At 37.0% G+C, this 72,089-nt stretch overlaps 1 pseudogene; it reads right to left on the reverse strand.

Moving 5' to 3' along the window:
• Window positions 1-19,263: 19,263 nt before the first annotated feature.
• LOC147626696 (uncharacterized) lies at window positions 19,264-20,063 on the reverse strand (annotated as a pseudogene).
• Window positions 20,064-72,089: the final 52,026 nt, after the last annotated feature.

The following is a 72,089-nucleotide window of genomic DNA, read 5'->3' on the forward strand; positions in this document are numbered from 1 at the left end:
CAGGGTAAGCAGAAAACTAGGTGGTAGAAACCCATGATTTTTGCTCATTTTTTGAAGATTTGAGCTATTTCTTTTATCTCAAAAGATTTTCGGCACCAACTCAAAGAGCTCAAAGATCAACCTTCTCAAGCAGTTTTACAAGCTCAACAAGAAGGAGACCAAGAAAATGGCACAACATATTAGTAAATTCAAAGGTATCAAAGAGAAACTTAGTGCATTAAAGAATGTCATTGTTGAGGAATATGAATCTCATCTCTACATGAACATGAATAAAACCTCAAGGATAAAGAATCATTCAAATCACATTCAAGTGAGCAAGCAATATATACAAATGGTGGGAGATTTCAAAGGACAAATCAATCAACATCTCAACTTCCAAGATGCTATCATTGCAGAAAACTTGGTCATACAAAGAATGAATGTCCACAATAAAGATAAATCAAAGCTTGTTTGTGACTATTATGGAGAAATTTGTCACCTAGAAGAAGATTTCTATCACAAAAAGAAGTAGGAAAACTACATCAAGACCAAAGCTGCCCTAGCTGAAGATGCGCTCTTCTAGAGAAAGAATCGTTGTACTTTTGACCCCTCTTGTCTCTACAAAAAGTGTGATGTAATCAGCCTCTAAGGCCATATGATGCACTCAAGCCAAAGTATCTATAATTCCAAAGTAGCATAAGGGCCAAATTAACCTAGCACAAGGGGAGAGAGAGGAAGAGTGAAAGCCTAAAATTGTACCCAATCTAGCATCAAGGGGGGGTGTTGAAATGGGTGACGCTAGAGTGCCAAGTCACCTAGCCAAGTTATCCCACATGAGCTATCATACTCTCCTCATATAAAAGAGGACCATTTAAAGTAATGAAAAATGTAGCAAGCTCTCAAGCCTCTCTATGAGTACAACTCTCAATCTTGTAACATAATTTTGCTTAAGTCTTAGGCTAAATTAGTTTAGTTCATTCATTATGTCTGTTATTAGGTATCACCCACCCTAGCTTAGCTTAGCACTAATCACATGTTAATTACTAAATTAGGATTATAATCTATTTAGATAGTTTATTATCAGTAGTAGGGAGCTTGATCCATGAATTTGAACATGCAACCAATTCCGTAGCTGTCTTCCCTGCCTTCTTGATCTTGGACCTAGTCTTGAACATGCAACCAATTCCTTAGCTGTCTTCCCTGCCTTCTTTCTCTTGGACCTAGTCTTGCAATGTTCTTCCTCATCTTTCGATTCCTCACTAGATGTGGAATCATCAGAATCATTCTCCTTATTCGAAAATCTGGATGAGGACTACTTAGAATTTCTTTTATTCTTGTACTTCTCCTTACTTTTGCTTGGGCCTACCAATACCCCACTTTGCTCTAAGAGCTGAGCCTACAAGCCGCTCCATGGTGATGGTAGCCAAGTCAACACCACCAATGGAGCGTTTAGGTTGCTTGTTGCTGAGGCCCTTCATGAAATAATAGTTCGGAATTTCCTCTATGGGCCGATTAGCTTCATCTAGCCTACGATAAGTTTCTTGAACTTTGCAGCATAATCTTCTACTATCATTCTCATGTGGTTCATTCTACACAACTTATCTAGCACATGCATAAAAATCTTATCTTCTCTAAAGCGTTGAAGGAATGCATCGCGGATGGCATCATAGGTGGGAAAATGGGCGTACTTACACTGAGCAACCCCCAAAGAGCGGCACTCTTCTAGAGTGTGGGAACAAAGGCAACCTTTTTGAGTTCTAGGCCAGGTACATTGACACGCCAGGTAATGTCAAACATCAAGATGTGAGCATCAGCATCATCCAAGGCTTTCTTGAAAATTTTAGGGTAATTTACGTTTACAGTTGGTTGGTGCATCGTGTTGAGGTAACAAAAGAGATGGGGGTTGTGGGGGTGGTGGTGGTGGTGGGGGAGGTGGTATGAACAGTGGTGGTGAAGTCGGGTAGTAGGGGTGAGTGGTTCTTCTCCTAAGTGGGATGCGGGTTGTTTTGGTTTAGATTCGTCGGGTTGGTCTTTAGGATTAGTGAACAAGAGTTGTCGAGCTTGGTTGTGCGGTGCAAGTACCGGTTTTATGTGCTAACATGAGGGACAAGTTTGAAAACAAGGGAAATATATTCAAGCACTATGGCAATTCGGTAGCAACTGAAATGGTAATAACAAGAAGAAACAAAAAGCATCGTGGTCGCCAAAGTGTTGGTGGGGGAATATGACCACTTATTCCCTCTGCAACCTACTAAGGTTCACTGGTTGTGCATGTAGCATACACCAGACAAATACAGATCCAACACAAAACAAACAAACACAGCACACATATCACATAACGCTAATCGGGCTTACTGTTAATAAACAACATAGAAACACAACACCTTAATGGATAACATTAACAATCATAGCATATGAAACAGAACTGAAACACACAGAGACATAACAAGAAGATGAATGTACAAGAGGAAGATAATAAAAAAGAATGGTCTTCCTTATATTTAAGGAAGACCATTCACTTCCTTATATTTAAAAAAAAAGGAAGTGAGACAATTAGCAGTGCAAGCCCTTTGCAAGGCTTAGGACGCATCCATTTATAATGCTTGCTTGTAGTAGTTTTCACTACTATGATGATAAGATGTGCTAGATAAGTGTTCAAGGGAGTGTCACTTCCTGTAAATAAAGTAGGCAGGCCCCTGACAGTTGACGGTGCTAACATGTAGCTGCCCGGCTACTGCAACACTGGCCTATGGCTAGCCTATAGCTAACATTGAGGTCTATGAAGAGCAAACATTGGCCAACTTAAGGCCCTTGCTGGCACTACATCGAGCAAGGACAGCATCATCACTCGTCACTCTCGAGTCATTCAACGCTGAGTCCCCGATAGCAGAAGTGTAGCTGCCCAACGACCCGGGTTCTACAATTGAATTGAGTCTCTACTAGGTTGAAGAGGATAGGCTGAAGAGGATGTGAAGGCCTAAACAAGGCTGCTAAAACACTATGGAGTCTACAAGCCTTCCAAAAAGCCATACCTACTTGAGGGTAAGCAATTTTGATAAACGTTCATCTTATTTTTGTGCTTAAAACTAATGTTGACTTGATGTCATGCACCCTCTCAATGAACAACATTCATTGAGAGACGCATGGCTTTCCTTAGCTTACTCTCGTTTTTATCGCTCTCCTTAGCGTGCTCTAAGCTCTCTCATTTTTATCGATATTTTGATCCCTACATCATGCATCTTCTTGCACACTTCTAATGCTTTAGCAGAGCTTTATGTAATATTTTTGGAACTTGAATATTGGCGATGAATCATGCATCGTAAACAAAAAACACTCCTTAATGCTGGATTCACAAAAACCCCTAAGCTTTCATGCAAACGTAGAAAAAATGTCAGTAGAGTGTTGATAATGATGAATTAGAAGAAGATATTCTTGAAAACCTGAGTGTAAAAGAGGGAACTAGAATCCGAAAAGCAAGGAGAAGAGAAGTTGGATATTTGCATGGGGGGTTGTTTTTAAAAAGGGCTTATTTTGATAAACAAAAGGGAAGAGTGTTTTGCTCTATTTGTCAAAAAGTAAAAAAAATAGCAAGAGTGAATATGGGACTAGTGGTTAAATCAAAGTACGATTGAGTGCCATTAAATAGCATGTTGATTCTAGAATACATAAGTTTGCTGCATATGCTTAAGGACATGTTCAAAAAGCCTTGGAAGAAGGTATTAAAAAACAAATGAGGAATGTTGAAGAAAGTGTTACATGAGTTTTTTGAGTTGCATATTTATTGGCAAAGCATGACATTGCTTTTTTGAAGCACCCGTACTTGTTAGAATTGCTTCTATGTTGTGGGGCTCCTAGTGTGCCAAAGCAACTTTACAACAATGATAAGGCTGGTGGAGTTTTTGTTGGTTTTATGGTAGATTCTATAAAAATGAAAACAATTTGCAGGCTAAAGAAAATCCTTGTGTTTGGTTCCTTTGTGGACGAGTCTACAGATATTTCAAAAGCATATCACTTGATCGTTTATGGCAGCTATATGTATTGTCAATGCTTTCTTCAAACTTCATGAAATAGATGTGTCAAATATTGTTAGCTTTGGGTCAGATAGGGCATCTGGAATGGTTGGTAAAGATAATGGCCTTCAACACTTTTAAATAAATCAAGTCCATATCTCATGTCTATCCATTATGTGGCACATTGAACCCATTTATGTGCAGGAGATGCAACAAAGCATAGTGATTATGCTCGTAAAATTGATGCAACTTTGAATGATGTTGGCTCATTATTTAAAAAAAAGTACCACTCATATTGCTAAATTGGCCAAATTGGAAGAAGAGTTTAATTGCCTTACATTGTGTATTAAGGGTATTCATAAAGTTTGTTGGGGGCCAAGTCGGGCATAGGGTCACTACAAGAGAATGCTGCCATACACGCGTTTCATACACACGATAAATTACGAGTGCGTGTATGGTCGCGCATGTATTTGAATAGAATCGGGCGCGTGTATTTTGGCATTTAAATTCGCGTGTATATTTGCATTTATCAGTGCGTGTATAAGCGCGTTTATATACACGCATCAATACACGCTGCCATACACGCATTAATACACACTTGGTAAAGAAAAACTGAATTCCTTTACAAAATTAAGAACTAATTTCTTTAAACCATCTCATAGTACATTATAGTATATATCATTACACAATCTCACTACATGCATAACAATGAAATATATTCAAAAATAAATCATGCATATGAGATGATAATTAAACGACAACACATACAATAGAAATGTCATCAATTTAGAACGATACAGTGACGGATTGGTTAAGGTTCGATCTCATCTTCAATAAGATCCATCCTTGCCAAACGATCAACATCAATATCCATTTGATCCATTTGTAAGGCTACGATTAAATTTATTCCACTATCGATATTCTGTACTCCATTGATAATGGTATCGATGTCCTGATCATCCTCATCAACATCACCATCATCCTCAATGGTAGGGTCATTCTCATGATCATGAGAAATGGCACGCTCATCCTCATTATCATGATCATCTCTTATTTCTTGATCATCGATCACAACATCTTCATTGGCATGTTTGACATCATCTTCATTGCGGCTTGTTACATCCTCCATATGCTCCATATCAGTGAATGTATTATACATCACTTTGGAACGTAGTGCAATAGGGATGACGTACCACCATTTAATGTCATGCACCATTGGTAGATAGATAACCTACTCAAATACACATACTACAGTAATTAATTAGCATATCAAAAGTCAAGGGGTACGCGAGCTTAGATATATATGTACATGAAACACATTAGTAAAAAAATACGTACCTGCTCACATTGTTGTGGCACTACGAGCCTATCTTTCTTCGTTCGCCAAAACTTTGTAGAGTCAATAGTTACATAGCCACTTGCATGGCGTTTTATCGTTGCATTAGGCCCTTTTTCCACCACGTTCATTTGCCATTTGACATCCAAAACATACACAAAGAAGCGACGAAAGTCAAGCCTAAATATGTCTTGGATTGTGCCACAATAATCATCCATTTTTCCATTAGCTCCCTCAAAGCTACTAATGACACCGCAATCTTGTGTATTCCTCTTTTCATCAATTCTTTGTGTTCGAAAATGCTTGCCTTCACACCATATAGCATTGAACATAGTGCATTGGACCAAAATAGAAGCAATATTTGTGTAAGCAATGTGAATAAATATTAAAAGCAATTCACTTACAACTAATGCAAAACATTAGTTCTATGTACCTTTAACATGCATCCTTGTGCATACTCCCATTCTTCCGCCGTGATATGCAGCCCCTCGTCGCTCTCTGCTCTCTCCATTTCCTCATGCAACCAATCAACATGGATATCATTTGGAAGTGTTGCTAGATGCTTAGGGTATGCCTTACGAGAGCCATGTTGCCTCCGAAAGAGAGCTCTTTCTGCTTGCCTTTTTGTCTTTGCATCCTCATATCTTGTAACCCATCTGCTCATCACATCACTATTAAGGATGCAAGTAAAATTGAGATCATCAATCAATGTTCTGTCAATTACTTTACTCTGTCCTTTTCCTTGAGATCAAGAAGATGGTTGATCTTAAGATGGGTCCAATATGGTAGCCGAAAAAAATGGAGTACCTACACAAATCCAATTAGAGACTACACAAAACGAGATTGAAAAAACATTACTATACCTGTTCATGCCATCTGGAGGAAGAATATTTGTAGACTCCCAAATACGCTTCCAATCTTTTGCACGAAGTGTTTGTGGAGGAATGTTACTCTTACTAGCAACATATTTAGGATGATCTGAGGGGAGAAATCGATGATGATTATCGAATATGGTCTTACACAAACCGTCAGCATACTCATGTACTAACGAAGGGCCACAAACAGGACATGCATGTTTACCCCCGATGTTTTCAAACCTGTTAAAATATAAATAAAAGTTATAATAATAAAGTCAATATTTATAATTAATATATATAGCCAATAGTATTAGAGTAGGGAGGTAATTAGAATTCTTACGAGAACAATCGGAAAGTCATGCATTGTCCACATCAACACTGCTTTTAAGTTGAAGTGTCGAGAGGAGGGAGGCCTACTAATGTCCACCACCGCAACACCTCTCCATAGTTCCTCCAACTCATCAATCAACGGTTCAAGATAAACATCCATATGCTTGACTTTATGTTTCCCTGAAATTAGAAGGGATAACATAAGATGTCCCTTCTTGATCGCCATTGATGGTGGAAGGTTGTAATTCACCAACACAACTGGCCACACGCTGTATGCGGTGCTTTTGAAACCAAATGGATTCACTCCATCCATACCTAGGCCAAGTCTCAAGTTTTTGGGCTCTGTTTTAAAGCTGGGCCACTCATCTTCAATATGCTTCCAAGTAGGAGTGTCTACGGGAATTCTCCACATGCCATCATCCAATCGATGTGAGGAACGCCATGACATGAGCTTTGCTATGGATTTGCACTTGAACATGTGTTTGATGCGAGGAATTATAGGAAAGTTTCGCAAGACTTTACGAGGTACATCAAAACTCTTCATATCTGTTCTATACCTTGCTTCACCACAAGTGGGACAATGTCGAGCCTCCTTATGTGTCCCACGAAAGAGAATGCAATCATTGATGCATGCATGTATGCGATCATAATCCAATCCTCTAAGAGATGTCACATAGCGCCTCGCTATGTCTCTTGAGGTGGGTAGTCTATTTCCCTTTGGAAGCATGTTTGATAATAGCCTGCATCCAATATCATCAATTATAATTAGTCTTAAATCCTAAACCTTAAACCACTAATTCAAATTTGTAAGTTAGAATGCTTACTTCAATAATGCGTCAAGACTTGCATTGCTCCATCCATAAATTGTTTGTATATTGAGTAGTTCAAGTGAAGCACGTAAAATAGAGAATGTGCACCCTTCAAAAACCGATGTCGATGAAGCCTTGTAAAGATGCTCTTGTTCCATATCATCGTCGTCCATACCTTTGGGATCATCCTTAAAAAGATTCCGCACCATATCATCAAACACTTCCTCTTCCACAACTTCGTGGGGTGCAGGGCTATTGTCATCCCTTTCCCACTCATCTCTAACAATAGATCCCGAAGCTCCGGCATCATCTCGTCGACGCTTTGCGTGCTCTCGTCGCGCGTAGGGCACCATGTTAGGGTGTGGTACTGCATCCGGCTTCAATTAGAGTTTATATATTACAACTCTATTAATTTAATTTGGATACCATGAGTCATTTGAATACCATCAATTTACATCTACTCACCTCTAAACGTGTTTGATTCCATTCTCCATACATGGAGATGTGATTCAAGGTAATTCGACGTGCTCGTACAATGCATCCTTGACATCGATTACACATACATTTGATCCGTTGTCCCAACCACACATCGCGATTACGATGACGCATTGTCTCATCTTCCCCAGAATTGCTTGAGGAGGTTGATGACATCCTATGTACAAACTAGAAAACACAAAATCATAATATGTTTTTAATGAAAGTATAAAAAATCACGTGTATTAACGCGGCTATTTCTTAAAAATTGCGTGTATTAACGCGGCTATTTCCTAAAAATCGCATGTATTAACGCGGGTAATTCCTGCAAAACGCGTGTATAAACGTAGCTAAATTATCATACACGTGAACATACACGCATTTATAAACGCGACGATCTGTTTAAACTAAAAATAGCCCGCCTTTCCCAAATAAAGATTTTGAACTAACATATCTGTTCTTTTTCGTTTTCGCCTCTTCCAACAGAAACGAAACCTAAGTGCAAGGAGGGAGCAAAGAAGGAGCACACACGGGAGGAAACCGACCAAGAAAGAAGACTCACTTTTTCAGAGGTGAGTCCGTTTGTCCTTTGCCTTGTCTCCTTTCTCAGATTTGTTTATGCTATTTTCTCTTTGCTTTTTGGGTTTGTCTCCGTCCTTTTGCTTCTGTGCACAACGATTTTGGGTGAACGATTCTGACAGGGGCAACAGTGGGCCTTTTATAAGGACACATTGTTGAAGGTCGGTCGCTTTCAAAAAAAATTTTGCGCAGGTCGCGTGTATAAACGCGTGTATCTTGTCTGCACAGACTGTTCACGTGGATATACACGCGTTTTTGGATGGGTGTATACACGCATTTTTTGACGGGTGTATACACGCGTTTCTGGACGGGTGTATACACGAGACTGCGTTTCCTGTTTCTATGGTTTGCAGGCTGATAGGTGACTTGAATGATGATATTTGTGTGAGTCAAGAGACAGCCCATGATGTACATGATGATTATTTTTACAGATTCTTTATGGATATTCCAGGTTCTTCATCCGATCCATTTGCGTACAGCAATTGGCTGATGGAGATGCTAAATCATTTTGGGTGCGCCATCCTGGTCCAGTTGAGCTTACAGAGTACATGTACCATCCCCCTCCTTCCATGCCTGGTGTCTATACCCCTACCGCGAGTATCGCAGTGCCGTCTATGCCTACGAGTCCGACGAGACGGCATGCAGCTTCTCCTCTTCCACGTCCACCGAGGAGACATACCTCGTCCCAGACACACTCACGCACACCCTCGCAGCCACCATCACATGCTCCCTCAGAGCCACCGTCACGTCAGGGCTCACAGCCACCATCACGTAGACAATCCCCCAGTCGTGACTCCACCCACCCGCAGCAGTAGGAAGAGTGGGAGTGGAGGATGCGGCGGGTGCTTTGGTGGGGGAGGTGGGGGAGGTAGTAGGGCACGCGGTGAGAGAGGAGATAGAGGGAGAAGAGTTAGAGGAGACAGTTCAGAAGAGGAGGAGATGAGAGAGGTGGAGGGAGTGATCTGCTATGATGTGACGGATAGGGGCGGGATAGTGATGGATGCGAGGGGGAGGGAGGTAATGGAGTACGTGCGTGGGGTAGTATCAAACTTGTATAGAAATTGTTTTATTAAATTTAAAGATCAAAATAGCTGATTAGTTGGGGAGGTGATAGAGGCTGTACACGGTACCCCAATCCCCCACATGCTACATTCTCGGATGTATGGGGAAGGACGCGAATAAGGGAGATCTTAAGTAATAAAAGATCTCACCTTAAAAAACTCGCGTACGATGATGGGCTAAATGTAGCTGCGGGTGGCTATCCTGCCAAGAAACCTGCCACTGTGCACAGACGCGAGTGGAAGGAGGCAAAGAAACGAGCAGAGGGTGGCGTGAAGAGCAGGCAGCATGTGGAGGCACGACGGATCCAGATGGAGACCATTGGATCTTCACATTTCGGATCTGGCGGCGTCGAGTCATGGGAGGCAGAGTTCATAAGTATCTTGCCACTTTATTTGATTGTTTACTTAATTCATTGATTCTATGATTGTTTTAATCCTATAAATTGTGTTGATTATGATACGGGGAGGAAGCCCACAATCCACGATACTGCGTATGCTCGCTGGCATAGCAGACATGACACGTGGGCCATCTTCAGAGCCGAGGGACGTATTACGGACGCGTAGTTTGAGATGGCCATGAGACCATACGGTCGACAGGTACTTGAAAACTCTAAACGAATGATTTTGGTTTATTGAATTACATATATATATACTTATATACTATATATTACTTGAACACGCACAAGCTGGTGATGATCCACCCGCCGCCACTGCAGAGGGTGGATGTGAGCACTACTCATCGGACATTCCGACCGATGTGAGCTCATCTGAGCATGGAGGGAGCACCGAGTCATCATCTGGGTCTGAGTAGTACTTAGACTTATAGTATCACATTCCATATTGAGGATGTGGTTGTATATATTTTTTTGTAAACTGAAGCCATGGGCTACTTCGAGATATGGACTCCCTTGTATATATGTGTGAATTTTTGATAGTAATATTGAATCGTGAATCGATAGTATTACATTCATGTCTATCTTGAATCGTGTATTGATAATGTATGCATTCATGTCGTTCTTGTCTTAATCTTCCTCGTGGATATGTTCTTCGTGGATGGTCTAATGCACCAAAAAAAAAAATCAGAGAGTGTTATTGGGTGCTGGAATGCTGGAACAGCATTCAGGCACCAAATAGCACTCTCTGGATTTTTTTTTTTGCTCTCTGTTCGCGCGTATAAACGCGTCAGGACTGCTAAAAGTCGCGTGTATATACACAGAAAATCTATAAAACACGCGTGTATAAACGCATCAAATCTGAGAAATACGCTTGTATAAGCGCATCTAAAGTAACAAAACGCATGTATAGACACTTGTATCAACGCGTCTAAATGCATCTGAACTGACAGAATGCGTGTACATGTCCGTGTATGAGCGCGTCTGAGCAGTCCTATACACGCGCTTTTACACGCATGTCTCTGGCCGCGATGATACACGCGCTGATACACGGGCCCGCTACTTTTTTTCACAAGTCATTTTTAGTGGCTAGGAGCACGGTATGAGCCCGATCCCTTGTAGTGGGTGATGTGTACTACAATTGAAGTTTTGGAGCCTTTGCTAGAATTTCTCAAGGGTGAGAACTTTGCTCTTTTTCAAAGAGTATGCACATTTGAGCTCATATATAGTTTGCACTTTCTTTTTTACTTTCTAGAGCATGTTACACACTTGAGTCTTGCTTTTCAAAATGATTTTGTTGATGTCACGAGAATTTGTTACACACTTAGGTCTTGATTTTTGAAATGATTTTGTTGATGTCAAGATAATTTTTGGCTTGGTAACTTCAAAAATTGATGCTATGGAACTCAAATGCATTATGGATCCTTTGATACATAGCAGCATGATAGCAAGGGTTTTTCTTTCATCCTCGAATATGGATCAAAGCATGGCCAACTTGCGGCACTTAGAGCATCCATCAAATGTGATCATTTCAGATGAGTTAAAACTGAGAGGTGTACTGCCATAGGTTTTGACCTTTTAATTGCAATAGGGTATATCAAAAAGATTATTGCACATTGCTAATTTTTTAAAGCAAATATTTGTGGAAAATGCGGTCTTGGCCAACTTAAAGATTTTATGTCCATCTTCATTCCCGAGTGGGAAGATTTTGAAAGCATATGGGGTTGATGAAATTTATGCCTTAGTTGAATTTTATGCAAGGACAAAAGAGGTAGCCAATGGAGAAATGTGTGTAAACCTTGTGGATGAGAGATGCATATTAAGAGAATTTCAAGTGTTTAAAGTGCAAGTAGCTTTGGATTATAAAAATCTCCCTTTGCATAGAACTTGCAGACACATAAAATGGAATACTTTTCTTGAGGAAAAATATGCAAACTTATTATCCTTGTGTCAAATTGCCATGATCCCCAGTGCTCTAGTATGGCAATTTGTGAAAGGGGTTTTTCTACACAAAATAACATTCGAATGAATTTAAAAAACAAACTTGAGACAAGAAGTTTAGAATCCTTGTTGCATATATCCAAATGCGAATATTTTGATGTTGTTGAAGCTATGCAAGCATGGAAGAATGCTTCTAAAACATCAAGGCATATACAACACTAGTAAGTATTATTGGGGCAAGATTAACATTGGTTTTTTTAACAATATTTGTATATTCTTACTTTTTCTTATGTAGGATAACGGTTTTTTGACCATGAAGGTTGGAGGAAAATCAAATCCTTTTTGACCATCGATTCGTTGAACACAGTAATGTAAAAAAATCTTATAATCTTACACTAACCTATAATATAATGCATTAATTTTTTAAATCTTTTTATAGGTACTGAAGAGTCAATTGATGGAGGATCACAATATGTTTCACATAGTATCAATCCTTTATTTTAATCTTACCAAAACTTTGTATCCATAGTATCTATGCTTTCTAGCATGTCCTATGGAGATTGCTTCTTTACTTTGCCTCTTGCAAAAGCTAACATGCAAGAATAGGTTGAAATCAACCAGATCCATGCTCGAGTTCAGAAAATAACTTTAACACCTTGTTCTATTTTCTTCCTCGACACACGCGTGGGTATCTTCGGCGATCCCAGAGCCCGAGCACCGTATGGTCAGCACCCTCTAGGATCCTTCGCAGGTCACGTAGTGCTTCACTCATAGGCCGCTTCCTTGGTCCCTCATCCACCGTACCAGAAGCTCACCATTTAAATCGAATTGAGGCTGGTCAAGACCTCGACCGACCTTGCTATGCGAGACGTCCTCCATTGACTCTCCGTCAGCTGTTGCAACTTTATCACTTAGGTCTCACGACCTCATTCACAAGATGGTCAAGATGCTTCCCCAGCATTCTTGACATAAAACAGTCATTTAAAAATAGGTGATAAATACAGTTTCTAATGAACTCTCATCTTTTCACATCTTTCCACATCATTTCCCATTATTCCACATTCTTCTAAATCAATTCACTTTGCTTAATCCACATCCAATCATATGTATTCTCATTGTCCGTCATCCATTCTCTTCTAGTCACATCATAGTACATCTCATTACATCTATCCTCATCACATCTCATCCATTCTCATCTACCCATATCCACATCACATCCATTCACATCTCATCTCATCCATTCACATCTACCCCGATCCACATCACATCACATCACATCCATTCACATCACATCTCATCCATTCACATCTATCCTGATTCACATCACATCACACCACATCCATTCACATCACATCTACCCCGATTCACATCACATCCATTCACATCACATCTCATCCATTCACATCACATCACATCCATTCACATCACATCTCATCCATTCACATCTATCTCGATTCACATCACATCACATCCATTCACATCCATCCCATCCCATCCATCACATCTTCATCACACACATTCATTCACATCCATTCACATCTCATCGCATCTATTCACATGCATCACATTCATTGCATCCTCATCCACATATTACATGCTATCCCACTACTTCACGTCCACATCTATCTACATCATATCTCATTCATTCATCCACATTATCATCTTCACTCTTCTCTTCATTCCCATTCACATCCACATATATTCACATCACATCACATTTCATCCACATCTCATCACATTCACATCCATTCACATCACATCTTATCCACATCCACATCCACATACATCTATTCATTCACATTCACATCCACATATATTCACATCACATCACATTTCATCGACATCTCATCACGTTCACATGCACATCCCTTTACATCACATCACATCTCATCCACATCCATGTCCATTTACATCACATCACATCTTATCACATCCACATCCACATCCACATCCACATCACATCCTTTCACATATCCTCACATCTCATTCTCATCTCTTCATTCACAACCATCCATTTACATTACATCACATCCTTTCATATATCCTCACATCTCATTCTCATCTCTTCATTCACATCCACATCCATTTACATCACATCACATCCTTTCACATATCCTCACATCTCATTCACATCCACATCCATTTACATCACATCACATCCTTTCACATATCCTCACATCTCATTCTCATCTCTTCATTCACATCCACATCCATTTACATCACATCACATCCTTTCACATATCCTCACATCTAATTCTCATCTCTTCATTGACATCCACATCCATTTACATCACATCACATCCTTTCATATATCCTCACATCTCATTCTCATCTCTTCATTCACATCCACATCCATTTACATCACATCACATCCTTTCACATATCCTCACATCTTATTCTCATCTCTTCATTCACATCCACATCCATTTACATCACATCACATCCACATCCACATCCATTTATATCACATCACATCCACTCACATCTTATCACGTCGCATTCACGTCTGATTCACATTTAGTAACATTTTCTATTTTCGATATCGATGAGACTTTTCTAAATTTATGCTAATTGCTTAGCCTAGTCAAAGGTACTTTTTCTCGACGGATATTTTCATACTCTTTCTCAAATTTGTCAAGTGAAATATATTCAATATTCTTCTTTTGAGAAAAAGATTCATGGGATTTACAAAAATCAATTCTACCCATATTTCTCAATAATGCTCAAGATTCCACTTTTGATAAATACTGATAATTTGAATTATGCTAGAAATTCATCTTTTTCCATTTAATTTCTTGGATCTCAAATATCATGGGAATTCCTCTTTTTGCATTTAAATGATTGAATTCCAAATGTCATGGGAGTTCCTCTTCTATCATAAAATAAAATTATCTAAAATTTCTCTTTTCTTAAATAAAATATCCATCATTTCAATTCTGCCAAGATTTCCACTTTTACCATTTAAAAGGTTGAATTCCAAATGTCATGGGAGTTCTTCTTTTATCAGTTAAATTTTCTCATGCAAAAAATAAATTTATTTAAAATTCCTCTTTAAATAAAAATATTCATTATTTTAATATACCAAAATTTTATTTTTTCATTTAATTACATGGATCTCCATTATCATGGGAATTTCTCTTTTTGCATAAAAATAAAAATACCAAAAATTTCTCTTTTCTTAATTTAATTATTTATCCATAAATACTAAAAATTAGTTTCCCATGAATTTGATGAAAATTATTCTTTTAGCATAGGATGACCAATCCTAGAATATGGTAGGAAGTCCTCTTTTCACATTATGCATAAAAATGAGATATGTAATAATTTTCTAAAAATTTTGCTATAGCTCCACTACTATTACTGATAATTTTTAATATTTTTGGAAAGAATAAAACTTTGTAGTATATTTATGATAGAATAACTATCATCTAGACCTAAATCCAATTTAGGGAATTAAATCATAAGTTTACTATAATTTTATTAGCATAAGAGCATTAAAAAAGCCATTTCCTAACCTCTACCTTCACTAGCATAGAGTTTGATTTTTGAATTAAGAATTTATCAATGAAAGATTTTTGAATTAAGAATTTATCAATGAAAAGCATCCATTTGAATAAGAATTAGTCATAGGAATGACCATTCTTTTGGGGAGAGAGAGATATACCTAAAAAGCATCCTAATTCAGCATAAATATATTGTGATTAATCATTAGAATTATTATAAAAATCTTAATTTACATTGAAAAATAATTCATTTGAAACTTCTCAAGCTTGAGAGGGGTTGAGAAGTGAAATCATTGAGAATATTAAATAAAATCATGAAATTACATCTTACCTCTTGATTTGGCTTGCTTCTTTATCTTAGAAGGAAGCCCCCAACCAATCAATCAGTTTAGTATGTTGAGAAGAAAGCTCCAAGGATTGTTGAAGAGAGAGAGAAGCTCCAAGCTCTCCAAAAATAGAGAATTTTTAAGGGATAATAAAAAATATCATTATTTTAATGTAATACTGGCATGGTATAGCTCAAAGATGAGAATACAAAAGAATGAGGGTCTATTTATAGGTGAGGAAGGCCACTAATTGAGTCCAACTAAGTTCAAGAATTTTCCAGGTTCAGTTTGGCTGAGTTTGGACAAGATTTGGACCAGTTTAGCTCCCTTTTTGATTTGGTTTGATATAGGAGATAGGAGAGATAAAAATATCACAATTTTTTTGAATTAAAAACTCATCCACATGTGTGAAATAGGTGCCTATCTCAGAGTCTCCCCCCTCCTTACCAAGGTGTCAAAAATGTATCATTATTCTAAAATATCTCATTTTTTTAGTAATATCTCATAGTTTTTAACTAACAAACCTTGTACTTAGTCAACTCTTCATCTTATGTGGGCATTTACTCATTCTTGGGTATTTTCTTTTATTCTTTGGATTTATCTCATCCCAACACTTGGATTAATCCTATTGGTCCATAGGAACCTTAATTGGACCATAATCGAGAAATTTTTGAAAATCTAGACTCTTAGGCTAAGGTCCCTTATATCATTTTTAACTAATTCCTAATTCACATTGGAAAGTTTATTTTGAAGTTCTGTTTTAGGGGAAACCATTTTAGACACTAGGAGGATTTTTATATCCAAAGATATCTCAATTTTGGATTACCTCTCTCTAGACATTTTCTCTCTTTAGGCCAAAATAGGGTAAAACAAGATCTTTCTTCCATTTCAGAGGAGAGGGGAATAATTTCAAGAACAGAAGCAGAGATTTTTACACCTTTACACCTCAAAAGCTGGAGGGAGGAATCTTACATCCTACCCCACTTAAAAAATGCAAGATGTCCTCATCTCGCAGCTGGAGGATAACTCTTTCCCTTAAGATCCAGCTGATTCTGGGGTTTCTTATAGTCTGGTCAACCCAACAAAATCCTGGGATAAAGATCCCTTCTACAAGAAGAACGCACAGAACTCATTATCAGATAACAATTCATTCAAAACATATCATTCATATCCTTAACACAATAATGGTCCATCAGACCGGTAACTCCATCATCTGAACATTCCTCCCACGGGAATTTCAATTATGCAGGTTCTCAATTTGTCATCCCTTAATTTGAGCCACTGGGTCAAAGGTTAACAGTAGCAATCTGTCAGCACAATCCACTAATCTCGTAGTGATTTGTTGAAGTCATTATCGTCATTCCAGTTATTAACATCATTACTGGGATTCGTCCCATTCATCCTCATTGTGGCTTTGTTCAACTTATCTCCTTTCAACTAGAATTTAGGAATCATCATCTTTCAATCAGAATCCAAATCAACTCATCAATTCTTAACCAGAATTCTAAAATCATATCAACCAGCATTCGAGTTCATCATCTGGATAGCATTTTTGCTTATAATTTCAAGGTCTTAGATTTACTCGTATATATTGCCAGTAAAGAGCTACAGTTATACCCACGGTATATACAGGTAATCACGGTCCTTAGAGTTATAAGGTAAATACCATCATATCTAGGCCTCAAGCAAGTAAGGGATTCCATACAATTGCGGTACTTCCATCTAAAGACCCAATTACCATTTATGAATTTTTATTTTGAATATCAATTTGTATAAATTTCATCACACAATTACAATCTTTTACTGGTACTTCATAAATTTTTGACATTTTTGGCTTCTCGGTTGTTCCACTTTAGCCAATTCACTCTGATATACCAGCAGCTAAAAGATCCTTGCTCCCTCCACGCAATGAAATCGAGGGTGCTAGGAGTAGAAGTAGCACTTCTTGCGCAGGGCAAAACCTCTCACTCAGGGTGCCTCGCCCACCCCACAGATATCTGGACAAGAGACTAATCCCTCAGTTCTTCCAAAAGTGAACCTATAAAAAAATTTCCCTCGCCCAGAAAGCACGGGCGATGCCTTCAAGATATTTTTATTCTAACGTAGTCAAGAGCCTTAACTAACCAAATTTTTAGGATTGAACCTGTAAGTCACATGGTCAAATCAAGGAAGAAACTTACACTTGGATCATAGAGACGAACGCTTTTTTCCTCATCGAGAGGCATAGTCATTTATTCTTTTCCATAGAACAAGACTATCTGGGATTTACTTCATCTATCAAACCATAACATAATTGACTCTCATTTTAGGGATCCATCAGTCCACCCTAACCCCATTCAATCCCATGGGTTAGACAACCGCCCAACCACTATAGTGATAGGATCCATTTAGGAATTTGGTTATGTTTTGCCCCAGGTAGTACCAGGGAAAAGAGTTCCCAGCCCCCTAGCTGGAGCTTCATACAAACTTCAAGATAGTCACACCACTTACACACCCAATATGAAATTGTACAAATGGAGAAATGGCATTCTTGACAAGGGAACCCATGCACAAGGGCATGCATCCTACACCACACATGAGGGCTTGTGTCTCTACACGGACCAAGAGAAGAACACTCTGGCTGTCAAATAGTGAAACACTACAGTTGCTAAATGACACAATGCCACTATTGCTAATGTACTCAAAGATGCTTTCTTATTAACTGAGGACAAGAACGATAGGCCACTTTGTTCTAAACCAAACTATAATGAATTTTGTAAACAGATATGAAGCAAGTTTTAGTGGGGTCAACAATGCCTTAACCAACTAGTCAAGAAAGATAAACTTGCTAGAGAATCGTCTCTAAATAAGTATGGTTAAGAACCATAAATTAGACCGAAGGAACACATTTTCTCAGCCCTAAAATCAAAACCAACATTGAACGAGACCAAAATTATAACAAAACCTAACGTTTGTGTGTACATACAACTACCAACATTGAACGAGACCAAAATTATAATAGAACCTAACGTCTGTGTGTACATACAACTACCAAATTTTCCAATCCCCAAAAAACAATGGCAAATGCAAATGACTTGTGTTGACTACTACGATACTTTTGCTACCGTGTGTCGCTACACACACATGATTCCAAAGAGAACTCAATGTCGATGCCACCTATAGCCACAAACACATGGCATCTATAGCCATAAGGTGTTGCGGGTGGCTATGCACTTAGGACATGTATGTTGATGACCATGTCAATTCTCCCTTCATGCCCTCCTTCACGTGTAACTCCACACACATGAATAATCACTTATGGACCCAGTTGTATCGTTCTAGATGACCGCAACAGGCATGCCTACGAGAGGTCGACCACATCAATGTACAACGTGGGGAGTGCCACACATTGGCTCCCTTGCAAAGCGAGCAAAGACATTTACTGCAACCAATTGCAAAGGCTCTTCTTCCCTCTCATACCGCAAGGAGAGCTTATCCATGTAAGGTTTTGGATTAATGGAAAACTACTTTGAAAATTGGTCAAGTATCCATGAGAAAGCAAACCAAATCTCACATATAATGGACTCGTAGGCATTAGAAATGGGGTTTAGAATGCGGTATCATGAGGTTTTTAATCTGCACCTTCTTCTTCAATCTTTAAGCCACTTTTACCAACTCATCCTTGTTTTAACTTAGAGGATTATCAAGCTCCCGCCGAGGAACAAGTGGTAGAGGGGCCTCCAAAGCAAAGTGAGACTGCCTTGTTATGAATGGTCTAGATCTAAACTGTTGAGGAGGTCTTGAACCTCCTGCAATCATTGTAAAAAAGGAACAGAGGAACTTGATGCATTGGTGAGTGTGCTCTTCCCCTTTTGTCTGATTTGATCTTCTTTCCTGATGCATGCAATAAGGGTGCCTAGTGTAAGATTGGGCACATTCGAATGGGTTGTGATGAATGCTTGCCACGAATCAAGTAGTGCGGCAAGAAGAGTTGTCACTTGGATGTCCTCCGTTAGTTGCAAACCAGCAATTAAAAGGTTGTCGTTGGCGGTTTGCCACGCCTCGAGGAATGCCTCTGTTGTCGGATAATTCTTTAGTTGTATTTCATTTGATTTCCTGTGTAGGAAAACACGTGAAATGACATTAGTATGTTGTTATTGTTTTTGTAATAGGTTCCACATCACATGCATAGTATCAAGCGTGCAAAAGAGTTGAAGTTGGTGATCTCCGAGATGAAGAATAATCTCAGTTCAGACTTCCAGATCTTTCTTTTTCCATGTGGCCTTTTCATCATCTATGGGTGGTACAACACCGGTAGCAATAGGTTGCAGAGCAAGGTCAGGTTCGGTTCCTACAGTAACGCCCCAATTTTTGGCTTTCTCAAGAAGCATCTTGAGGCGCATGCTCCACGGCTCATAATTTGGGCCGGTTAATTTTTTAATGTCGTAAAATTTGGACGTTGATGGTTGTGATTGCGACGCGGCCATTTTCTTCTTGAAAAGTTTGGATCCGATCAAGAAGAAAGTGCTGCAGCAGAAGCGAAGGTGGTTAAATCACAGGATACGAGGCGTTGTCTTTATGATACCATATATGTAGACAAGCCCCCTCTGAAGCGATTATAATTAAGCATTAATTATAAAACATTATTCAATTGTAATGTTCAGAGATACAGAAATACTCAGGAGACAAAGAGCACGCATGTAGACAAGATATCGATTGATTGTATTATGAAAAGGTTTGATTGTATTTTCAAGAAGGTTTTATGTCGGTTCTTTCAAAGATTGTGACGTTTCATTGTTTTCTTATTTTTTTATTCGATGACTTATTATTAGCGCGGCTTAAAGTATTTTGTTTATATATATATATGTGTGTGTGTTTAATTGCCAACAAATGTAGCCTACACGGATTTCACGCACATCAAATGATCATGGGATTGCGGCTTATTAGAGGGAGTAGCTTGAGAGGAAGAGAAGGAGGGAGCCGTAGATGAGGATACTCTTCCGGCCGAAAGTTGGTGCCGAGCCCAAACTTCTAGTTCTCAACAAATCCGGCCACCTTTGCACTCTTGCTATTGAAGTACGTGCCGCAACTTGGGCACCGCCAATTGTCCGACAATCGACGAAATTATGTGCTAGCAGTAATGGGGTACAATATAGACTGGTCGTAAGTGTACCTGAACGACACTCCCATGGCGAACCTCTTGCTGGTTTGAAGTTTTCTACAAGCTTTTATCCACATAATTTTTCTTCTACCTTTTTTCAACCCCCACACCCCTCTCGTCAAGAGAGATCTCTCGTTGAAGCATGCCTACTCCTTCTTGTCCACCTTATCCTCTTCCACACCTAGCTAGGCAGTCATGTATAGAAAAAAGGAGAGAGAAACAAATAGAAAAATTGAAAAAACACCAGCTTTAATACCAATGTCACATCACCATAGCCAAGAAGGCCTCCGAGCTCTACTCACCACCCAATTGTAGAGGATAATGTGGATAACTCCACATTCCCGTGCACTTATAGGGGCCATCATTTTTGCAATCATTTCTTCCCTAAACATTTGGACATCTAGGTCCACGTAACGAGACGTGGATGGAAACTGCCATCACAATTCATCACCATTGGGCCATTTGCAGGCATTGCTTCTGCGACCTCGATCATTTTCACAATCGTTTCCTCCCTAAACGTTTGGACGCCTAGGTCCACATAACGAGACATGTATGGAAACTGCCACCATAATTCATCAAGCCATAAGATCAACATGACAATATACAAGAAGATAAAAGAGTACGCATGCGTATGGGAGCTAAAAAATGTTTATATCCTTTGAAGGGAGCTGAAAAATGCTCCGTAGTAGCAACAATGCATTGAGAGCAACCCTCCACCCACAGCTATAACCATCATCTTGTTTGGGCACACTAACCCTTCGAATGGTCGCTCGCTCTAGGGTGTCGGTGTCCATGCTCAGGCTCTCATAAGCGGCCCCATTAGTTTCCTTACACCACTGCAAACAAAGGCCAATCAATATTCTAATCAATCCGGACTTCTAACTGAAACAGTAATATGTATCGTAATGATTTTAACTCACAGCAAAACATTGCCATGGACACCAGATGTCGAATTTGCAAGGTAAATAACATTGTCTTGCACATCGACTAGAACAAGACTCTAATGGATACTGCATCACATCCAAATAGATTTCTATTAGTTTCAAGCCAAATGAAAAACAAAATGCCTCCTCGCATTGTGGTGAATCGACTCACTGTATGGTGATTTGTATAAACATCATACGAGAGAGATACAGAGACAAACTCACTTTTCATGATATGCCAAAAAAATTACTCGAGCAACGTCTAGCTCGACCTCCCAAAACCAGTTCAGCACATCAAGGTAGGGAACTGACTCTACTAGAAAAAGTGTTGACACTAGCGAATCAATCTGGAACACCCGATGATGATGTACATCCTCGGGCAATTGCGAAATAACAAAACTTCACAAGAAAACATATCAAGAGTTAGGCATAAACTTTTAAGAGCCAAGAATGAAAAATTGTGGGAGGATAGAGAAAAGAGTATACCTTAAAACACATCTGAGCACTTTGTCGTTGACTTCAGTTCTAGGATCAAACAAAATGTTTATCTCCTTAACATGAATCAGGAAATAACATCTTTGCCCTCTAATATGATAGGGTACATAGAACTCCGGCAACAAAAATTGAAGTGCCTCCCGATTCATAGCGTGGAGTGCGCGAACATTTTCTCTTTGAGTGCTTGCCCAAAAATTTGCCCGAGTCTCATGTTCATGTTCTGGAACTCCCTCCATCACCTCTTCAATTCTCACTTTTTGAACGGGATGGACATCCAAAATTTGCACCATTCATGCATCAGTAATTGTAACCGGCCTAAGTAACTTATCATATCTAAAACGAGGGGCTACTAGGCTGAAAAAATCTTTGTTCATCAGTATGACCCTGTGTGCATGGGCCGCAAGAACGTAACTATCCAAAAAAAGTTCAATCATCCAATCCTCTGTGGCCTTCTGCAAGCTTTAGCAGTAGAATCTTGAAATTGGATCAAGAGATAAGACCCCCTTCACATCATCACATGAGTACAGCACAAGAAATAGCCAAATTTAATGGGGAGTAATTTTACACATGGCAGACAAAAACCATGTATTTGCTCATGAGGAAAAATCTATGGGGGCTAGTTGAGGGAAGAGATGAATGCCCAGAGGCGAGAGGGAAAAATGAGTGGAAGAGCAGGTATCAAAAAGCATTGGGACTTATTGCACTCAGTTTAATTGATGAAATCATTCATCACATCAGAGGGATATAATGGGCAAAAGATGCATGGGATGAACTCAATAAATTATTTGGCACACAAGCAAAAAATCCAAAGATAAATCTGTTAATGCAATTCTACAAATTGGCATGAAGGAAAGTGAACCTTTAATCACACACTCCAATAGATATAAAAGCATTAAGCAACAACTGGCAGCTATTAGCAAAAAGGTAGAAGATGATGAGGCACTAGCAGTGAGTGTGGACAAAGGTGAATATGAAAATATTGTAGCAACACTAAAGAATGTACCTAAATTGAAGCTACACGAGATAGAAGCAGCTCTACTAGAGCAAGAGAGCAGAGGCAAAGAGAAGAAATGGCTTGACTCAACAGCACGAGAAGGAAAAGCATTCTTCACCCGAGGAGGATTCTCACAAGGATGAGGACGAGGAAGAGGCGGAGTAGGAGGAAGGACCTTCACTTGCCACAACTGTGGAAAGCCAGGACACATGGTGGCAAGAGACTGCTACAGCAAACCCAGTGGAGAAGGAATGACATCAACAAACTTCATGGAGGCTCCAAAGGAAGTGGAATCGGATCATCTTTTCTGAGAGAGAGAGAGAGAGAGAGAGACCCCACAACCCAATGTAACTTGCCCCAACAAAGTAAAACCACCTTTGAGCCACCGATGATGTAGGTCACGTGGTAGATGTATGTGTGAGCACTTTATTCAAGGTCGTGGGCACTTATAGTAGCCTTGGACACATAGAGAGAGAGAATGTCAAGGACTATGAGTTTAGGAACTTGAGGCACTGGTCGCGGGGCTATCAAATAAGAGAGAAACTTGGTATAGGGTCCAGGTGTGCTAGGAGTATTCACTTGAGGGGAGGTGTTGAAATATACAAGTGAATAAGGTGTGTGCAGGAACAAACCCTTGGTTAAAGGCTATAAAAGAGGATGTGTAAATATGAAAGAACCTGTGAAAAGGTGAGAAGAATCTACTGGGAGAGAATAAAGGGTAGCCTGAGAAGATTTAGGAAGTGTGGAGTTATTCTGGGAAAAGTGAAGAGGTGGAGTGAATCAAGGAGAAATCAGTGGTATTAGATGATTGGATGTAAAATCTATAAATTGAGGCATTGGCCTAATGAGAATTTGCTAGTTTTTGATTATCCATGCCTACATTAAGCTATTTGCTAATTACATCTTAATTATTTGTGCTAGTCACTTTGTTAATGATGTTGATTCTAGTATTTGATCCACGATAGCTCATCACATTGCTCTAATTTCAACATCTACCTCCCTTGTGAGGAGACATATATTGATCGTCTCCGTTCAGCCTTCATCTCTCTTATTGCACATGACACAACTGATTTAGACTGTTTGATCTTCACACGAGCCCTCACTTGAATCCGCCTATACCACCACTGACATAGTTGCTTCATGGGATTACTTTTCTTCACTCCTCTTCCATGTTGAGTGGCCCTTTGATAGGCACAATGTGCTTGCCAACAATGAGATCTTTCCATGCCTTGGGTAGACCAAATCCCAAGGCTTCCACACTCTTCCGCAAAAAAGGGTCCATGTGCATGCAAAATGTACTACAAATGCTCAACAACAGCAAGACATTTAGTATTGTACAATATATTTTGAACAACAATAAAAACTCAAAGCTGTAGGTATTCAAGTAATAACCATGTATTATGTCAAGTTTGTTGCACCCCATGCCTTTTCATAGCTAGTGTAGAACTCTGTCACAACTGCCTCAAATTTCTCAACATCCCCATCTTCAAACCTGGATTTTTGCAACAAAGTTTCTAGGCGATTAAGTGCCAACCACGTTTTGGCCTTTGCCACCCTTGCTTGTCTTGAAGAGCCTCGATTAAGTACAGCTGCATCAAGCTTTCTCCACACCTCAAAATCTGTACCCAGGTGACCTCTCTGGGTATGATTAGATAAGAACTTTCTGGCTTTTGCACCTCCAATACATGGTTTGCTAGGAACATTTCCTGTCTTCCCTGATCTTTTCAAGTCCTTCTCAATCTTCACTTTACCACAATGTAAACCTGCATCTGAAAGCACTTGCTCTATTTTTTTAATAGTTTTTTCACTCTCTAATGTTGGTTTCATAATCCATGCAAATTTGATGTACATGTAGACTAGTTTCTCAATTATTCTAACCAGCGCATGCAAAACACAAATATGAACTCTGATCAAAGGGATAGCAAGAATTGGATCCCAATTATGATCCACTCCTGGAGCATCACCCGATTTGGGGCTTGACGCTTATTACTGTTTGCATTTAGGCATTTCCATTCTCTCTCTTTTCCTCCTTTGGAGACACCTCATTTTTGGCCATGCAATACAAGTAAGGGAAATACCAAACATGCATTTCAAGGTTTTAAGATCAGCAGGCCAGGTGCCATTCAACCTCATATTCACCATATCCTTCTACATAAAGCTTTTCACCGACTACTGTTGGATAGTGGAAGGAAGCTCAGTTTGGTTAAAGTACCACTTTAGAATTTCATGGATCTCTGTTGGAACCTCTTAACAAGAGGCCATTTAAATTGTCTACAACCTGTAATGGATAGCAACATAATATACTTTTTTTAAAAATGGATAGCACCTCACCTCAAATGCAGCCAACCACCAAATCTCATTTTTGGATTGTACACTAAAGTGCCTCTCGTCAGCATTACTGATACTTGCATCCAAAGCTCTATTCATTAAAGTCAAGCTAACCCTTTCCAGCTTCTGTCCTTTGATCACCTCACTCTCATCAATATTTAAAACAAATTTCAGCCTTCCATTGCACTCATGAACACTGATGTCATAAAATTTCACCATAGCCAGTGGTTGGGTGGTTGGCTAACCCATGGGATCGGCTGGGGTTAGGCTGGACTGATGGATCCGTAAATCGAGACTCAATTTCTGTTATTATGATAGATAAAGTAAATCCCGGATAGTAATTGTTCTATGGATAGGAATCAACGGCTGTGCCTCTTGATGGGAAAAAAAGCGTTGATCCCAATGATCCAAGTGCAAGTTTCTTCCTTGATCCGACCGAGTATCTTTATAGGTGCAGTCGGATCAGCGTGATCAGTAATGATCTTGACTATGTTAGAGTACAAAGTTATCTTGGTGGAATTGCCTGTGCTTTCCGGGTAAGGGAAGTTTTTCCGGGTTCGGTTTTGGAAAAACCGACGGATTAGTCTCTTGTCCGGATATCCGTGTGGTGGACGAGGCCCCGAGTGTGGGTCCCTGCCCCGCGCATGAAGTGCTACTTCCTTTGCTAGTACCCCGAATCCGTCACATGGTGGGGACAGGGATCTCACAGTTGATATCAGAGATTTTTGGTTAATAAGGATCAACCGAGAAGCCAAATATATCAAAAATTTATCAAGAATCAAAAAGGTTGTAATTGTGTGATATAATTCATACAAATTGATCTTCAATCTGAAAATTCATAAATTAGTAATTGGGTCTTCAAATGAGAGTACCGCAATTTTATGGAACCCTGACTTGCTTGAGGCCTAGACATGATGGTATTTACCTTATAGTTCCAAGTATTATGACGACCCGTATATACCGAGGGTATAACTGCAGCTCCTTACCGGCAGTATATACAAGTAAATCCAAGACTTGAAATTATAAGCGTTAATGCTATCCAGATGATGATTTCGAATGTGGTTGATATGATTTTAATTTTGTTTGAGAACTGATGAATTGATTTGGATTCTGATTGAAAAATGATGATTTCTGAAATTTAGTTAAAATATAATAACCTGAGCAAAACTACAATGAGGATGAATGGGACGCGTCCCTGTGATGATAAATGATGATAATGATTTCAGCAAATCACTATGAGATTAGTGGATTATGCTGTCAAATTGCTACTGTTAACACTTGACCGTTAGATCAAGTTAAGGGATGACAAATTGAGAACTTACTTGACTGAAATTCCCGTGGAGGAATGTTCAGAAGGAAATTTTTCGGTCTAATGGACCTTTATCATGTTAAAGATATGAATGATATGATCTGAATGAATTGTTATTTAATGATGAGTTCTAAGGGATATTTATCCCAGTATTCTGTTGGGTTGACCAGAATATAAGGAACCCCAGAATAAAATTGGATCTTAAGAAAAAGAGTTGTCCTCTACCTTGCGAGATGAGGACATCTCGCACTTTTTTAAGTGGGGTAGAATAATGTAAGATTCCTCCCCCAGCCTTAGAGGTATACAGGAGTAAGAATCTCCCTTTCTGATCTTATAGTCTCCCTTTCTGATCTTATAGTTATTCTCTCTCTAAAATAAAAGAAAGATTCTATTTAAAAAGGGAAGACACTTTTCCCAGAATACCTTCTCAGGAGCCCACTTGTTTTAAGGATTCAGAACGATGAGTTCAGAAGTGAGAACCGGTATTTTGGATGCCAAGGTTTTAGTCATCGGTTAAAAGACTGCCCGACTCCTACCATGGAAAGGGCACAAGGAAGTCTAGAACCCAAATTCAGAGACCAATTCCTTCATACCAATCTAATCAGGGTCCGTCTCGGACAAGATTGCTTAACTCCATTAACTAGGTCCGACCCATTGATTAGGGTCGAGATGACCAGTCAAATGCTTGGCGACTTAGAGCATCAGATGCAAGCAATTCATAAAGATATAAACGCTACCTAGGATTGACAGAGACAATATACGGATAAGAAGAGGACAGTCAGAGAAATCAAAGAAGCAGTTATAGTCTTCAATTGAATACAGACCAAAAGAAATTCTTTATCTCTAGGGGAGTATAAGTAGTTATCCCCCAGATATTGTGGACCAAAGGAAGTAAGTGACTTAACCTACGAACTTCTTTTATCTCCTCATCTCAAAGTTCTTAACGCCTTCTATAGAAATATATGCCAAACCCAAATCATGGAAAGACGGTAAAACTTCAGTGGCAAGATACCGTTGGCTTCTAGGTTACGCTAACTCCTTCCTTTATATAAGTCGTAACTTTTACTTATCGCTCACAGTAATCTTGCTTCCATCGATCTCCTTCTTCTTAATCTCCTTCATGGCTTGGCAACAGGAATTAGTTTTATCCATGATGATTTCTCACCTTCAAGGTTACGCTAACTCCTTCTAGGTTACGCTAACTCCTTCCTTTATATAAGTCGTAACTTTTACTTATCGCTCACAGTAATCTTACTTCCATCGATCTCCTTCTTCTTAATCTCCTTCATGGCTTGGCAACAGGAATTAGTTTTATCCATGATGATTTCTCAGCTTCAAGACGCAAGAGTGAAGAAAGATTTTATAGAACAGTATGAGCGCTCACTTTTCCCTCACTTGGGAACTTCTGTAGCGCAGACAAAATGGCGGACCTATCAAGACATAACTAGGGTAACACCCTGGGGTCAGCAGCACTTTTGTAACAATGTCCGCTTGGCCATGGTTATTGAAGCTTTGGGTTTGGGTCCCCGATACTACTGCGTCATGAGATCAAGACATCTTGGGTTTTCTGAGCGGGTCTTCTTACTGGCGTGTTTTCTTCCTCATCAGAAGATATGTCTTTACCCTGTTTTTGGCTTGCCTCTCAGAGGTCCTTTTGTTAGAACACCTCATACCACTGAGATAGGTGCGGCAATAACCAACAGAATTATTCCCATAGATGAGCTACCTTATACGTGCGCAGCTTGTGAGTGCTGCTTTTGTGATCATATGATGGACGGGCTTATGGAAGTGTAAAGACTTCTTCTATCTTTACTGTATAAGTTCCGAGAATGAATAAAGTTTAAATCTTATTCTTATCTTGAATCTTGCTCTCTTGAGACTTTTTTTAATTGGTGGTTAATCTTAATTAAAAAAATTTCTCTCAGTCTCATACTTGTGCATCTTGTGAAATTACCCCCAGTTTGCGAGATGAGGGCATCTCGCGTTTTTCAAGTGGGAGAGAATGTAAGATTCCTCCCCAGCCTCTCAAAATGTCCAGCATCTTCTCCTGTAATCAATCCCTCTTCAGAAATATAAAAGACTTGTTCCTAACTGTTTTAACCTAGAGAGAGAAAATATTCTAGAGAGAGAATATTCAGAATTTTAATATTTTTGGATAGAAAATTATCTCATCTTATTAAAATAAGTTCCTCTAAAACAGAAATTCAAAAAGAACTTTCCAATGTGCAATTGGAATTAATTAGAAATGGGTATAAATGACCTTAGCCTAAGGGTCTAGATTTTCAGAAATTTTTGGATTATGGTCCAATTAAGGTTCCTATGGGCCAATAGCATCAATCCATGTGTAGGAAGGAGATAAATCCAATTTGTAAGGAAGATACCCAAAAAAATGAGTAAATACTCACATAAGATGAAGAGTTGAAAATGTACAAGGTTTATTAGTAAAAAACTATGAGCAATATTAAAAATATGACATATGTAAGGAAGGGGAGTTCTTTAAAGGAGGTGCATATTTCACATAAGATGAAGAGTTGAAAATGTACAAGGTTTATTAGTAAAAAACTATGAGCAATATTAAAAATATGACATATGTAAGGAAGGGGAGTTCTTTAAAGGAGGTGCATATTTCACATAAGATGAAGAGTTGAAAATGTACAAGGTTTATTAGTAAAAAACTATGAGCAATATTAAAAATATGACATATGTAAGGAAGGGGAGTTCTTTAAAGTAGGTGCATATTTCACATGCTTGAATGAGTTTTAAACTCATAAAAATTGAGATATTTCATCTCTCCTCTCTCCTAATTCAAGTCTAGTTCCAAAAAGTTAGCTTAACTGATCTAAAAATGGTCAAAAATTGACCAAACTGATTTGGAAAATTCTAGAATCAGTTTGTTTTGGTTAGGAGCTCAATTTTTCCTATAAATAGAAGCCTTCCCCTTGTTGAAAAATAGATAGTGTTTATGCATCGTTACTCTACTCCACCTAAGCCAAGAACTGTGAACTCATTTAATAATTCACTAGTTTTTGGAGCTTCCCTCTTTCTTCAATCCCCATTAGTGGCTCCATCAACATACTTAACCAATTGATTGGTTGGGGGCCTCTACCGTGAACAAAGAATCAAGCAAATTATAAGGTAATTAGTGAATTTTGATCATTTTCTATAATTTCTCAATGTTTCTCTCTTCTCAACCCCTCTCAAGCTTGAGAAGCTTAATGGGAATGGTTTTTTAATACTATTCAAGTTAATTGATGAATGTTAGTGAAGAGTTACATAATTTGATGAATGCTATTGAAGTTAATTGATTAATGATAGTTAAGAACTACATAAATTTCCATTTATGTTTAATTCTAATGGTTTTTATGTAATTTCTCTCTCTCACTCAAGAAATGGTCATACTCATGACCCATTCTCAATCCAAATGAAGCTTTTCATAAAGCTTTTTATTAATCTAAGATTAAGCTATGCTTGAGGCCAAATTAATGGTTTTTTTTCTATGCTTTTAGTTTATGTATATTGATGATTCAATCCATTATGGATTGATGATCCAATTAGAGACCATTCTAATTATTTCCTTAATGATAAGCTTTATCTCTTAGAAAAATTGAGATTTATCAGTCATAGCAGCGGAGCTATGGCAAAATTTTTATAAAAATTATGCATAATATAATTTTATTCAAAGCATGAAAAGAGGACTTCCTACCATATTCTACGAATTATCATCCTAGATTAATTGAAAGATATTCATTGTAATCATAGAGAAATTGATATTATGCATAAATGATTTTCATGCATAGAGGTATGCATAAAAGATTATTATTTTAACATAAAAGTGTTACTTTTATCAATTTTCATTTTCATGCATAGAAGTATGCTTAAAGGATATTTTTTTTAATATTAAAAGTGTTACTTTTATCATTTTTAATTTTCATGCATAGAAGTATGCATAAAAGAAAATTTTTATATCAAAAGTGTTACTTTTATCATTTTTAATTTTCATGCATAGAAGTATGCATAAAGGATAAATTTTTCTATATCAAAAGTGTTACTTTTATCATTTTTAATTTTCATGCATAGAAGTATGCATAAAGGATATTTTTTTTAATATTAAAAGTGTTACTTTTATCATTTTTAATTTTCATGCATAGAAGTATGCATAAAAGAAAATTTTTATATCAAAAGTGTTACTTTTATTATTTTTAATTCTCATGCATAGAAGTATGCATAAAGGATAATTTTTTCTATATCAAAAGTGTTACTTTTATCATTTTTAATTTTCATGCATAGAAGTATGCATAAAGGATATTTTTTTTAGAGTAAAAGTGTTGCTTTTATCACATTTGAAATTATTGCATAGAGGTATGCATAAAAGATGATTATTATATTGTAAAAATGTTACTTTTGTCATAATTGGTTTTGATGCATAGGGTTATGCATAAAAGATATTTTTATACTAAAAGTGTGATTTTTATCATAAATAGATTTTATGCTTAAATTAGATGCATAAGAGAAATTCTTTTATTCTAAAAGTGCATTTCCTACTAAATTGAATTTATGCATAAGAAGATGCATAAAAGATTGATTTTAATTCAAAAGTGCCTTTCTCATCTAAATTGAATTTATGCATAAAAGATTGATTTTAATTCAAAAGTGTCATTCTCATCTAAAATGAATTTATGCATAGGAAGATGTATAAAAGATTGAATTTTAATTCAAAGTGTCATTCTCATTTAAAATGAATTTATGCATAGGAAGATGCATAAAATATTAATTTTTATTTCGAAAGTGTTAGTATCCTTAAATGAAATTTATGCATAATTAGATGCGTAAAGAAATTTTATATCAAATATAAGAATTCTCTTATATTCTATAAATAGATATGGGAAGGGATAGGATGTGATAAGACGTATATGAGAAGAGTTATGATGTGATAAGATGAGTTAGGATGTGATGAGATGAGTTAAGATGTGATAAGAGATCTATGGGGGGCTGAGTTAGGATGTGATAAGATGAGTTAAGATGTGATAAGAGACCTATGGGATGAGTTAGGATGTGATAAGATGAGTTAAGATGTGTATGGGATGAGATAAGAAGTGTATGAGATGAGATAAGATGTATATGGGTTGTGATAGGGCGAGAATGGATGTGATGTAAAAGAATAGATATGAAGGCGTATGAGGCCATATGAATGGAAATGTAGAAATAGATGAATGAAGATGTGGATGTATGAATGTGAAAGTGGATGTATGAATGTGAAAGTATATGCATAGATGTGAATGTGGATGTAGATGTATGCATGAAGATGTATATGCATAGATGTGAATGTGGATGTAGATGTGGATGTATAGATGTGAATGTGAATGTGGATGTATGCATGAGGATGTATATGCATAGATGTGAATGTGGATGTATAGATGTGAATGGGAATGTGGATGTATGTGAATGTGGATGTATATGCATAGATGTGAATGTGGATGTAGATGTGGATGTATAGATGAGAATGGGAATGTGGATGTGGATGTATGTGAATGTGGATGTGAATGGGAATGGGAATGTGGATGTGAATGGGAATGTGGATGTGGATGTGGATGTATGTGAATGTGGATGTAGATGTGGATGTATAGATGTGAATGTGGAATGTGGATGTGGATGTGGATGTATGTATGTATGTGGATGTAGATGTGGATGTATAGATGTGAATGGGAATGTGGATGTGGATGTATGTGAATGTGGATGTAGATGTGAATGTATAGATGTGAATGTGGAGTGTGGATGTGGATGGATGTATGTATGTGGATGTATAGATGTGAATGGGAATGTGGATGTGGATGTATGTATGTATGTGGATGTGGATGTATGAATGAGGACGTGATAGTGGATGTATGCATGTGGGTGTGGATGTATGGATGTGGATATGGATGTGTATGTATGAATGTGGATACGGGATGTGGATGTATAAATGAGGATGTGAAAATGGAGGTAAGCATGTAGATGTGGATGTATGGATGTGAATGTGGATGTGGATGTGGATGTATGGATGTGGATATGGATGTGAATATATGATATGTGATGTGAAGGAATCTGAAGTGAAGAGATGGAAAATGATGTGATTGGATGAGTACATATATAAATGGAATGTGGAATAAGTAATGTGGATTAATGAGGGATAATGTGGCAAAATGAGAGTTAATATAGAATCTGTATTTGTAAACTATTGTAAATGCTGTTTGTAAATGGCTGTTTTATGTCAAGAATGCTGGGGAAGCATTTTGACCGTCTTGTGATTAAGGTCGTGGAGACCTAACTGTTAAAGTTGCAACTGCTGACGGAGAGTCAATGGAGGACGTCTCGCGTAGCAAGGTTGACCGAGGTCTTGACCAGCCTCGGTTCGATTAAAAATGGTGAGCTTCCGGTACGGTGGATGAGGGACCAAGGAAGCGGCCTATGAGTGAAGCGCTAGGTCACCTGCGAAGGATCCTAGAGGGTGCTGACCATACGGTGCTCGGGCTCTGGGTCTCGGGCTCTGGATACCCACACGTGCGTCGAGGAAGATATTGGAACAAGGAGTAAGAGATGTTTTGTGAAACCGGGCATGGATCTGGTTGATTGACCTTGCTGGTCTTCAATGAATGAGTCCATGGCTCTTTATATGGATCTGTTGGTTGATCTTGCTGATCTTCAACGAGAGTCCATCTTGATTTTTATAAGTGATTATATTGCCGAGTATTATGGGCTAGGAACTATTGAAAAGGCCCCTGTGTGGACAGGTGGTGAGCGTTCTAGTTGCCAATGATGCCATAGATACTCTGATGAAGGAATGATGGGAAATTATGAATCAACCGGATAAATTGGAAGATTGTGATCAGTGGTACTATGGTTTCATTAAAGGATTGTTTTAAAGTTAGCTGATGCTAAGAAAAAGGTAATTTCATATTGGGTGTGTAAGTGGTGTGGCTAGTTTTATGTTTGCATGAACTTCCGGCTAGGGGGCCTTAGAACTCTTTTCCTTGGTACCCGGGACAAAACCTAACCAAATTCCAAATTGGATCCCATCACTACAGTGGTTGGGCGGTTGGCTAACCCATGGGATCGGATGGGGTTAGGCTGGACTGATGGATCCGTAAATCGAGACTCAATTTCTGTTATTATGATAGATAAAGTAAATCCCGGATAGTAATTGTTCTATGGATAGGAATCAACGGCTGTGCCTCTTGATGGGAAAAAAAGCGTTGATCCCAATGATCCAAGTGCAAGTTTCTTCCTTGATCCAACCGAGTATCTTTATAGGTGCAGTCGGATCAGCGTGATCAGTAATGATCTTGACTACGTTAGAGTACAAAGTTATCTTGGTGGAATCGCCCGTGCTTTCCGGGTAAGGGAAGTTTTTCCGGGTTTGGTTTTGGAAAAACCGACGGATTAGTCTCTTGTCCGGATATCTGTGTGGTGGATGAGGCCCCGAGTGTGGGTCCCTGCCCCGCGCATGAAGTGCTACTTCCACTGCTAGTACCCCGAATCCGTCGCATGGTGGGGACAGGGATCTCACAGTTGGTATTAGAGATTTTTGGTTAATAAGGATCAACCGAGAAGCCAAATATATCAAAAATTTATCAAGAATAAAAAAGGTTGTAATTGTGTGATATTCAATCTGAAAATTCATAAATTAGTAATTGGGTCTTCAAATGGAAGTACCGCAATTATATGGAACCCTGACTTGCTTGAGGCCTAGACATGATGGTATTTACCTTATAGTTCCAAGTATTATGACGACCCGTATATACCGAGGGTATAACTGTAGCTCTTTACCGGCAGTATATACGAGTAAATCCAAGACTTGAAATTATAAGCGTTAATGCTATCCAGATGATGATTTCGAATGTGGTTGATATGATTTTAATTTTGTTTGAGAACTTATGAATTGATTTGGATTCTGATTGAAAAATGATGATTTTTGAAATTTTGTTAAAATATAATAACTTGAGCAAAACTACAATGAGGATGAATGGGACGAGTCCCTGTGATGATAAATGATGATAATGATTTCAGCAAATCACTATGAGATTAGTGGATTAATCTCCTCATCTCAAAGTTCTTAACGCCTTCTATAGAAATATGTGCCAAACCCAAATCATGGAAAGACGGTAAAACTTCAGTGGCAAGATACCGTTGGCTTCTAGGTTACGCTAACTCCTTCCTTTATATAAGTCGTAACTTTTACTTATCGCTCGCAGTAATCTTACTTCCATCGATCTCCTTCTTCTTAATCTCCTTCATGGCTTGGCAACAGGAATTAGTTTTATCCATGATGATTTCTCACCTTCAAGGTTACGCTAACTCCTTCTAGGTTTCGCTAACTCCTTCCTTTATATAAGTCGTAACTTTTACTTATCGCTCACAGTATTCTTACTTCCATCGATCTCCTTCTTCTTAATCTCCTTCATGGCTTGGCAACAGGAATTAGTTTTATCCATGATGATTTCTCACCTTCAAGATGCAAGAGAGTCTGTGAAGAAAGCTTTTATAGAACAGTATGAGCGCTCACTTTTCCCTCACTTGGGAACTTCTGTAGCACAGACAAAATGGCGGACCTATCAAGACATAACTAGGGTAACACCCTGGGGTTAGCAGCACTTTCGTAACAATGTCTGCTTGGCCATGGTTATTGAAGCTTTGGGTTTGGGTCCCCGATACTACTGCGTCATGAGATCAAGACATCTTGGGTTTTCTGAGTGGGTCTTCTTTCTGGCGTGTTTTCTTCCTCATCAGAAGATATGTCTTTACCCTGTTTTTGGCTTGCCTCTCAGAGGTCCTTTTGTTAGAACACCTCATACCACTGAGATAGGTGCGGCAATAGCCAACAGAATTATTCCCATAGATGAGTTACCTTATATGTGCGCAGCTTGTGAGTACTGCTTTTGTGATCATATGATGGACGGGCTTATGGAAGTGTAAAGAGTTCTTCTATCTTTACTGTATAAGTTCCGAGAATGAATAAAGTTTAAATCTTGTTCTTATCTTGAATCTTGCTCTCTTGAGACTTTTTTTAATTGGTGGTTAATCTTAATTAAAAATTTTCTCTCAGTCTCATACTTGTGCATCTTGCGAAATTACCCCCAGTTTGCGAGATGAGGGCATCTCGCATTTTTCAAGTGTGGGAGAGAATGTAAGATTCCTCCCCAGGCTCTCAAAATGTCCAGCATCTTCTCCTGTAATCAATCCCTCTTCAGAAATATAAAAGACTTGTTCCTAACTGTTTTAACCTAGAGAGAGAAAATATTCTAGAGAGAGAATATTCAGAATTTTAATATTTTTTGATAGAAAATTATCTCATCTTATTAAAATAAGTTCCCTGAAACAGAAATTCAAAAAGAACTTTCCAATGTGCAATTGGAATTAATTAGAAATGGGTATAAAGGACCTTAGCCTAAGGGTCTAGATTTTCAGAAATTTTTGGATTATGGTCTAATTAAGGTTCCTATGGGCCAATAGCATCAATCCATGTGTAGGAAGGAGATAAATCCAATTTGTAAAGAAGATACCCAAAAAATGAGTAAATGCTCACATAAGATGAAGAGTTGAAAATGTACAAGGTTTATTAGTAAAAAACTATGAGCAATATTAAAAATATGACATATGTAAGGAAGGGGAGTTCTTTAAAGGAGGTGCATATTTCACATAAGATGAAGAGTTGAAAATGTATAAGGTTTATTAGTAAAAAACTATGAGCAATATTAAAAATATGACATATGTAAGGAAGGGGAGTTCTTTAAAGGAGGTGCATATTTCACATAAGATGAAGAGTTGAAAATGTACAAGGTTTATTAGTAAAAAACTATGAGCAATATTAAAAATATGACATATGTAAGGAAGGGGAGTTCTTTAAAGGAGGTGCATATTTCACATGCTTGAATGAGTTTTAAACTCATAAAAATTGAGATATTTCATCTCTCCTCTCTCCTAATTCAAGTCTAGTTCCAAAAAGTTAGCTTAACTGATCTAAAAATGGTCAAAAATTGACCAAACTGATTTGTAAAATTCTAGAATCAGTTTGTTTTGGTTAGTAGCTCATTTTTTCCTATAAATAGAAGCCTCCCCCTTGTTGAAAAATAGATAGTGTTTATGGATCGTTACTCTACTCCACCTAAGCCAAGAACTGTGAACTCATTTAATAATTCACTAGTTTTTGGAGCTTCCCTCTTTCTTCAATCCCCATTAGTGGCTCCATCAACATACTTAACCAATTGATTGGTTGGGGGCCTCTACCGTGAACAAAGAATCAAGCAAATTATAAGGTAATTAGTGAATTTTGATCATTTTTTATAATTTCTCAATGTTTCTCTCTTCTCAACCCCTCTCAAGCTTGAGAAGCTTAATGGGAATGGTTTTTTAATACTATTTAAGTTAATTGATGAATGTTAGTGAAGAGTTACATAATTTGATGAATGTTATTGAAGTTAATTGATTAATGATAGTTAAGAACTACATAAATTTCCATTTATGTTTAATTCTAATGGTTTTTATGTAATTTCTCTCTCTCACTCAAGAAATGGTCATACTCATGACCCATTCTCAATCCAAATGAAGCTTTTCATAAAGCTTTTTATTAATCCAAGATTAAGCTATGCTTGAGGCCAAATTAATGGGCTTTTTTCTATGCTTTTAGTTTATGTATATTGATGATTCAATCCATTATGGATTGATGATCCAATTAGAGACCATTCTAATTATTTCCTTAATGATAAGCTTTATCTCTTAGAAAAATTGAGATTTATCAGTCATAACAGCGGAGCTATGGCAAAATTTTTATAAAAATTATGCATAATATAATTTTATTCAAAGCATGAAAAGAGGACTTCCTACCATATTCTAGGAATTATCATCCTAGATTAATTGAAAGATATTCATTGTAATCATAGAGAAATTGATATTATGCATAATTGATTTTCATGCATAGAGATATGCATAAAAGATTATTATTTTAACATAAAAGTGTTACTTTTATCAATTTTCATTTTCATGCATAGAAGTATGCTTAAAGGATATTTTTTTAATATTAAAAGTGTTACTTTTATCATTTTTAATTTTCATGCATAGAAGTATGCATAAAAGAAAATTTTTATATCAAAAGTGTTACTTTTATCATTTTTAATTTTCATGCATAGAAGTATGCATAAAGGAAAAATTTTTCTATATCAAAAGTGTTACTTTTATCATTTTTAATTTTCATGCATAGAAGTATACATAAAGGATATTTTTTTTAATATTAAAAGTGTTACTTTTATCATTTTTAATTTTCATGCATAGAAGTATGCATAAAAGAAATTTTTTATATCAAAAGTGTTACTTTTATCAATTTTAATTTTCATGCATAGAAGTATGCATAAAGGATAATTTTTTCTATATCAAAAGTGTTACTTTTATCATTTTTAATTTTCATGCATAGAAGTATGCATAAAGGATTTTTTTTTAATAGTAAAAGTGTTGCTTTTATCACATTTGAAATTATTGCATAGAGGTATGCATAAAAGATGATTATTATATTGTAAAAATGTTACTTTTATCATAATTGGTTTTGATCCATAGGGTTATGCATAAAAGATATTTTTATACTAAAAGTGTGATTTTCATCATAAATAGATTTTATGCTTAAATTAGATGCATAAGAGAAATTCTTTTATTTTAAAAGTGTATTTCCTACTAAATTGAATTTATGCATAAGAAGATGCATAAAAGATTGATTTTAATTCAAAAGTTCCTTTCTCATCTAAATTGAATTTATGCATAAGAAGATGCATAAAAGATTGATTTTAATTCAAAAGTGTCATTCTCATCTAAAATGAATTTATGCATAGGAAGATGCATAAAAGATTGAATTTTAATTCAAAGTGTCATTCTCATTTAAAATGAATTTATGCATAGGAAGATGCATAAAAGATTGATTTTTATTTCGAAAGTGTTATTATCCATTAATGGAATTTATGCATAATTAGATGCGTAAAGAAATTTTATATCAAATATAAGAATTCTCTTATATTCTATAAATAGATATGGGAAGGGATAGGATGTGATAAGACGTATATGAGAAGAGTTATGATGTGATAAGATGAGTTAGGATGTGATAAGATGAGTTAGTTCACATCTATGTATATACATCTTCATGCATACATCTACATCCACATTCACATCTATGCATATACATCTTCATGCATACATCCACTTTCACATTCATACATCCACATCTACATTCATCTATTTCTACATTTCCATTCATATGGCCTCATACGCCTTCACATCTATTCTTTTACATCACATCCATTCTCGCCCTATCACAACCCATATACATCTTATCTCATCTCATACACTTCTTATCTCATTCCATACACATCTTAACTCATCTTATCACATCCTAACTCATCCCATAGGTCTCTTATCACATCTTAACTCATCTTATCACATCCTAACTCAGCCCATAGATCTCTTATCATATCTTAACTCATCTTATCACATCCTAACTCATCTTATCACATCATAACTCTTCTCATATATGTCTTATCACATTCTATCCCTTCCTATATCTATTTATAGAATATAAGAGAATTCTTATATTTGATATAAAATTTCTTTACGCATCTAATTATGCATAAATTCCATTTAAGGATACTAACACTTTCGAAATAAAAATCAATCTTTTATGCATCTTCCTATGCATAAATTCATTTTAAATGAGAATGACACTTTGAATTAAAATTCAATCTTTTATGCATCTTCCTATGCATAAATTCATTTTAGATGAGAATGACACTTTTGAATTAAAATCAATCTTTTATGCATAAATTCAATTTAGATGAGAAAGGCACTTTTGAATTAAAATCAATCTTTTATGCATCTTCTTATGCATAAATTCAATTTAGTAGGAAATACACTTTTAGAATAAAAGAATTTCACTTATGCATCTAATTTAAGCATAAAATCTATTTATGATGAAAATCACACTTTTAGTATAAAAATATCTTTTATGCATAACCCTATGTATCAAAACCAATTATGACAAAAGTAACATTTCTACAATATAATAATCATCTTTTATGCATACCTCTATGCAATAATTTCAAATGTGATAAAAGCAACACTTTTACTATAAAAAAAATATCCTTTATGCATACTTCTATGCATGAAAATTAAAAATGATAAAAGTAACACTTTTGATATAAAAAAAATTATCCTTTATGCATACTTCTGTGCATGAGAATTAAAAACGATAAAATTAACACTTTTGATATAAAAATTTTCTTTTATGCATACTTCTATGCATGAAAATAAATGATAAAAGTAACACTTTAAATATTAAAAAAAATATCCTTTATGCATACTTCTATGCATGAAAATTAAAAATGATAAAAGTAACACTTTTGATATTAAAAAATTATCCTTTATGCATACTTCTATGCATGAAAATTAAAAATGATAAAAGTAACACTTTTGATATAAAAATTTTCTTTTATGCATACTTCTATGCATGAAAATTAAAAATGATAAAAGTAACACTTTTAATATTAAAAAAATATCCTTTAAGCATACTTCTATGCATGAAAATGAAAATTGATAAAAGTAACACTTTTATGTTAAAATAATAATCTTTTATGCATACCTCTATGCATGAAAATCAATTATGCATAATATCAATTTCTCTATGATTACAATGAATATCTTTCAATTAATCTAGGATGATAATTCCTAGAATATGGTAGGAAGTCCTCTTTTCATGCTTTGAATAAAATTATATTATGCATAATTTTTATAAAAATTTTACCATAGCTCCGCTGCTATGACTGATAACTCTCAATTTTTTTAAGAGATAAAGCTTATCATTAAGGAAATAATTAGAATGGTCTCTAATTGGATCATCAATCCATAATGGATTGAATCATCAATATACATAAACTAAAAGCATAGAAAAAAAACCATTAATTTGGCCTCAAGCATAGCTTAATCTTGGATTAATAAAAAGCTTTATGAAAAGCTTCATTTGGATTGAGAGTGGGTCATGAGTATGACCATTTCTTGAGTGAGAGAGAGAAATTACATAAAAACCATTAGAATTAAACATAAATGGAAATTTATGTAGTTCTTAACTATCATTAATCAATTAACTTCAATAGCATTCATCAAATTATGTAACTCTTCACTAACATTCATCAATTAACTTGAATAGTATTAAAAAACCATTCCCATAAAGCTTCTCAAGCTTGAGAGGGGTTGAGAAGAGAGAAACATTGAGAAATTATAGAAAATGATCAAAATTCACTAATTACCTTATAATTTGCTTGATTCTTTGTTCACGATAGAGGCCCCCAACCAATCAATTGGTTAAGTATGTTGATGGAGCCACTAATGGGGATTGAAGAAAAAGGGAAGCTCCAAAAACTAGTGAATTATTAAATGAATTCACAGTTCTTGGCTTTGGTGGAGTAGAGTAACGATGCATAAACACTATCTATTTTTCAACAAGGGGGAGGCTTCTATTTATAGGAAAAATTGAGCTCCTAACCAAAACAAACTGATTCTAGAATTTTCCAAATCAATTTGGTCAATTTTTGACCATTTTTAGATCAGTTAAGCTAACTTTTTGGAACTAGACTTGAATTAGGAGAGAGGAGAGATGAAATATCTCAATTTTTATGAGTTTAAAACTCATTCAAGCATGTGAAATATGCACCTCCTTTAAAGAACTCCCCTTCCTTACATATGTCATATTTTTAATATTGCTCATAGTTTTTTACTAATAAACCTTGTACATTTTCAACTCTTCATCTTATGTGAAATATGCACCTCCTTTAAAGAACTCCCCTTCCTTGCATATGTCATATTTTTAATATTGCTCATAGTTTTTTACTAATAAATCTTGTACATTTTCAACTCCATCTTATGTGAGCATTTACTCATTTTTTTGGGTATCTTCTTTACAAATTGGATTTATCTCCTTCCTACACATGGATTGATGCTATTGGCCATAATCCAAAAATTTCTGAAAATCTAGACCCTTAGACTAAGGTCCTTTATACCCATTTCTAATTAATTCCAATTGCACATTGGAAAGTTCTTTTTGAATTTCTGTTTCAGGGAAACTTATTTTAATAAGATGAGATAATTTTCTATCCAAAAATATTAAAATTCTGAATATTCTCTCTCTAGAATATTTTTTCTCTCTAGGTTAAAACAGTTAGGAACAAGTCTTTTATATTTCTGAAGAGGGATTGATTACAGGAGAAGATGCTGGACATTTTGAGAGGCTAGGGAGGAATCTTACATTCTCTCCCACACTTGAAAAATGCGAGATGCCCTCATCTCGCAAACTGGGGGTAATTTCGCAAGATGCACAAGTATGAGACTGAGAGAAAATTTTTTAATTAAGATTAACCACCAATTAAAAAAAGTCTCAAGAGAGCAAGATTCAAGATAAGAACAAGATTTAAACTTTATTCATTCTCGGAACTTATACAGTAAAGATAGAAGAACTCTTTACACTTCCATAAGCCCGTCCATCATATGATCACAAAAGCAGCACTCACAAGCTGCGCACATATAAGGTAACTCATCTATGGGAATAATTCTGTTGGTTATTGCCGCACCTATCTCAGTGTGGTATGAGGTGTTCTAACAAAAGGACCTCTGAGAGGCAAGCCAAAAACAAGGTAAAGACATATCTTCTAATGGGGAAGAAAACACGCCAGTAAGAAGACCCGCTCAGAAAACCCAAGATGTCTTGATCTCATGACGCAGTAGTATCGCGGACCAAAACCCAAAGCTTCAATAACCATGGCCAAGCGGACATTGTTACGAAAGTGCTGCTGACCCCAGGGTGTTACCCTAGTTATGTCTTGATAGGTCTGCCATTTTGTCTGCGCTACAGAAGTTCCCAAGTGAGGGAAAAGTGAGCGCTCATACTGTTCTATAAAATCTTTCTTCACAGACTCTCTTGCGTCTTGAAGGTGAGAAATCATCATGGATAAAACTAATTCCTGTTGCCAAGCCATGAAGGAGATTAAGAAGAAGGAGATCGATGGAAGTAAGATTACTGTGAGCGATAAGTAAAAGTTACGACTTATATAAAGGAAGGAGTTAGCGTAACCTAGAAGGAGTTAGCGTAACCTTGAAGGTGAGAAATCATCATGGATAAAACTAATTCCTGTTGCCAAGCCATGAAGGAGATTAAGAAGAAGGAGATCGATGGAAGTAAGATTACTGTGAGCGATAAGTAAAAGTTACGACTTATATAAAGGAAGGAGTTAGCGTAACTTAGAAGCCAACGGTATCTTGCAACTGAAGTTTTACCGTCTTTCCATGATTTGGGTTTGGCACATATTTCTATAGAAGGCGTTAAGAACTTTGAGATGAGGAGATAAAAGAAGTTCGTAGGTTAAGTCACTTACTTCCTTTGGTCCACAATATCTGGGGGATAACTACTTATACTCCCCTAGAGATAAAGAATTTCTTTTGGTCCGTATTCAATTGAAGACTATAACTGCTTCTTTGATTTCTCTGACTGTCCTCTTCTTATCCGTATATTGTCTCTGTCAATCCTAGGTAGCGTTTATATCTTTATGAATTGCTTGCATCTGATGCTCTAAGTCGCCAAGCATTTGACTGGTCATCTCGACCCTAATCAATGGGTCGGACCTAGTTAATGCAGTTAAGTAATCTTGTCCGAGACGGACCCTGATTAGATTGGTATGAAGGAATTGGTCTCTGAATTTGGGTTCTAGACTTCCTTGTGCCCTTTCCATGGTAAGAGTCGGGCTGTCTTTTAATTGATGACTAAAACCTTGGCATCCAAAATACCGGTTCTCACTTCTGAACTCATCGTTCTAAATCCTTAAAACAAGTGGGCTCCTGAGAAGGTATTCTGGGGAAAGTGTCTTCCCTTTTTAAATAGAATCTTTCTTTTATTTTAGAGAGAGAATAATTATAAGATCAGAAAGGGATATTCTTACTCTTGTATACCTCTAAGGCTGGGGGAGGAATCTTACATTATTCTACCCCACTTAAAAAAGTGCGAGATGTCCTCATCTCGCAAGGTAGAGGACACCTCTTTTTCTTAAGATCCAATTTTATTCTGGGGTTCCTTATATTCTGGTCAACCCAACAGAATACTGGGATAAATATCCCCTAGAACTCATCATTAAATAACAATTCATTCAGATCATATCATTCATATCTTTAACATGATAAAGGTCCATTAGACCGAAAAATTTCCTTCTGAACATTCCTCCATGGGAATTTCAGTCAAGTAAGTTCTCAATTTGTCATCCCTTAACTTGATCTAACGGTCAAGTGTTAACAGTAGCAATTTGACAGCATAATCCACTAATCTCATAGTGATTTGCTGAAATCATTATCATCATTTATCATCACAGGGACTCGTCCCATTCATCCTCATTGTAGTTTTGCTCAGGTTATTATATTTTAACTAAATTTCAGAAATCATCATTTTTCAATCAGAATCCAAATCAATTCATCAGTTCTCAAACAAAATTAAAATCATATCAACCACATTCGAAATCATCATCTGGATAGCATTAACGCTTATAATTTCAAGTCTTGGATTTACTCGTATATACTGCCGGTAAAGAGCTGCAGTTATACCCTCGATATATACGGGTCGTCATAATACTTGGAACTATAAGGTAAATACCATCATGTCTAGGCCTCAAGCAAGTCAGGGTTCCATATAATTGCGGTACTCACATTTGAAGACCCAATTACTGATTTATGAATTTTTAGATTGAATATCAATTTGTATGAATTATATCACACAATTACAACCTTTTTGATTCTTGATAAATTTTTGATATATTTGGCTTCTTGGTTGATCCTTATTAACCAAAAATCTCTAATACCAACTGTGAGATCCCTGTCCCCACCATGCGACAGATTCGGGATACTAGCAGTGGAAGTAGCACTTCATGTGCGGGGCAGGGACCCACACTCGCCGGGGCCTCGTCCACCACACGGATATCCGGACAAGAGACTAATCCGTCGGTTTTTCCAAAACCGAACCCGGAAAAACTTCCCTTACCCGGAAAGCACGGGCGATTCCACCAAGATAACTTTGTACTCTAACGTAGTCAAGATCATTACTGATCACGCTGATCCGACTACACCTATAAAGATACTCGGTCGGATCAAGGAAGAAACTTGCACTTGGATCATTGGGATCAACGCTTTTTTTCCCATCAAGAGGCACAGCCGTTGATTCCTATCCATAGAACAATTACTATCCAGGATTTACTTTATCTATCATAATAACAGAAATTGAGTCTCGATTTACGGATCCATCAATCCAGCCTAACCCCATCCGATCCCATGGGTTAGCCAACCGCCCAACCACTGTAGTGATGGGATCCAATTTGGAATTTGGTTAGGTTTTGTCCCGGGTACCAAGGAAAAGAGTTCCAAGGCTCCCTAGCCGGAAGTTCATGCAAACATAAAACTAGACACACCACTTACACACCCAATATGAAATTAACTTTATCTTAGCATCAGCTAACTTTAAAACAATCCTTTAATGAAACCATAGTACCACTGATCACAATCTTCCAATTTATCCGGTTGATTCATAATTTCCCATCATTCCTTCATCAGAGTATCTATGGCATCATTGGCAACTAGAACGCTCACCACCTGTCCACACAGGGGCCTTTTCAATAGTTCCTAGCCCATAATACTCGGCAATATAATCACTTATAAAAATCAAGATGGACTCTCGTTGAAGATCAGCAAGATCAACCAACAGATCCATATAAAGAGCCATGGACTCATCCATTGAAGACCAGCAAGGTCAATCAACCAGATCCATGCCCGGTTTCACAAAACATCTCTTACTCCTTGTTCCAATATCTTCCTCGACGCACGTGTGGGTATCCTAGGTGACCCAGAGCCCGAGCACCGTATGGTCAGCACCCTCTAGGATCCTTCGCAGGTGACCTAGCGCTTCACTCATAGGCCGCTTCCTTGGTCCCTCATCCACCGTACCGGAAGCTCACCATTTTTAATCGAACCGAGGCTGGTCAAGACCTCGGTCGACCTTGCTACGCGAGACGTCCTCCATTGACTCTCCGTCAGCAGTTGCAACTTTAACAGTTAGGTCTCCATGACCTTAATCACAAGACGGTCAAAATGCTTCCCCAACATTCTTGACATAAAACAGCCATTTACAAACAACATTTACAATAGTTTACAAATAGAGATTCTATATTAACTCTCATTTTTCCACATTATCCCTCATTAATCCACATTACTTATTCCACATTCCATTTATATATGTACTCATCCAATCACATCATTTTCCATCTCTTCACTTCAGATTCCTTCACATCACATATCATATATTCACATCCATATCCACATCCATACATCCACATCCACATACACATTCACATCCATACATCCACATCTACATGCTTACCTCCATTTTCACATCCTCATTTATACATCCACATCCCGTATCCACATTCATACATACACATCCATATCCACATCCATACATCCACACCCACATGCATACATCCACTATCACGTCCTCATTCATACATCCACATCCACATACATACATACATCCACATCCACATTCCCATTCACAGCTATACATCCACATACATACATCCATCCACATCCACATTCCACATTCACATCTATACATTCACATCTACATCCACATTCACATACATCCACATCCACATTTCCATTCACATCTATACATCCACATCTACATCCACATACATACATACATCCACATCCACATTCCAAATTCACATCTATACATCCACATCTACATCCACATTCACATACATCCACATCCACATCCACATTCCCATTCACATCCACATTCCCATTCCCATTCACATCCACATTCACATACATCCACATCCACATTCCCATTCACATCTATACATCCACATCTACATCCACATTCACATCTATGCATATACATCCTCATGCATACATCCACATTCACATTCACATCTATACATCCACATCTACATCCACATTCACATCTATGCATATACATCTTCATGCATACATCTACATCCACATTCACATCTATGCATATACATCTTCATGCATACATCCACTTTCACATTCATACATCCACATCTACATTCATCTATTTCTACATTTCCATTCATATGGCCTCATACGCCTTCACATCTATTCTTTTACATCACATCCATTCTCGCCCTATCACAACCCATATACATCTTATCTCATCTCATACACTTCTTATCTCATCCCATACACATCTTAACTCATCTTATCACATCCTAACTCATCCCATAGGTCTCTTATCACATCTTAACTCATCTTATCACATCCTAACTCAGCCCATAGATCTCTTATCATATCTTAACTCATCTTATCACATCCTAACTCATCTTATCACATCATAACTCTTCTCATATACGTCTTATCACATCCTATCCCTTCCTATATCTATTTATAGAATATAAGAGAATTCTTATATTTGATATAAAATTTCTTTACGCATCTAATTATGCATAAATTTCATTTAAGGATACTAATACTTTTGAAATAAAAATCAATCTTTTATGCATCTTCCTATGCATAAATTCATTTTAAATGAGAATGACACTTTTGAATTAAAATCAATCTTTTATGCATCTTCCTATGCATAAATTCATTTTCGATGAGAATGACACTTTTGAATTAAAATCAATCTTTTATGCATCTTCTTATGCATAAATTCAATTTAGATGAGAAAGGCACTTTTTAATTAAAATCAATATTTTATGCATCTTCTTATGCATAAATTCAATTTAGTAGGAAATACACTTTTAGAATAAAAGAATTTCTCTTATGCATCTAATTTATGCATAAAATCTATGATGAAAATCACACTTTTAGTATAAAAATATCTTTTATGCATAACCCTATGCATCAAAACCAATTATGACAAAAGTAACATTTTTACAATATAATAATCATCTTTTATGCATACCTCTATGCAATAATTTCAAATGTGATAAAAGCAACACTTTTACTATAAAAAAAAATATCCTTTATGCATACTTCTATGCACGAAAATTAAAAATGATAAAAGTAACACTTTTGATATAAAAAAAATTATCCTTTATGCATACTTCTATGCATGAAAATTAAAAATGATAAAAGTAACACTTTTGATATAAAAATTTTCTTTTATGCATACTTCTATGCATGAAAATTAAAAATGATAAAAGTAACACTTTTAATATTAAAAAAAATATCCTTTATGCATACTTCTATGCATGAAAATTAAAAATGATAAAAGTAACACTTTTGATATATAAAAAAATTATCCTTTATGCATGCTTCTATGCATGAAAATTAAAAATGATAAAAGTAACACTTTTGATATAAAAATTTTCTTTTATGCATACTTCTATGCATGAAAATTAAAAATGATAAAAGTAACACTTTTAATATTAAAAAAAATATCCTTTAAGCATACTTCTATGCATGAAAATGAAAATTGATAAAAGTAACACTTTTATGTTAAAATAATAATCTTTTATGCATACCTCTATGCATGAAAATCAATTATGCATAATATCAATTTCTCTATGATTACAATGAATATCTTTCAATTAATCTAGGATGATAATTCCTAGAATATGGTAGGAGGTCCTCTTTTCATGCTTTGAATAAAATTATATTATGCATAATTTTTATAAAAATTTTACCATAGCTCCGCTGCTATGACTGATAAATCTCAATTTTTCTAAGAGATAAAGCTTATCATTAAGGAAATAATTAGAATGGTCTCTAATTGGATCATCAATCCATAATGGATTGAATCATCAATATACATAAACTAAAAGCATAGAAAAAAAACCATTAATTTGGCCTCAAGCATAGCTTAATCTTGGATTAATAAAAAGCTTTATGAAAAGCTTCATTTGGATTGAGAGTGGGTCATGAGTATGACCATTTCTTGAGTGAGAGAGAGAAATTACATAAAAACCATTAGAATTAAACATAAATGGAAATTTATGTAGTTCTTAACTATCATTAATCAATTAACTTCAATAGCATTCATCAAATTATGTAACTCTTCACTAACATTCATCAATTAACTTGAATAGTATTCAAAAACCATTCCCATTAAGCTTCTCAAGCTTGAGAGGGGTTGAGAAGAGAGAAACATTGAGAAATTATAGAAAATGATCAAAATTCACTAATTACCTTATAATTTGCTTGATTCTTTGTTCACGATAGAGGCCCCCAACCAATCAATTGGTTAAGTATGTTGATGGAGCCACTAATGGGGATTGAAGAAAAAGGAAAGCTCCAAAAACTAGTGAATTATTAAATGAATTCACAGTTCTTGGCTTTGGTGGAGTAGAGTAACGATGCATAAACACTATCTATTTTTCAACAAGGGGGAGGCTTCTATTTATAGGAAAAATTGAGCTCCTAACCAAAACAAACTGATTCTAGAATTTTCCAAATCAATTTGGTCAATTTTTGACCATTTTTAGATCAGTTAAGCTAACTTTTTGGAACTAGACTTGAATTAGGAGAGAGGAGAGATGAAATATCTCAATTTTTATGAGTTTAAAACTCATTCAAGCATGTGAAATATGCACCTCCTTTAAAGAACTCCCCTTCCTTACATATGTCATATTTTTAATATTGCTCATAGTTTTTTACTAATAAACCTTGTACATTTTCAACTCTTCATCTTATGTGAAATATGCACCTCCTTTAAAGAACTCCCCTTCCTTACATATGTCATATTTTTAATATTGCTCATAGTTTTTTACTAATAAACCTTGTACATTTTCAACTCTTCATCTTATGTGAGCATTTACTCATTTTTTTGGGTATCTTCTTTACAAATTGGATTTATCTCCTTCCTGCACATGGATTGATGCTATTGGCCCATAGGAACCTTAATTGGACCATAATCCAAAAATTTCAGAAAATCTAGACCCTTAGGCTAAGGTCCTTTATACCCATTTCTAATTAATTCCAATTGCACATTGGAAAGTTCTTTTTGAATTTCTGTTTCAGGGGAACTTATTTTAATAAGATGAGATAATTTTCTATCCAAAAATATTAAAATTCTGAATATTCTCTCTCTAGAATATTTTCTCTCTCTAGGTTAAAACAGTTAGGAACAAGTCTTTTATATTTCTGAAGAGGGATTGATTATAGGAGAAGATGCTGGACATTTTGAGAGACTGGGGAGGAATCTTACAAAGATTGTGGCGTGAGAAAGACGCGGGAGGCTATGAGGTTCCAAAATGGAAGGAATGTGAATGAGAAGAAGAGAAAATCAAAAACTTCTCGCTCAAAACAATTCGGATTTGGAGTGGTTGTGGTTGTGGTTGTGGAGTTGGGAAGACAATGAGGGAGAGAATGCAAGATGATGGGTGGGAGCAGGGACGAAGTTTGGTTCAAGTTTGGTAAGCAAAGTTGGCTTGGTTCCATTCAAAAGTGTAATGAAGAAAGAGAGTGGTGACTTTTTTCAATAAAATAAGGCACCATAGTGGGAATAAAAAACTATTCTTAAGAGGCATTGTTTTGAATTAAAGAACACCCCACATGTCAGTTAATGGAATAAAGAACTCAAAAATGATGCACCTACCCTCCAATATTATATGTGGGATTATTGGCTTGCTTTGTCCACATCACCATCCCAAGGGATCTGTTACAAGGCCCCTTTTTGAGTCCAAATTTTCCCTTATGATTTCTTGTGCAAGCTCAGCTGCCTCAATTCTTTGTGTTTCTTCAGCCACATATGGTATGACACCTCTCGTCTTTCTTTCAGTCTTCTTTTTTCTTCCTCTCTTGATCTCCTTCATTATCGCCTTAGTTTCCAAGAGAACAGCTTGTCCCTCTTGCATTTCTGTAGTAGTGAGCACTGGTTGCTCTGTTAGGAGTGCCAATTGCATTCTCTCTTCTGGTTTTGGTTCTGGAGGAGGCCTTCGAGCCACATGGTTTAGTACATGTGTCATTAGGTATGGGTTGTATATCTTTGACTGCTGCGCCTTAAGGTAGTTCTCCTTCTCCCTGTGGATGTAATATGCCCAATCCTCCTCCTTTTCTTCATGTACATTTAAGATTTGGTTCAGGGGCACCCTATTGTACATGTCCACTAGCTTCACTTGCATGATTAATGAAATTGCCTTGCATGCCTTTTATTTGGCTTCATCCTTGATGTTCTTGTATTCAGCTCCATTAGAGTTGTAGGATCTCTTCTTCAACATGGCATCTAGGGGCATCTTGTCAAAGGCGTATGTATGGAATTTGACTGGTGGTGGGAGCTGAAGAGCCTCACGTATTAACTCTATCAGTACTTGCTCCACCCTCTTGGTGGCTTTGTTATATGTCATTATATATTCTGCACAAAGTTCTGTGGCAATGTTCTAGGGGGAGAACCTATACCATCCTGTGCCGAGGCCCACCTTCTCCAGCTTTTCTTCAACTTCTGCCTCTTCCAGAATCTGGAGGCACTCCAGGATGTGATATTGCAAGGACACCTTTCCATGTGTTGTGTGGATCTCGCTGATGGCACCATGGAAAGCTTAGGTGTATGGACCCATGTAGTTCATCTTTGGGCCCCATGTTGGTCTTTTCTTTCAGCTCATCGGGGATCCTATATTTATGTAGCACTAGCTTGTGTTACCGTGGGTTCCCTGCGGCTTCTCAGTCTAAGGTTGACATCTGTACATGAAAAAAGATCAGTCTATACACACTGGTGGGGCCACTCCTTATTTTTTTGGTATTTTTTTTCCTTTTTGTTTTAAATTGGTAAGAAGGTTAATTGTGATGGGAAAGGTGTTAGTGCTATGAACAATAAATGAGGTATGTTAGCTGTGATATGACAAGGTCAAATTAAGTATCGTGAAAGTGCAAGTGTTAAAACCGTGAAAGTGCAGGTCGAGAGGGGTAATCCCATGAAAGTGTAGGTCGAGAGGGGTAATCCCATGAAAGTGTAGGTGTTAAAACCGTGAAAGCGCAGGCCGAGAGGGGTAATCTCGTGAAAGGGGAAAAATTCGTGAGCTAGACTTGGAAAAATCTTTTTGATTCATAAGCCTTGGGAAACTGATTCCAAGCATATATGTATATACATATGTATTTTCTCATATATGCATTACATGCAATATCATTCTGAACTTCTTCAGTGTTTTTATGGCTCTCTCTCTCTCTCTCTCTCTCTCTCTCTCTCTCTCTCTCTCTCTCTCTCTGAGTCTTCGAATCTACTTTTTGTAAACTGTATTTAACATCTCACAAAAACTGTATTTAACATCTGATTTTGTTGTTCCACCACCGTGATGAGTTGTCCTAAAGTACCATGTGCGTGCTTGATAATGAGATTTTTCCATTCCTTGTGTATTCCATACTACAAAGTGGTCCATAGGTCTCCACAAAAAATACACTATGGTTTAGCAGGATATGCTACAAGATAAAACAAATGGTGTCATGCTAGTTATTGAATATTTTATTATTTACATCATGTAGAATAAAAGGTTGTTACCATTAGTTATTGTGGCTTACCAGATAAAAGGTAATATCCTTTTTTTCCCATGCTTTCACAATGGAGTTTATAAGAGCTTTGATATCCTCTTTGAATTTTTTTGCATAGTCATATTCTGCTTTAGATTGTTGGAGAAGCTTGATAAAAGTATTTAAATGCACCCATACTTCCATTCTATTTGTGTCCATTGTTGGATCACTTGCCTGATTTGTGGTACATTTATGTAACTCTTTCCAGCACTCCCAAACTGCATTCAATTGTTTACCTTCAAAGTTAAACTTCTTTAAGACTTTCTTAAGCTCCATATGACCTCCATGGAAACCCATCTTTGATAACAAAGCCTCACATTTTTCTATGCATGCATTAGACAATTTAGTTAATCCAGGACCTTCCTTGCTTTTGATTGAATAAGCATAGTCCAAGTTAAATCGGATTAGTTTATCTATTATTCTCAGCTCTGCATGTAAAGTACATATGTGAACCCTTTCAAGGTTAATGGGGAAGATAGGATCCCAAATTGGTAATGGTTTTTATTTGCTTTTTGTTTTTTTCCTGGACTTCTCTTTAGCTTGCTTTTGATTTTCTATTTTTGAAAGAGGTTGGCTTGAAGCTTCTTGTATCAACATCACTTTATCCCTTAATGGAGGTAGGCTTAGGTTCCTTGATGTGTCACACCAACAATTATCCTTTTGTTCTTTCATGTAGTATAAACATGGGTATGCTGCAATTGGGACCTGATGTTAACTCCAAACATGCATTCAAGAGCTTTGAGGTTAGCACTCATGTGCCATTCTATAGTGAATGAGAACCAATGTTCTCCATGTTAGTATATGTTCAATGCCCGCCTCTTATTAGCATGTATCTCACATTGATGTGTGGTGCACATTTTTATGGCCCCCATTATGTGGAGAAGCCATTGGTGTACATATCTTTAGTGGGAGCCCCAGCTTAGATGCTGGAAAGGGTCGTAGTTGTGAGCGTTGATGATTAGGAGATGCTAAGGGGTACAAGCATTAGCTGGGATTATTCCCTAGAATATTCCCTTAGGAGATAAATTCATCATTAGTGGACGGTGGTTGGTGGGGATGCATTATGAATATGCAGGTGGTGAGCCACGTCAATGCACCGTAGTCGCCCACATCTTGATGAGTCCACCGTACTACCTGTAGCACTATAAATGGACATAGCTGGCACAAGCAAAGGCATCCAATGCTTTGTGAGCATATATTCCCTACACTCTAAGTAGGCCCTCCATCCATATTTTATCTAGATTGCTATCTAAGCTCTACACTAGAGTGCACAAGTGGAAATCACCATCATATGGTACCCATCTCTTGTTTGGTATGATCAGAATTTTAAAATTCTCTCTATTGCATTGTCTAGTGTACCTTCTCTTGTTGTATCTGTTTACGCTATGCCATAGTCTTACATGGTATTAGAGCACTGGGTGCTCTTACCAAACAATAGTACAAAAAGTCTAGTCCTTCTTTTCATAGTAGTAGTTTGGAGTGATGTTTGCTTCAAGGTCCAATGCTGTTGCTCTGCTATTCCAGCGCTACATATTCATCCACCTCTCTTCAACGAAGATAAATTAGACTCTTTGGAAGTTCAAAATCAATTCCATCCTTGATTCCTATTAGCTACTGGTGGAGACCAGTTTGGGAGAACGGACCAAGAACCAGTGGAAACCATTGACCCCAACAATAACACAAGAATGATTTCCCAAGATATTACTCTTCTTTGGGCATGGAAGTTGCACAATGCAGATGCACTTTGCACCATTGTTACCAGTGTAAGTGATTCTATTCTTACTTTGATTCAATACACAACCAAAGGCATCCATGGCTTGGACCATATTGAGTAATCAGTATGAGACCTGGAATCAAACTAGGATTCAAAACCTAGAGAATCAGCTTGCTGCTGAAAACTTCGTTGAAAGAGAGGCTATAGAAGTATTTATCTCTCAGATCAAAAATCTGTGAGACTAGATGGTTGTTGTGGAAATCATAAAGACCAACGAAGAGTTGGCTCGGAGATGCATCCGAATTCTACCACCGAAGTATGATGGCTTGATTATGGCACTAAACACCCAGGTTAGAGTACCTCCTTTTTCTTTTAAAAAACTTAGTGCTATGCTATTTGAGGAGGAGATGTCATTCAAGACCCCCATGATGGTGGTGACACTGCATGTATGGCCAATGCAAAAGGAAAAGGTGGGGAAACTTTTGAAGACAAGAAGAAAAAGCCCAAGAAGAAGAAGTTTTTTGGTACGTGCTATTACTGTGACAAGAAGGGTCTCACCTTAAAGACTACAGAAAGAAGCAGGTTGATGAGAAGAATGCCACCATGAAAACTTCATGGAAGGGAAAGGAGGAAGGGAAAGGAGTTAGCCAACACCGCCTAAGATAAGTTGGAACTCTCGGTCATCATAGAAGAGGTATGCTCATCTACTCAGGCTCTAGTTGTTTACTATTCATGGATTTTGGATAGTGTGACATCCCAATATATTACTAGCAAAAAGAACTGATATAGTTCCTAGAAGCCTCTATAGGAATAATGCTAAATGTCCAGTCGAATGGTCTAGAGCCATCTCATTTGTGGCACTTATAGGTGAAGAAAAGAAGTTGTCTAATGTGCTCTATGTGCCTCATATAAAAAGAAACTCGCTCTCAGTTGCTACAAGAACAAATCGTGGCCTTGAAGTACACTTCAAGAAAACAGAAGCAGATATTCTAGATGGAGGGGAAGATAATTGGAAAAGGTGTGAGAAATAACAATTTGTACGAGTTGAGTTCTCTTATAGCTATTGTAGACAAGGGCACAAGAAAACTTTGGCATGAGCAGTTTGGTCACATCGGATACATTGTGCTAAAGGAGATGTAGAAAATGGGGATGGTGGAAAATTTGCCTGCATTTACAGAATTTCAGGATCCATGTAAGGCTTGTATGATGGGCAAGGAACAATGGAAGGCATTTCCACAAGATAGTAACAATCAGGCAAAGTCTCCTCTAGAGTTGGTACATGTTGATATTTGTAGTAAGATGTCTACTATTGCATTGGGGGGATGTTCTTACTTCATGCTGTTAGTTGACGATTACAATAGGAAGATGTGGGTTTATTTACTCCATGATGATAAGGCTGAAGTTTTTGGTAAGTTTAAACAGTGTCATAAATTTGGTGGAGAATGAGATAGGACATGTGGTGAAGAAGTTTGGGATGGATTGAGGAGGAGAATTCACTTTAGGTGAATTCAATGAATACTGCAAGGAGCATGGCATCAAGCGCTAGCTCACTACTACACATACGCCTCAACAAAATGGAGTTGTGGAACACCGCAACGTATAGTCGTGGAAATGGAAATGTGCATGATGAAAGGGAAAGGGTTATGAGACTCTTTCTGGGCTGAAGTAGTTAACACTGCAGTTTACATTCTCAATAGATCCTACACAAAGGTGCTCAAGGGAATCACACCATATGAGGCCTATCGGGTAATAAGCCTTCATATTCTCATTTTTGAACATTTGATTGTGAACGTTATATGCATATACCAAATGCAAATTGTTGAGATAATGGATCGAGCTCTCGAAAACAACTTCCTACAAGACATTTACCTAATCATAAATTAAGTCTACAGTAATGACAATCCTAATCTAAGGTGGATAAAAATGAACAATACTCATGGTGATGAGTGTGTGCTAATTAAGTTTAGACTCAAGTTTAGTTAGGTTACAAGATGGAAACTTGTACTCATAAAAAGACTTGAGATGTTTTGCTTGATTTTATTTCTTGAAAATGGCCCCTTTTATATGAGGATAGTACAACCAAGCTATGATAGCTCATGTGGGATAAATTGGCTAGGTGACTTGGCACTCTATCATCACTCATTTCAACACCCCCCCTTGATGCTAGATTGTGTACAATTTTTAGGCATTCACTTTTTCTCTCTCTCCCCTTGTGGTAGACTACGTTGGCCTTTATGCTACTTTGGCATTAGAGCTACTTTGGCTATGAATTTCAGCTTGAGTGCATCATATGGCCTCAAATGCTCATTACATCACACTTTCTGTAGAGAAAAGAGGGGTGAAAAGTACAATGGTTCTTTCTCTAGAAGAGCACGTCTTCAGCTGGGACAGCTTTGCCGTCAATGTAGTTTTCCTGCTTCTTTTTTTGATAGCAATCTTCTTCCAAAATATTCACAAACAAGATTTGGTTTATCTTTATTGCAACATTAATTCTTGGTATGACCAAGTTTTCCACAATGATAGCATCTTGGAAGTTGAGATGTTGATTGATTTGTCCTTTGAAATCTGCCACCCTTTATATACAGTGCTTGCTCACTTGAATGTGATTTGAATGATTCTTTATCTTTGAATTTGGATTCTTGTTCAAGTAGAGATGATTCTACATCTTGAAGTTTAGTGTTGGGCACATTTTTAAGTGTAGCAACAATTGATTCATAAGGTTCTTAGTCAACACTTTTGTATAGCAATACAACAATAGATTTGTCTTCCTAAATGACTTTTTTTAATGCACTAAGTTGTTGTTTGATACCTTTAAATTTACTGATGTGTTGTGCCATGGTCTTGGTCTCCTTCTTGTCGAGCTTGTAGAACTGCATAAGAAGGTTGATCTTTGAGCTCTTTGAGTCGATGAAAAAAATCTTGTTAAGTTCCTTCCATGCCAACTTGGCATCCTTTGATGCCAGCAATGTGACTAATCACATAATCATCAAGATTTTGAGCGATGAGGCCCAATGCTTTGTTATTTTGAAGTGGCTCAACCTCCACTTCTTCATCCTCGATAAGGTGCCAAAGCCCCTTATGCATAAGCAAGTACATGGTCTTGCTTTGCCATGTGAAAAAACCATTACCATTAAATCTTGAGATGACTTCTACATGCTCCATGATTGGAAGGGGGTCTTTCCTTGAGCCTTGATTTTAGTGCTCAGGCAGTGTCTTACCCTTTTACAAGTGATTTGCAAACTAGAGATAAACCCAATGCAGTGAAAATTCACTTAATTTTGAGCAATGCAAGTGGTTGAGATGAATTTTGATGCAACAAAAGAGTTTTTGAAAATGGAATAGCACTCGAGATTTTTAATTCTAACCTTGATTGAACTCAATTTCTGCTAAATGGCTACTAGTGATAGTGATTAAGTGTTAATCAATGTGATTAACATAGCTAAAAAGTGGAGGATGAAATTGAGAAATTTGGCAGTGTTTTTGATGGGCCTTTTTCCTTTGCCTTATTCCCCTTGATTAGTTCTTTTTCTTAGAACTAAAAGGGAAGCTTACTTGTCTCAAAAATTGATGGAAATCATCGTTTCAGTGTGACTGGTTTTCTAGTACCGTGAGCGCACTAGTGCATGGAAGAGGCTCAAACTTGGGTTGTAGATAGATTAGGCCATTGATAATCTACAGCCAAGAGGGCTTGCATTGGTTCAAAGCAACAAGGCACAATGAGAAAAAAAACCAGTCAGCACAACCTGCAGACATTTATTTACAAATTGCTTTGGTGAGCGTAAAAACCTTAGGATGGAGAGTTAATGGAAAAGAAGGCTTTGGGAATGGTCAAGGGAGTGTGAAGAATGATGATTTGCAATCTCAGCCTCTCTCTTGGGTAGAAGATTAGGTTGAGCTTAACTAAGTGCAAATGATTAATAGCTCAAGATTAGTATAATGTGAGGTAAGGGAGATGAATGCTATGCTATAGGAAGCAAGAACAAGGCTATGATACCATGTTGAAAGCATGGATCGAGCTCTCCTAAACAACTTCCTAATAACAAGACATTTACTTAATCATAAACTAATCCTATACTAATGACAACCATAATCTAAGGTGAATAAAAATGAATACGCATGGTGATGAGTGTGTGCTAATTAAGTTTAGACTCAAGTTCAGTTAGGTTACAAGATGGAAACTTGTACTCATAAAAAGACTTGAGATGTGCTTAATTTCATTGCTTGAAAATGGCTCCTTTTATATGAGGAGAGTACAACCAAGCTATGATAGCTCATGTGGGATAAATTGGCTAGGTGATTTGGCACTCTAGGATCACTCATTTCAACACAAATAGAACTAAGCTTGCTGCCAAAAGTAAGAAATGTATATTCCTTGGATACAGCACAGAGTCAAAGGCTTATCGACTATTTGATCCAGGAGATGTGGTGTTTGTGGAACATCCTTGGAAATTCAGTGGAGGACAGGGATCCATCCACTTTATCCACAAATGTAGAAGAAGCTTTGGCAGATCCAAAGTGGAAGGCAGCAATGCAGTCAGAGTATGATAGCATCATTAAAAAAACACTTTAGAGTTGGTAGATCGGCCACCAAAACAAAAGGTAATTGCCACCACCAAGTGGGTGTGGAAAGCTAAGTATAAATTTGATGGTTCATTAGACATATGCAAAGCTAGGCTAGTTGCACAAGGTTTTTCACATGTTGAAGGTTTTGATGTCAGTGAGACCTTGGCCCCAATAGCTCGAATGACCACTATTCGCACAGTGCTTACCTTGGTGGCTACTAATAAGAAGTGGCCAGGTTTTCAAATGGCTGCTAATAAGAAGTGGCCAGTTTTTCAAATGGCTACTAAAAGAAGTGGCTAGTTTTTCAAATGGATATCAAATCAACTTTTCTGAATGGACATCTTAAGGAGGAGGTGTATGTTTCTCAGTCCCAGGGTTTGAGCTACCCAAATCAGAAAATAAGGTTTGCATGTTGAATAAGGCTTTATACGGACTAAAACAAGCCCCAAGGGCATGGTACCAATGAATAGATACTTTTTTAAAAAATATTGGTTTTTCTAGAAGTGCATCTGATGTTAACTTGTATGTACTCAGAAAGGATGACAAATATGTAAAAGTTTTTCTCTATGTGGATGACCTGATTTATCACCCAGCAGCCATGAAGACTTGATTCATCAAGCACGAGAAAGGCTTGGCTTTGAGTTTGAGATGACAGACTTGGGGCTCTTGCATTATTATTTCGGGATTGAGATTTGGCAGAAGTCTGACAAGATCTTCATTTCTCATCAAAAGTATGCAATAGAGATCTTGAAGGCATTTGGTATGACAAACTACAAGCTAATAAGTACACCAATGGAGTTGGTGTGTTCAGCAAGTTCTCCAACAAACCAATGGAAAGTCATTGGAATGAAGCAATGTGTGTGCTCACATTAATCAAAGGTACTCTTGAGTATAGAATTACATACATATCTGGGATATTGTGACTCTGATTGGGCTGGAGATAGTGACACCAGAAAGTCAATTTTTGGATATTGCTTTCTCACTTGGATCGATTGAGTAGGATTCTAGCAGATATGGGAGTTCCAGTGAGATCAGCCACAACCTTACGATGTGACAATAAAAGTTGCATGGCCATTGCAAAGAACCCTGTGTTTCATGCTTGCACAAAGCACATTGAGATTCAGTATCATTATGGGCAGGAGTTGATCAAGGATGAGATTATGGAGCTAGAGTACTGTTCTACAGAGAAGAAGTACGTCAACATCTTCACCAAAGCTCTTGGGAAGCACCATCTCATTCGACATCTTCATGGACTTGGCATTGGTCCAAGAAACTCTTAGTTCATCTTTGGGTGGACATTGAGGGGGAGTGTTAGTATATGTTCAATGCCTACCTCTTAGCATGTATCTCACATTGATGGGTGGTGAGCCGCGTAAATGCAACGTAGCCCGTCTTGTGCGCATCCACCGCACTACCTATAGCATTATAAATGGACATAGTTGGCACAAGCAAAGGCATCCAATGCTTGTGAGCATATATTCCCTATACTTTTAGTACATCCTCCATCCATAGTCTACCTAGATCACCATCTAAGCTCTACATTAGAGTGCATGGGTGGATATCAGCATCATATTGTACCTATCTCTTGTTTGGTATAATCATAATTTTAAAATTCTCTCCATTCTCTCTATTGCATTTTCTAGTGTACTTTTTCTTTCTGTATCTATTTCTGTTGTGTCATATTCTTACACTTCACTATTAGAGGCTCTCCTTTATTTTAAGCATCTATGATGTCTGGAATATCAGTGTGAGTGAAGAGCCATTTAACAGCCTCATGACTCTCATTTGGAACATGTGCTGCACCTATCCACCCCCACAGTTCATGTTTTGATTGAACACATTGTAATATAATGTGTCTTCACTCATATCCATTGCATAGCTTAAGGCTCTGTTCATCAAGCTAATGCTGATTCTTTCCATTTTTTAATGTTTCAGAACCTCTGCCTCATCTAAACAAAAATGAGTTTACCACTTGTATTACTCCATTGACATTTCATATACCTTCACCATTGCAGTCTAGACTTTTTTAACATCAACCTAGATATTATTATACTCATCATACTGAAATGAGTGCACATTGGTCACATTTTTGTTTTTCTTTGGGATGAGGTTCTTCAAAGGCATGCAAGCTAAAGTGTGTCTATACTCACCAAGCACTTCGACAATAGTCATATTCTAATTTTGTCTTTCTACTGCAACTCTATGTGGATGGGGAAGACCAAACACACATAAACGGTGTGGTCTAATGCTGTTTACCAATAACTTGGAAATAGCATGATAACCATTTCTGCTAATGGAAGTTTCATCACATACCTTCACTACCTTCTCTAGCCTTACTGTACGTTCTGAACTTACATCTTTCAACACAGTCTGGATTTTATTTTGAAAGCTACGGTCTTTAAGAATCTTAGGGATATCATTTATGTGCAAAGTTAAATTGATTATTGAGATTCTTTGCTCCACATTCTTGCAATCCAAACCACTTATTGTCCTTAAGTATTTCATTCTTCTTTTCCTACGAGCACCATCTCTTACTAAGCTGGTAATGCTCTTGAATTTTCCTTGATGCTCCCTAAGAACAAGAGGAGTACATTTGACCTTTTTCTTAGTAGCTTTTAGTTGTTCCTCAAGCTTAGCTATACATTTTTTTAAATCCTCTATAAGTTTTGTTTGTTCTCCACAAGCTTTTTCCAATGCTAAAACTTCCACTCTATGTTCACTTTGGACTACTAGAAGTTGGACTCTACTTGCTTGTTGCAGAGCAACATGTTGATGAATTAGACAATGATAATAACCTAATAGTACAGCTTTTCCATTTTCGATAAACCTTATAATATCATGAAAGGTGGAAAATGGAGGTGGCTTACGAGTTAGTGGATCAAGTGGGTATAGTTGTCCTTCAACCCAAAGATCAATACTCTTTTTTCCTTCACTACGCAATCTTGTAGCTTCACTCATATCTTGCAAAACTCTACGATGGGAACTCTTCCATATTGTGTACTCTTCATCCAGCTCCAAGCGGATTTGAAAATTTCTCTTCAATGGTGTCGGTGTTGCTGGCATTTTTGTTCTTATTGCTCCATGTCGTTACTTACTCCATGATGTTTTTGTTGGTCTCCATGGTTATGTTGGTCTCCATGGTTATGTTGGTTTTTGTTGGTCTCCATGGTTATGTTGTTGTTGCTCCAAGAGATTCCATGGTGTTGCTCTAAGAAACTCCATGGTGTTTCTCCACAGGACTCCATGGTGTTGCTGCTATTGTTGTTGCACCATGGTATTACTGTTGGTCTCCATGGTGGTGTTGTTGGTACTGCATGATGGTATTATTGTAGGCATGCCTTCACCATCTTCTTCTATCATGGTGTTTCTATTGGCTATGGTATTTACAGAAAGAATAACAGCCAAGTTCCCCACTTTGCACTCAAATAACTTAAAAATGAAAGGGATTTAGCTTTCTGGATTCTCATACACTCTTGTTGAGTTTCTTGTCTGATTCTAAATACACGAAAAGATAAACTCTTCACAAAATAGCCACTAATGAAGGTTATACCTAAAATCTAGACATAAACTAGTCAAATATTCTATCTTCCAATTCTTTATCCCACCAAAATTTTTATTCTATGAGTCGTATAGACTAAGGCAATCATGTATAATTAAGAAAGTTAAGAATTTCTCATCATTAAGAACACCCTATATTGACTCATATTCTCTCATATACACACTTATCAGTTTCTTTATTTAATATCAAAAGAATTTAAAGCAAAATAATCAAAATAGTGTTTGTGTACTTTCCCAATATATTTGTTGATGTAAGACCGTATTAGGTATTATGGGAAAAATCCCGCATTATGGGAATTTTGAAATTGAGAGGTTTCATGTATTATGGGAATTTCCCATTTAATGTGGGAAAAGTTATTGTGGAATTTCTTAATATAGAACGGAGGAAGGTAGTGTTGATAATCACCGTTCAAACCAAAAAAGTGGTATTAGTATTTGTGCATAAACATATTTGAAAGGATTTTGATAATCATGTAGGAAGGTGGTGTTGATAAACACCATTAATAAGAAAGTGGTATTTGTTTCTTTGCAAGGACCTGCACCAATTGAGTTGTACACTGCACAAAATTTATGAAACAATTGAACAAATAAGATAGAAACATTAATATATCAAAAAAATGTAGGAGGCACGAAGAAAAATTTCATTCAATAAGTTAAAATAAAAAATAAAGAAGATACCAAAGTACATCTCTTTTGGATATTAGAGTTATAACCTAAAAATCCACATTGTCAATATTGAATCTACAAATACTACTCCTCATTGAAGGAACCATCAATATGAGCTTCATCCTCACAAGCCAAGCCTAAGCATGCTTTTGCTTTACGGGCTTCCTTTTCTGGTATCTTGATTATTTTGTATGGTGGTGGATTCCTTGGTTTCCATGACCAAAGAATTGCATCAGCATTTTCCCATACTTGTTGTTGTGCCTCATTAATTTGCCAATATCCCTTCCAACAATCAGCATAAGCTTGAGCATCTGTCAAACCTTTCTTCCTTGCACAAGGTTCCCAATATTGAATCAAGAGTTTCTTGTAATTTGGTGATGTAGGCTCATCATCAATATCCGATTCAGCCATAGCAAGCCAAACTGGATAGATGTTTGTGTCATCTGGGTGTAGCATGGCAAAGTGTCCTTGCTGAACATGTAGCATAGGGTTAAATGCCTCCCTTGGTTTATCCCGTGCAGGCCCACAATAATGATCATTATGTTCTTCAATACCTAAGAATCTTTGTGCCTGCAATTGTTCAACATTCATATCATCTAATTGATGGGACCCTTCAGATTTTGGCCAAAAATCTGTGTACTTTCTTGCCTCTAATTGTATTGGTTTTCCAAGCTCTTCGATTACATTACTCCAATAATCTATCACGGGTCTATAATATCTTGGCACAAATGAACCATTACTTAGATTCTGCCAAAATTTTATGTAACCCTTCAATCCTGATATTACTTCTGCATGCATCTTTATATTCTTGGCCATTGGTAGTAGAGGTGGATCTCCTTTTGGTGACCTTGGTTTACCTTCACTGTCTGTCTTCCAAAGACGGATACTTCCACTCCAATTACGAATAGCTACATGTGCCTTAAATTGCATTACTGATGTGTCTCCTTCCATGAAGAACCTGAATAGAAGTGGTTTGGAGTGACCTATAAGTGCTTCTTGTCCATCACAAATGTAGCCATCACAATATGCCTTGAAGTCAGGGACCTCTGTAAGTAAGAAGGGAGTTGGAGAAGAAGTTGAGTTGGTTCTTAAAGTATCCATCAAATGTGGTAAAGTAAAGGTTTTCCCCACTCTTAATTTCTCTGAAAACCTGCTAAACATGGCATCTATATCCTCATGTGTACATCCAACCATTAGAAATCCCAACTGTACAGTTTTGAAAGCACCCCGTGCAACAAGCAATGACAAATAGGCAAATAAGTACCGATTTTTATTTTCTCCAGCACAATTATCTAGTTGTAGCAACAAGTTTTCTGGCAACTTGCGAAACGAGGAAACCCAATTCATTGTGTCTCCTTGATTTATACATGGTTCAACAATGGGATCTTTACCATCACTCATATTGTGGTTGTCTAAAGCTTTCCTTGAATTTAAAGCATGTAGAAGTGAAACATTGCTCCTTGGAAGCCCATTTGTTACTAGATCACCAAGAGGATGCTTATCCATCCTCTCTAAGTTATGTAAACAAGTAGCGATTGAGCCAATTGTTAGATTGGAATCAGATGGCCATCCCAATTGTTAGATTGGGATCAGATGGCCATAAACCATTCAAAATAAAGTGTCCATAATGACCTTCTGCATGGCCATGAGTGATCATACCAATCAATGCAATTGGTAAATTATATCCCGAATCCACACCCTTGGGAAGGACCCGTAGTCTCGAAATGGCTGTTTTCTTTTGATCCATCTTGTCATGGATGATGCATACATACTTTTGTGGTTGGGTTTCTGAAAATATGCACCATGCATAGTATAAGCTCCTGCAACTTTGTTGTTGTTGCATCTGAATATCTCTTTCATTGAGAAGCCTTGCGCTTTCTTCTAGACTAGGTTTGGCTTCTAGTTTTGCCTTGAGACCACTACACAAGGTGCACTTGGAGAACTCACTTACCTTTGTTAGGGACACTTGTGGGTACTCTTTATTCCATACATGCAGCCGATACCAACAGAATCATTGTTTAATATCATGTAGACCCTCCCTCCAGATTGGAAATCCATCCTGCACATAATCATGTTGGACTTGTTAAACTAGTAATCAAATCTAGCAAGCAATTTTTTTTAGATTGGAACCTACATCAGACTCTACCATGAAGTATAGCTCTACCATGTGGCCGAGCTAGAACTAGCTCTATCATATGGTAGAGATAGAACCCATTGAAGAGTATCTCTACTATGTGGTGGAGTTAGACTTCAAAGCATTCTAGCGATACCATGGTGTCTAGATAGATTATTTTGATATAGCTCTACCACATGGTAGAGCTAGATCAATGAATTCTAGCTCCGTTACATGATATAGTTACATTGATGCATTCTAGCTCCACCACATGATGATATAGTTACCAGCCAGATAGTAGAGCTAGTTCAATATATTCTAGTGCCACCACATGGTAGAGATAGATCTCTAGGCATTCTAGGTCTACAACGTGGTTTATGGTACAGCTAGATTGATGCATTCTAACTCCACCACATGGTAGAGCTAGACCTTAAAGTTCTACGATGTGGTCTAGGTAGAATATAGCTCTACCACGTGGTAGAGCTAGATCAAATACTTTGAGGTCTAGCTCTACCATGTGGTGGAGCTAGAATTTCATTTAAGGTCTAGCTCTACCATGTGGTGGAGCTAGAATGCATCGATCTAACTGTGTACCATGCAGATCAACAAAACCAATTACTCCAAGAAGAGACCTACTTCACATGACAAGAACCAAGGAGCTAGAATTGCATTTGATCTTGCTCTACCACATGGTAGAGTTGTATTCTACCTAGACCACGTCGTAGAGCTAGAATTATTTGAGGTCTAGCTCTACCATGTGGTGGAGCTAATGCAAATCAATAAAATCAATTACTCCAAGAAGAGACCTACTTCACATGATGAGAACCAAGGATCTGGAAAAAAGGTCAAACTCTATTAGTCCTAAAAATCTATATAAACTTGTAGTCTCTCATTCAATGCAATAGAAGTGTTTGTAATCATGGTTTGTGTGTGAATTGATCTTCCCTAGTCCTTGATACCTAACAATCTATGGTAGGAATCAATGTTTCAAATTCTAGGCTTGTTATAGGAATTGCATCTGTAATTGGAGGATCAGAATGATCCCCTTCTTCATCATCGCTATAGCTTTTGTTTGATCAAATTAAGTTGCCATTCATGATAGTAGATTGCAAAATAATCTTTGGCCATCGAACGGCACTCCATAATGAGTCTTGGAGAGATGAAGTATCCATTGTAGGAAAAGGTAGGACCACATCTTTCAAACATTCCTCCACTAGTATGGATACATTTCCTCCACTAGTATGGATACATTTCCTTGCCCTATCTTTGTACCAAAATCCCCTTGAATTTATACATATACTTTAACCTATAATAAAAGCTATAATCACACTTATAAGCTTACAGTTATATTTATTAAATAAGCTATAATATAGTAGCATTAAAATAAGCTTTTATTAACTATAAGTTACTATAAGCTATATAGTTATAAATATATAATTTAAGTTCCTATAAGTTATATAGTTATAGTTGTAGGTTAATATATAGATTAATGTATATAATTTAAGTCGCTATAGGTTATTTAAAAACTTTAAATTATATAGGTTTATATATAAATCGGTTTGATTTATATAGCTATAGAAAGTTTATAAATAAGATATATAAACGATAATTATAAACTATAAATAGACTTTAAGTTACTATAGTGAACCTGTTAAACCTATAAGCCTATTTATATATATCTTTAAGTCTATTTATATAATCAAACCTATAGTTACTATAGTTAATCTATTAAACCTATAAGCTTATTTATATATCTTTAAGTTACTATAGTTAACCTATAATTAAACCTATAAGCCTATTTATAGAAATCTTTAAGCCTATTTATATAAACAAACCTATAAGCCTATTAATTATAAACTTTAAGCCTATATATATAACTATAAAAGCTATATTTTTATAATCAAACCTTTAAGCCTATCGATAACTTTATATTACCTATTTATAAAGGTTTATTTATAAACTATAGGTTATTTATAAACTTAAATTATATGGGTTTATATATAAATAGGTCTGATTTATATAGCTATATAAAGTCTATAAATAAGTAAAGTATAATTGTAAACTATAAACATGCTTTAAGTTACTATAGTTAACCTATTAAACCTATAAGAATATTTAAATATATCTTTAATCCTATTTAAATAATCGCTTCACGGCCCATCGCTCGCCTCTCTCTCCCATCTGGGCTACTGTGGGCTGGGCCAGCCATGCCCACACCGCTCACCTCTCTCTCCCTCGCGATTCCGCCCTAGTGCGCACACATATGGCAATCTCTCTCTCTTTGCTCCATCTTCCACCGCCATAGCTAGGCTCCTTCATTCAAATTTCAAATTTGAATTTCCCTCCCTCCAGTGAAGGGGCCATTCCCACCTGCCACTTCCACAAACACTAAAGTAGGGTCTTTTCACATTACAATTAAAAAAATAGCTAACGAACAACAAAATCTTTACTTCCACGAAACCTTATCCCGCATCTCTCTCTCTGCAGGCTCTGTGGCACTGGTTCATTGGGCGATGCGACTGCCTGGCTATTTCAGCTGCTCTCTTCTTGCAGGCAAAGAGCCATGTCGACACCCTCTCCCAAGCATCTGATGGCGGGATGTTAAGCCTGCAACATACACATCGCCCATTCCTCAGGAGGGTAGATTGATGTTAGCTCCATACTTCTTGGCAAACTGGTCCCGACGTGAACTATAATACCCTCTAGATCAGCAAGATGCCATAGCCAGAAAAGCTTCATCATTGCCAGCTTCTCTTCACTACACAGCTAGATCCTGCGAAGGAGATAAAGAGGAGGGGGGAAGAGGAGACAATCAACTGATCGCCATATCAGACACCCTTACCCTTAGCTTTCTTGCCAGATGCATCAAGGCCACCCTTGAACTTGGTGTCTCCGGAGGGACTAAGGGGGGTCTTCGTCTGAATCTTCTTGGCACTGCTAGCCTCTACTCTGAAAGAGTGAGATGGACGCTTGACAACCAAGGCATGCACTACAGCTCCATGCACCTAGCGGAGTATCAGGTTTTTTCTCTTCAACCATTCCTGATTTTTTGAATTCTTGCATACTTTTATTTTCTACTCTATGTCAATGTGTATGATCTGAATTTGAATTGACATGTTCAAAACTTTAAATCTAATCATAGATAATGATTTAATATGAGACAAAAATATGTGTACCTTGTTGTATCATTGAATTTGATAATGGATGCGGTGATGTCCAACTGCTAGTTGTCAATGACAAGATGGGAAAGTAGGTTTGTATTACATAAGCGACATGGACGTCAAGGAAAATTTGAAAAAGAGCAAGACCATTTTAAATTCTTAAAGGGCGGGATAATTTGAATTTAAAATTGGGCAGGATAATTTGAATGCTCTACCACATGCTAGAGCTGGAGAAATGCATTCTAGCTCTACCACATGGTAGAGCTTGAGTTGAAATGACTTAAACTCTCTCCTTGCTTGAAATTGTACTTTCCTGCTCTTACACTCTATGCATGAGATCTATGCAAGAGAGCTCTCATAATAATGCAAGATGTAACTCTATGCATGTGAACTCTATGTATGAGAGCTCGTAATGCAAGACCTAGCTCTATGCATGAGAGCTCTTTCACTTTTTACATGAGATATATCCATGGGAGCTCTTATAATAATGCAAGATATAGCTCTATGTATGAGAGCTCTTATAATAATTAATGCAAGATCTAACTCTATGCATGCGATCTCTATGTATGAGAGCTCTTAATGCAAGACTTAGCTCTATGCATGAGAGCTCTTTCACTCACTGACATCTATCCATGGGAGCTCTTATAATAATGCAAGACATAGCTCTATGCATGAGATGTATGTAAGAGAGCTCTCATAATATTGCAAGATCTAACTCTATGCATGTGAGATCTATGTATGAGAGCTTTGAATGCAAGACCTAGCTCTATGCATGAGAGCTCTTTCCGATACATGAGATCTATCCATGGGAACTCTTATAATAATGCAAGATATAGCTCTATGCATGCGAGCTCTATGTATGAGAGATCGTAATGTAAGACCTAGCTCTATGAATGACCACTCTAATGCAAGACCAAGCTCTATGCATGGGAGCTCTATGTATGAGAGCTCTTAATGTAAGACCTAGCTCTTTGCATGAGAGCTCTAGTGCAAGACCAAGATGTCTATAGCTCTCATGCACGATATGAGAGATCTATGCATATGAGAGCTATTAATGCATGAGAGCTCTTACAATGCAAGAGGGTCTCATGCATGAGACCTCTTTGAATACAAGAGAGCTCCATGCATAAGATCTCATGTATGATAACTCTATATGCATGAGAGCTCATCGATATGCATAAGAGCTCTCATGCATGAGATATATATGCATGACAGCCCTCTATGCATAGGAGCTCTCATAATGACTCGCACTTGATAATAGCTGATCTATATCCATGAGAGCTCTCTATTCATGAGATTTGCGATCTATATGCATGGGAGCTCTCACAATGAATCACACACAATGATAGCTCTATATTTATGAGATCTATATTCATGGATCTCTCATGGAAGAGATCCACGCCTGAGAGCTTTATGTAAGATCTCTCACAATGCATGAAAACTCTCTATGCATGAGAGCTCTCACACCTTGCGTAGATATATCCTAGATCTATATGCATGAGAGCCCTCTATGCATAATCGATATCACATGCATCAAAGTAAATAAAAGTATGTAAATAATTCTCTATTGTGTTATTCTCTTGACCTCACATCTTGACCATGCTTTGGTGTTAGGTCCTCACCACCTACCGAGTTGTGGTAAGCTCTAAACCCAATGCTCTCTTTTTTATGTTGCAACCCACAAGGGTGCTATGGGAGTTTTTTATAAGAGCATTAGAGATCTCATGGCTGCAAGAGATCTCTATGCATAAGATCTCTTATTTTCATTTATTTGCATTGAGTGTACAAGCTCTCGTGCGCTGCATGATATCTCTATATGCATGTGAGTTCTCTATCCATAAGAGCTCTCATTTATTAAGAGCTCTTTTGCATGAGAGCTCTCATTTATTAAGAGCTCTTTTGCATGAGAGCTCTCATTTTCATGAGTGCAAGCACTCTCATGCATGAGAGCTACATAGAGTTCACATGCATTGAGCTCATGCATGCGAGAGATTGTTATGCCTAGAGTGATCACATGCATGAGCTCAATACATAAGATAAGACCGTATTAGGTAAAGTGGGAAAAATCCCATTCCCACATTGAAAAATTTAATGCATTTAATCTAGAATCTACCTTCTTCAACCTAGTATAAAAAATTTAAAAATGGTTTGCTTTATCAAGTGATGCTAGATCAAACCTAGCTTGATCTTAGAAATAGAAAGGTTTCAATATTTTTCAGATCCACCACTTGTATATTTTACAATTGAAGAGGATTTTTAGATCCACCACTTGGCCATTCTACAGTAGTCCATAAGAACCCAAGATCAGATTCCACCATTTGGTCAACCTAGACCCCCAATTAAAAACAATGGTATAAGAGATTGTATATTGAGAGTCCCCTTAGAGTAGGATGCACTCTTCGATTTAAGATTTCATTGTAATGAACAAGACTAAATGAACAAGAATTTTAAAAATTGACATGGTGAAGGTATCCTTATATACACAACCACTACAAATTAACATTATTAAGGATAGAAAGAGTCTCCTTGGAGTAGGATGCACTTTGTCAAAATTACGATTATAAATTTTCATTTTGATGAAGCTAATTCTACTAAAGAAATAATAAAACTTTTGCATTAAAAACCAAAAGATAAAAGGATAAAAGGAGTCCCCTTAAAGTAGGATACACAATTGAACAGTCTGCTCCCAAAGTTGGCCAAATTACAAAGATCCTCTATATTTTGTTATAATAGAGACCATATTCAAAGACCATTTACATTCAATTATAGAAGGAAGTAACAAAATGTGCTAGTATCATGGGGGTGTAATTTTGATTTTAAGGGGTTCTAGCTCCACCACATGGTAGAGCTAGAATTTTGAGCTAGCTCTACCATGTGGAGCTACAACACATTGAGGAGGATTTAAAGATTTTTAGATCCACCACTTGGCCATTCTACAGTCCATAAGAAACCAAGATATAACATTTGATTGATCTAGACCCCCAATTACAAACATTGATACAAGATATTGTATATTGAGAGTCCCCTTAGAGTAGGATGCACTCTCCAATTTTAAAGCTTCATTGTAATGAACAAGACAAAATGAACAAGATTTTATAAATTGAGGTGGTGAAGGTATTATACTTATATATACAATCACTACAGATTAATATTATTAAAGATAGAAAGAGTCTCCTGGAGTAGGATGCACTTTGTCAAAATTACGGTTAAAAGACTTCATTTTGATGAAGCTTATTCTACTAAAGAGTCCCCTTAAAGTATGATGCACTTTGTCAATAGATAAAAGGAGTCTCCTTAGAGTAGGATGCACTCCATCTACGACTCCATTATAATAAAACATTGTAAATGAAAATGAGTCTAAGGAGTCTCCTTAGAGTAGGATGCACTCCATCTATGACTCCATTATAATAAAACATTGTAAATGAAAATGAATTTATTTTTTTGTGTTAAAATATGTTCAATGCCTTGCAAAAGGCACACAATTGAACAGCACGCTCGCAAAGATGGCCAGATTACAAAGACCCTTTATATTTTATTATAATAGAGGCCATTTACAAAGACCATTTACATTCAATTACAAAAGGGAGTAACTAGTGTCATGGGGGTGTATTGGTCGAATGAGGTATTGAGCTTCTTTTTAAGCATGTTCATTTTGTGTACTCACAAGATTACACACTTAGATTATTCTCTCAATTATTATCTTGATTATCATCTTGATTGTCGAACACATTGTAGTAGCTATCATCGAGTTTCAATGTATTCTTGTTGTTGTAAAAAACATGGAGACCCCACTATGCATGCTAACATTAAACTATATATTGTTCTAGAATGTTGACTTTAGTTGCATTACAAAATGACCCAAGATGCAAAGACTCTTTCCATTTGATTCTAAAAAGACACGACAAAATGTGCTAACAGGTATCAGAATGTGGTGAAATTAGAATGCATTGATCTAGATC

This window comes from Cibotium barometz, chromosome 22 (assembly GCF_041138505.1).
Source record: "Cibotium barometz isolate CiBa-2024 chromosome 22, ASM4113850v1, whole genome shotgun sequence".
Classification (NCBI taxonomy): Eukaryota; Viridiplantae; Streptophyta; class Polypodiopsida; order Cyatheales; family Cibotiaceae; genus Cibotium; species Cibotium barometz.